The sequence below is a fragment of the Musca vetustissima genome, unplaced genomic scaffold, assembly GCF_032173495.1.
Source record: "Musca vetustissima isolate MV318-11 ecotype Yass unplaced genomic scaffold, APGP_CSIRO_Mvet_v1 utg876, whole genome shotgun sequence".
Taxonomy (NCBI): domain Eukaryota; kingdom Metazoa; phylum Arthropoda; class Insecta; order Diptera; family Muscidae; genus Musca; species Musca vetustissima.
In genome coordinates this window covers 1-53,587 of record NW_026876954.1, presented here as the reverse complement: position 1 = coordinate 53,587, position 53,587 = coordinate 1, and the positions used below count along the sequence as shown (strand labels likewise).

The 53,587-nt window shown below is 33.3% G+C and overlaps 3 protein-coding genes across 3 annotated transcripts; 2 read left to right on the top strand and 1 right to left on the bottom strand.

Moving 5' to 3' along the window:
* The first annotated feature begins 1,738 nt into the window (after positions 1-1,738).
* On the top strand, positions 1,739-2,378 carry LOC133321491 (uncharacterized). Its single transcript, XM_061530581.1, has 2 exons — positions 1,739-2,101; positions 2,163-2,378. The coding sequence occupies exons 1-2, from the start codon at positions 1,739-1,741 to the stop codon at positions 2,376-2,378; spliced, it is 579 nt and encodes a 192-aa protein (XP_061386565.1).
* Positions 2,379-13,287: 10,909 nt separating this feature from the next.
* LOC133321489 (uncharacterized) lies at positions 13,288-17,808 on the top strand. The gene is made up of 4 exons (XM_061530580.1): positions 13,288-13,428; positions 13,579-13,630; positions 17,352-17,497; positions 17,579-17,808. The coding sequence occupies exons 1-4, from the start codon at positions 13,288-13,290 to the stop codon at positions 17,804-17,806; spliced, it is 567 nt and encodes a 188-aa protein (XP_061386564.1). The 3' UTR covers positions 17,807-17,808.
* A 213-nt stretch (positions 17,809-18,021) lies between these two features.
* On the bottom strand, positions 18,022-28,922 carry LOC133321494 (uncharacterized). The gene is made up of 6 exons (XM_061530584.1): positions 28,638-28,922; positions 27,817-28,575; positions 27,431-27,560; positions 21,926-22,111; positions 21,722-21,860; positions 18,022-18,152 (listed from the first exon to the last, which is right to left on the bottom strand). Exons 1-6 carry the CDS (start codon positions 28,880-28,882, stop codon positions 18,022-18,024), a joined length of 1,590 nt encoding a protein of 529 aa, XP_061386568.1. The 5' UTR covers positions 28,883-28,922.
* Between the last annotated feature and the right edge of the window lie 24,665 nt (positions 28,923-53,587).

Below are 53,587 nucleotides of genomic sequence, written 5' to 3'. Positions count from 1 at the left end.
ACCTTTGGTGAATCAAACTGCAGCAGATATTGTCCCCCTTGAACTCCCTCTATTGTAGGATTATCGTAGCAGGTCTTCATTGACTTGTTGTTGGTTGTGTGTTCGCTTCGTATTAAATGATGGACATTTTTTGTTCCCGGTTTTGGCCTTTCCCAGTATCTGGAGGAGAGTTCTGGGGTTTGCTTGGAGGCATCCGTTTGTTGTACGTTTTGATTACTTAATACTGACATTAATTGTGGTTAAGAGCAAAACCCTCTTACGAAAAATAGATAAACATCTGCGTACATAATGTCATTGTTATAGCTTCCGCGAATAAATTAATTAGATGAAAAATAAATGAAAAATTATCTTTATTTTCTATGTACACAAAACAAGTATTCCGAATGAAAATTGAGTTGGCTTAGTCGGTATATGTATACCCTGAGGTTCTACATATGGTTATATGACTTTAAATGTTTTGAGAATATTTTTGTAGGGACTATTTAGCACTTGGTTATTTCAACATATTTTTGGCTGTTTTGAATTTTTTAAAGAATATTTTTTCAAAGCCTCTCATAGGCGTGGATTTTTTAAAGAATATTTTTTCGAAGCCTATCATAGGCGAGGATATTTAAAATAGTATTTTTTCGAAGTCTATCATAGGCAAGGATATTTTAAGGAGAAGATATTTGAAATCATATTTTTTTGAAGCCTATATAGGCGAGGATATTTAAAATAGCATTTTTTCGAAGCCAGTCATATGCAAGGATATTTTAAAGAGAGGATATTTGAAATCACATTTTTTCGAAGCCTATCAATGGCGTGGATTTTTAAAGAATATTTTTCCGAAGCCTATCATAGACGAGGATTTTTTAAATAATATTTTTTCGAAGCCCATCATAGGCGTGGATATTTTAAATCATATTTTTTCGAAACCTATCAAAGGCGAGGATATTTTATATCATATTTTTCGAAGCCTACCATATTTCAACATTTTTTTTTACTTTTTTAGCTTATTTTGGAGGGACTACAGCTCTGATAGGCGTGGATTTATTAAAAATAATTTTTTGGGGAACTATCGGAGGCGTGAATATTTTTGGCTTGGATTTTTAATACTTTTGAAGGGATTATGACAGCTATACACGTATATATTTATCAAAGGCACCTTTGGAGATATGTTAATAGATTTTGTTAAGAATATTTTTTGGGGCATTATCGCGGTGATAGACGTAGATTTCTTAAGAATATATTTGGCTATATGAATATAGCCATAAGCGTGGTTTTTTAAAGAATGCTTATGGCTATAAGAATATAGTCATAAGCGTGGATATATTAATGAACGCTTATGACTATAAGAATATAGTCATAAGCGTGGAATTTCTAAATAATATACTTTTTTAAAGAGCCAAGCGTGGGCTTTGGGGAGGATATTTTTCAAAGAGCCACAAGCGTGGATTTTTTAAGGAATATTTTTTCGAACAGCCATATGCGTGGATATTTTAAAGACACCTAGTGCTCCCCTCCCCTACTGCAATAGGCCGTTAATTCTTATTTAAATATTAGCAGACATTTTGTCTAATTAATTAACTATTTCAAATATTGAACGTCACTTAAACAATTGTTTTTTTTTCCAGATGCCCATTAAGTCATACAATTAATATTGAAAACTAATTGTCAATAAACAGTTTTCTATATAAGTCCGAATAACCAACGGATCAACAGGTATCTCAACAAACCTGCTGCTACCAGACTTGACGCAATGTTCAAGAATAGTTTTTTGAATTTGTTCATATTTGGCATATTAGCCATTGCTGTGGCCCAGGACGACTACAATTTGGCCAATACGATTTTAAGCTCGGTGGCATCGATTCAATACGATCCTGCGAAGAGTGCTCAATGTTTTTCGGTTTATTTGCCAAAGCTAAATGACATAACAAATGAATATGAATCGCAATATCAGACATGTTTAGAGAAAAGTATCAATTCAAAGGATGATGTAAGACAAGCAGTAGCTCATGCTGCAGATTCGCTCAATAATTCTGTTGATCAAATTTGCTCTGCTTTTGCTAATTGTGAATTTGGAGACGATCCTTCGGCCTATTTTGAATGTAGCAATGATGCGGTAAGTTGGGGTCACTCCACGTTTATTATAAATTAATTTTTTATATATTTTTTTAATTTAGGCTGGCAGAGCAACATCTCAGGCATATAGCATTCAAACTCTATCCCAAGATCGCGTTCAATATATCAAATTGAAATATGAGACAATACAGTACAATCAAAATGTTTGCGCAGCCAAGGCATCTGATGTATATGCCAAGGATACGGCCAGCGTACATGCCAAATTGCAGGATTGTTTGGCTGGTAAGGAAACTGAGGAATCAGCAACCGAGTACTAAAAAAATTAAAAAAAATAAGTAAATAAATAAATGTATAAATGAACATTAATAATGTATATCCTCGGCTATAAATCGCTGTGCTTTTTAAGTTCTAATCCGGATCGAGGATATATTAAAGGATTAGGCGTAGATTTATCATAGGCGTGGATTTTTAAAGAATATTTTTTTGATGACTATCATAGACGTGGATTTTTTAAAGAAAATTTTTTTTGAGGCCCTTATAAGGCGTGGATTTTTTAAAGAATATTTTTTGAGGCCTTTATAAGGCCTGGATTTTTTAAAGAATATTGTTTTGAGGCCTTTATAGGGCGTGGATTTTTTAAAGAATATTTTTTTGAGGCCTTTATAAGGCGTGGATTTGTTAAAGAATCTTTAATTTGAGGCCTTTATAAGGCGTGGATTTTTCAAAGAATATTTAATTTGAGGCCTTTAAAAGGGGTGGATTTTTAAAGAATATTTTTTGAGGCCTTTAAAAGGGGTGGATTTTTAAAGAATATTTTTTGAGGCCTTTAAAAGGGGTGGATTTTTAAAGAATATTTTTTGAGGCCTTTGTAAGGCGTGGATTTTTTTACGAATATTTTTTTGAGGCCTTTACAAGGCGTGGATTTTTTTACGAATATTTTTTTGAGGCCTTTATAAGGCGTGGATTTTTTGACGAATATTTTTTGAGGCCTTTATAAGGCGTGGATTTTTTGACGAATATTCGAGAATATTCGAGGCCTATCAGTTTCGTATCGCCTACCATCGTGTATTTTTTAACGTATATTTTTTCGAGGTCTATGGTAGGCGTGTATTTTTTAATGTATATTTTTTCGAGGCCTATCAGTATTCGATTTCGAAATAATTACCGCGATCGATTGATTTGTTAATCACTTTGATGTAATATGATATATTTTTTTGTATAGTGTTTGCATTTACATTCTGAATATATGTTATATGGTAAATAGTTATATAATATGTAAAAATAGGAATAGGAAATAGGAAAATACCAAGTTCAAGTTCGTATGTCATGAAATATTTCAAGGCAATTAAAATTACTCCTTGTCATCATCATCAGTTGTTGTTGTGGTTGCTTCTGTAGTTGGATATGTAGGATTTGTTGGTGGTCTTGTATTTGGTTTTGCAGTTGTCGTTGTAGGCGGTTGTGTGGGTGGACGAGGTTCAATTATACCATTCAAACAATCGGTTAATGTCTGTTGCACAATTAGCAACTCATTATTATGGTCCTCGTTGCATTTGGTTGTACAACCCTCTCGATCATATTTGACCATATCCCTACGCATGGTAATATATTGCATTTTATCTTTGCAAGTTGCTTGAATGTCACGAGATGTTTTCAGGGCATCAGAAGACTGAGGGGAATTATTAGGAAAATTTAATAAATATCTTATTATAATTATTAAGAGTAGCGGCGCAAACTTACCGCATTGTTGGAACACGCAAAGAAATTATATTTATCGCCACCTTCATTACAATTTCCATAGCCATTGTTAATTTGTTGTTGTTGCTTTAAAACAGCTTGTACGTCAGGTTCTACTTCTTGATCGATGGCTTCTTTAGCATTGGCCTCCTTATCAAGACACTCCCTGTAGTTCTTGCTATATGTCGTCTTGGCTTCCTTCCAATCCGCATCGTAATTATCGAAACATAATCCCATAGTGTCAGGACTAACTTTTGCATTGGAAATCATTCTGGCAAAATTTTCACGACGTACTTTGGGTATGAAATCATTTAAATCTTGCGACAATACAGAGGCAAACAATGCCACGCATATGAAGAATATTTTAAAGAATAATTTTGACAACATTTTGTATTGACTTGGTTTCTTTTCGTTTTGTTGTTGTTTTTGTTCTTTACACACAATTAGATTGTTTGATTTATTTGCGATCGCTTCAGGGCCTTTTATATGAAAATATTTCACTAAGATGGAATTTATCTTTTGTGTTTTTTATTTTGTTCGGCCATTCACTCTACTACACAGCTGTAAATTGATAATGACACAATTTTAATTAAGAAACATTACCAATTTTTGTTGATGAAACAAAAACTCTTTTTTTTAAGATTCTCATTTGTGTGTTCGAAGTGCATTGCCATTTTTTGCAATTTCCTAAGAATAGGAGTTCGTATCAAAATTGGCGATTTTATGCGGAATGATAATAAATGTCTACGTCGTTTTATATTATCACAGATATGACGATTGTGATTTTATATACTGTAGGATAATCGTTATTGCCAGCTGATACGTAACATTAAAACTTTTCGGGTCTTGTGAAAATAAACAATAATTGAATATTTCCGGAAAGACACTTCAAGCGACACATGGTATTTCACAAATCGATTTATACATGGGATACGGCAACCAAAAAAGTATGTAAGATTATCGAAAGGTGTGGGAGGGCGTGACGACATGCTCCTAAAAATTAAAAAAAAAATCCACGTAATATTTACTAATTTTTCGGAAGGTAGATCGGATTTTATCTATACTAATAAAAGAGTAAAGTGATTGATTGACTGACTGATTGACTTAACGATTCATCAACGCCCACACGAAACGGCTGAATCTAGAGTCTTCAAATTTGGGGTGAGAGTCACTCTTGATTCAAAAGTGTCAGATAAGGCTGGGTTTTTGGAAATTCATACAAGAATGGTACGAGTAGTACTAAAACCGGTAGAGCTAGAACTCTTAAATTTGAAATGAGGGTCATCGATGATATGTAGAATAGATATAGCAAAGGGTTTTTGCTATTTTTGGAAATTCGAACTATAAAATGTGTGTGCTTCTTTATTTTGGGTAAAAACTCTCCGTAACAAAAACTATATTGGTGTTTGATTTTCTTAATAAATAACAAGAAAACAGATAATGATACTTGTTCAAAAATTGTGTATACTTATTTGGGTGCTATATCAATTTATTACCCTCGAAATACTAAATTACGAACACTCAAACAGAAAATGTTGCTAGGGCTTAGGAAATGCCCAAAATTTGGAGGGACATTTGCTTTTAAAAATATTGGGGTATATTAGGAAGTTCTGCCGACAAGTCTCTCATGCCTCGAATGCCTAATTGGTTGTAAACAAGTAAAAACGTGTTATTTTGCTGTTGTTTGTTTGGTGCATTCAGTTGTGAGTTACAGGGTGTTAAAAATGGATGAAATGGAATGAAAATGGCGAAAATGCAAGCCAAGCGGCAAAAATTGTGAATGGTGCTTAGGGTTCGATACTGTAACAGCCAATTATATGCGATTTTGGTTTCGTAGATTCCGTTCAGGAATTTTTCATGTTAAAGATGCACCTCGCACAGGTAGGCCGGTCGGATCGGATCGAAGTTGACCGGCATGTTAGCAGTCGTAACATCGCCCAGGAGCTAAAATTCGACCATTTAAAATTGACCAGAAACAGCCAGAATTGGCCAACAGGAGAGGTGACGTGCACCAGGACAACGCTAGGACACATATCTACATTGACTTGCCAGAAACTTCGAGAGCTTGGTTGGGAAGTTTGAATGCATACGTCATAGAGTCCGGACTTTTCATCAAGAGATTATAATTTTTTTGCATTTTTCTTGCAAAATTTCTTTAATGATAAAAAATTGGTATCTCGGCATATTTGGGCCAAATCGGACATTCCGAAGCAGTTTAAATAAAGTTCTAAAGTTCATATAATAATAATGTTCAGTTCATATAAAAATAATGGATTTATTTTTCAAATGTGCCAAAATATTAACATGAAATGACGGCCAATTAAACAGACGAAACTGATTATGAAGAAGGTGAAAGTTATTAGTCCTTCTTTTCCACATGCGAACATGATTTCCGATCACTGGGACGTAAAAATCCAAAAAAAAAATTAACGGTATTCTAAAGAGAACATGTATGTCTCTGGTATGAAATGGGATTATTAACATCGCACACAAATTAACAAAATGAGAGACGTATGAAATTTAATTTTTGAAAAACTTCTTTTTTTGATCACAAACCGAAGATCTGGGCCGATTGCATGTATTCTAGTTCATACGTATAGAAAACTGGTTAAATTTGGAAAGGATGGTATTATTATTTTTTGAGTTATCATGCCCAGGACTTCGGAGTGTCCAAATATGCATCGTCTTGTTGTATGATTTGATGTAATTTTAAAGGTAATTTCATAATGCTCCTCTCATAGAAGTCCTGCTCTATATTTGCAGAAAACTCTATTAGTCGATTTTCACAATCCTCCCTAGATACCTAGATACTCCCTAGGTGGATGCATTTAAAACTTCCCAACCATGCTCCCGAAGTTTCTGGCGTGTCACTGTTGATATCTGTAGCCTAGCGTTGTCCTGGTGGAACACCACACTTCTCCCGTTGGCCAATTTTGGTCAATTGCAATCTTTAAACTGTTCAGTTGTTGAAAGTTGAGATCAGAATTTAGCGTTTGGCCATATGGAAGCAACTCTTAATAAATAATCCCCTTCCAGTCCCACCAAATGCATAACAGAATCTTCCTGGCCGTTAGTCCTGGTTTGCCACCGTTCGTTGACCACGATCGTTTTCGCACAGGGTTATCGTATGTGATGCATTTCTCATCTCCAGTCACTATTCGTTTAAGAAATGGGTCTATATCATTCCGGTTGGTCATGGCTTGGCAGATGGAAATTCGATCCATCCTATTTTTTTTTCTTGTTAATTGTTATGGTACCCAAACATCGAGCTTCTTTTTGAATCCAGCTTGGTGTAAATAGTTTAAAGCCGTTTTATGGTCGAATATTAGTTCCTGGGCGATGTTACGACTGCTAACATGCCGGTCGACTTCGATCATTTCTTCGATTTTATCGACTTTGGACAATGCATTTCTTGTTCCCCAATCTAATATGTTTTCATTTCTTTCTTCTGTACATCAGTAATGAAGAGTCGACTGTATAAGTACAGTGAACAAATTGAAACTGAACGCCTAAAAGTATGTGCAGATATTTGCATTGTTGATATACGTTGAACCTAACATCAAACGGTATTTTTATATTTGGTTCAAACATGGAAATACAATGCTCATTATGTCTTACATACATTTGCAGAACTAATGGCCTTGGCCGGATTTTCCATCCTACAAAATATAATATCAGAATTTTTGGTAATGGAAAATTTTCGGGGATCCTATAAAGTATGTACACATATTTGTGATCACAGGCTTGGATATTTATAAACAATATTTTGGAAAATAAGTATATTCTTGAAAAATTTTTGGAGACGTGAATTTTTCAAGTATATTTTGGAGAGGTGAATTTTTTAAGAATATTGTTGGAAGCGTGTTTTTAAAGAATAGGTTTAGAACAGTAAATTATTTAAGAACATTATTTTTGGAAGTGTGGATTGTGTAAGAAAAAAATAGAGGCGGGGAGAAGCGGATTTTTAAGAACTTTTTATAGAGGCGTGGATTTTTAAGAATAACACCAGAAAGGAAAGTAGTAAAGTAGGACGGGACCGACTATATGATACCCTTCACCACGTTGGGTATATCCAACGATTGAATCCTAACAGACGTCAAATTTTTAAAGGACCAGGGACAAAATTATGTAAATCAATTTAAATCTTAACCGATTTCAACTAAACTTGCCACACATTATGTTATAGTAACTTCAGTACGTAGTGCAAAATTTTGTGCCGATTGGACCCACATTGGTGAAGCATTTATATCCAACTTCTAGGTTATTCTTACACCAGTACGTTGTGCAAAATTTGTGTCAATTTTGTATAAAATCGGACGACACATTTTACATTAAATCGGACGAAAATACGCTATGCCAAATTTCATGAAAATCGATAGATATATAGGGACTTTGGTACACCATTTACATTAAATCAGACGAAAATATATATGGGAGGTATATCTAAATCTAAACCGATTTTCACGAAATTAACACACATATATATATATATATATATATATATGGGAGCTATATCTAAATCTGAAGCGATTTCCACAAAACATAGCACACATCATTCTAGGCTCAATTCAGTACGCTATGCCAAATTTCGTGCAAATCGAAAGATATTTAGGGACTTTGGAGACCCATTTACTTTAAATCGGACGAAAATACATATGGGAGCTATATCTAAATCTGGACCGATTTTCACGAAACTTAGCACACATAATTCTGGACCTAATTCAATACTCTATGCCTAATTTCGTGCAAATGGAATGATATATAGGGACTTTGGTGCACCATTTAAATCGGACAAAAATATATTCGAGCTATATCTAAATCTGAACCGATTTTTCTCAATTTCAATAGGGTTCGTCCTTGGGCCAAATAAGTGACTTGTGCCAAATTTCATCTAAATCGGATCATAAATGCGACCTGTACTTTGTTTACAATTTAACATCTACAGACGGACAGACGGACGGACATGCATAAATCGACTTAGAAAGTGATTCTATGCATATTCTCAAAAGGAACCATGTGTCTATCTTGTTTCTTTTTGCCTGTTACAAACATATGCACAAAGACATAATACCCTGTACCACAGTGTGGTGAAGGGTATAATGAGGCGGAGGAATGAATTTTTAAGAAGATAAAAAATGTAGCTGAGTCGATATAGACAGGTGTGTATAGGCAATTATCGGTTAATATTTAGGGGGTCAAAAAAATAAATTTTTGTTGTATGTTTTTCAGATCGCTTTAGAATTACGAAGTGAACATCATGAAATTTCCACGGGGAAGGAAAACTGGCCAAATACTGTTTAGATGATTATCGGTCAATTTTTAGCGCGCCAAATGGACCCGTTTGAAATGTGGCACATGTTCATTCAATGGCGTATATATTTATTCCGGAAATACATATATTGGAGAAGTTGAATATATATCCCAGAGCAGTGGTTGACCTTTAAATTTATATCAATAATATTGGATTATGTACTCAGCTAAAAATATTTAGTCTTGATGTGGCTGGAGATTCTGGGCTCTGAAATAAATGTGTGTTTTATCAAATGCCATCCAATAGAAAATTTCCCCACATGTACTGCAATGGATGAGAATGTAATTTAATATTTCACCAAATGCACATGTTTCTGTTTTTTGTATTTTCCTGTAGAACATGAACAGCACGGGAATATAACAAGAGCACAATACAGGCAGAAAAAAACAGAACAGAAGATCAACGCTTTGTCAAGGTCATTTGTCATTAACATGTGTCTGTATTGTGATCACCCTCAGTTTTTTGTTCTGTAATATGTATATCCCTTTATTAAGCTGAACGGATTGTACTGCTGCACAACACACTAGAGATAGATATCATCATGGTATGTGCTGAATGAATGAATGAGTGGAACTACATATTCGCGTATTACATTTCAATTGGCTCCCAAAAGTCTAGAGATCAGACAGTAACAGAAACAACAATAGCAAGAGATAGTATGGAACAGCATTTAACACACCAGTTGTGGCAGAATTAACAAAAAAAAAAACAAATTTAAATAAATCACATTAGATTATAACTTTTATAGTGATGGTGGATGGTTGTTGTTTATTCGTAGAGAACCGTAGAGAACAAAAGTGCAAGTCTCATTTTATATATAAACAATTGTTTCAACTTTACCTACGTTTTACATTTTTTACTCTCCTTAAAGGTTAATTGATAGGAAATAAGCCTTAAATTAGGAATACTATTTTAACGCTACACTTATGTTAGTCACTGTGTTATTATGAACTAAATGTGTAATAAATTTGAAATCCGGAAGGAGTTGTTGTTTCGAGTTGACAGGGCTCTTAACAATAGATAAAGAACTGCATAGTCATTACACAAAAATTTACATTAGGCAGTTTACAAACAATGCAAATACTTTTTAAAACTCTTATTGTAATAATGCGAATCGGGACTTATGAGTGCGAATCGGGATAACTATCATTTATCGTATAAAAAAAGTCGCAAAAAAGTCGGATTTTTTGCAAATTAAACTATAGGGATCTGAACTAGATTAAGGAATTCAAAATTATATATGACCATTTTTAACATAGCTGAAGCCGAGATTCATCCCTTTATTATTCGAGAATTATTAATGTGTATGAGAAAAAGTGAACAGTTTTGGGTTAATTAATCTGTCGTTGCAAAATTGTAATGGTATTGACCTCCAAAGTTTATTTGGGTGGATCCTGAATGTAAGCAAGTAAAACAGTGTCAGTCGCTGTTGCCGACATATATTAGGTTTATATGAACTGTAGAACTTTATTTAACATGCTTCGGAATGTCCGATTTGGGGCAAATATGCACCGTTTTATTGCCATTTTCATAATGTCTCTCTCATAGAAGTCCCGTTCTCTTTACTTTAGTAGTCGATATTCACAATCCATCCTAGATACAAATTTTTTATCATTAAAGAAATGTTGCAATGCAAAAAAATAGGATAATCGCTTGGTGCCAAGTCCGGACTGTAAGGCGGATGTATTAAAACTTCCCAACCAAGCTCCCGAAGATTCTGGCGAGTCAATTCTGGCCGTTTCTGGTCAATTGATATCTTCAAACGATCCAGTTGTTGACAGTAGAGATCAGAGTTTAGCGTTTAGACATATGGAATCAACTCATAATAAATAATCCCCTTCCAGTCCCACCAAATACATAGCAGAAACTTCCTGGCCTTTAGTCCTGGTTTGGCACCGTTTGAGGTGTTTCACAGCTCTTTGACCACGATCGTTTTCGCACAGGGTTATCGTATGTGATTCACTTTCGACGAGCAAATAATGGATTTCTTCTTCCCCAACCTAATATAAACCCTGACCTTATGGTTTGCGGAGAAATTCGGAGTTATACACAGATTTTATTATTCGTTTTATATAAGGTATATATGTTTAATTAAATATGTTTCGAATTTTATGTTGATAAAATATATAATATTAACCCTCTTTGTCCCACCATTGGACTTGATCTTGGATTGGTAAAGATCAAAAGTTGTGCAAAATTTAGTTCAAATCCGGCATTCCAATCGCCGGATATTGGATTTATTTATATTGAAAATTTTGACCATTTGTGGAAAGGTACCAGAAGGAGTGGACCATTGGGTCCCATCTTCAGAATTGGTCGAAAATTGGGAAAGATAATAGGTTGTGCCAAGTTTGGTTCAAATCGGACATTCCCCTTTGCCTGATATTGGATTTATAAATATTGAAATTTTTGACCATTTGTGGGGGATGTACCTATAGGAGTGGACCAATGAGTCCCATCTTCTAACTTGATCTAGGCTTGGTTTGAAAATTTCCATGAGATTCCACTTATGGTCAAGGACAACGCCTAACTTTTGGTGTTTTTTTTTGAGACGATCTATAGGCCACAATTGATGGTCCAACAGTTGTGTAGGATATTATATGGTCGGCCCGTCCGACTATACTGCTCCGCTTACTGTTTTTTTTTTTTATTTCGGATCGTCGATCCTGATAAAATGTATATATTCTTGATCGTAATAAAATTCTAAACTACATTTCCAACCGAAAAAAGTGGACCTATATTGATACTCTTTGCAAAATTCAATTCGTTTGAAAATCGGAGGCTATACCTAGACGTGGATAGATATTGATAAAGTTTGAAAGAAGATGTGTGACCCAATAATAATGCACAATTACAGACAATATTGTCGATATAGCCCATCTTCGAACTCAAATTCTATGTTGAATTTACAGCACCCAATATTAATTAATTTGGAAGATATATACATCGTCTTAGTAGTTTACCCTGATCAAGAATATATACATAATAGGGTCGGAAATTGTGAGGATTTACAAGCGGAATGACAAAATTAATATAACCCCATAATATTATTTTAGAGCGCTTGAATGCGGGCGATATGAAAAATATTTACTCTTTTGGAGACATTTCTGTTTGTTGGTATATTATCATTTGAAACCGCAAAATGTCGTAATCTGCCAAACCGTTTCTATTCTATTTCACATATTTACAGTAAAATTTTGTAATTTGATATGCCCTAATGTCCGATACACATTTTGATTTATGTACCAAATATACTGTAATTCATGTGTATGTTTTTTTTTACGAACTCAACACTTTACATATTGAAATTATGAAGCAGTGACAATAAGATTTTTTCTCATTGTTTTTGTAAATGTTGTTTTTTCTTTCTTTTACTAATCGTTTGTTTAAGAAGACGTTTTATAATTGCTTATTGTAATTTGTCATATTAAATATCATCATGATGATCATCAGGAACTATTTTAATTATCAGGAGGATAATAATGAATTAATCTATACGAGAGTGGTATGTCCAAGTTGGGATGTAAAGAATATTTGCTTTAAGAGAAAATACTAACTAAAAAATTAAAAAAAAACTAAATAAATATATAAAAAGACAACAAAACCTATTGCGAAAAATACTGGATAGGGAAACCGTTATGATTTGTAGTCTAAGATTTTTTCAATAATACATATAAATGTTAATGAATACACACATAAAATTCCATACATATCTAAATACATTTTCCTACATTTAAAAATCTTTAATATTCACCCAAATTTATTATACCTATCTCCATCTAAGTCATACAATCCGTTCATTAATATGTATCATTTGAGCTTGAATTTGTGTTTAGTATTCATTAAGATCTCATATCGTAAACATGTCGCTGCGCGATTCCATTCCTCTACACTGTGTGCATCTAAGTTTTGTGATTTTCAAAAATAAACAAAATAAACTTAGCAAATAATAATCAATTATAATAAATAGAATTATTTTTAATATATTAAAATTTGTGTGAAATTACAATTTGCAACAAACACGTGCAAAATTTTACAAACAAAATTAAAAAAAAAAAACAAAAACCAAAAGTTTGTTTTGAAAAAATCATATTTGGTTGACAAACAAAAAGACGCACACCTTTTGAAACAAGTTATCGCTTATCGTACAAGTTACCGCGCCTCGCCGGCTCAAAACTATGTGTTGGTCTATACGTGTCTATTGGACGGTTTTGCACAACTTACTTGCCCGGTTCTTTTCAAATCTTATCAACAAATGTTCGGCATGTGCTTCGCAACGTTTGTGTTGTTGCTGTTATTGTTGTCCCATTGATGACGACGACGATGATGATGGAGGAGGAGGTGGTGGTGGTGGTCGAGGCGATGGCAGTGGTAGCAAAAGTAGCTGTTGTTGTCTGAAACATCAATTGACCAATTTGTCGGATGATGGCGTATACTATCCCCCCGAGAATCATCTGGACTTAACGCAGCAACAACAACAGAAAATGGGGAGAACAATACATCATGATTATGTCATTGTGGGTAAGCAAGTCACCACTGACAGAAACAGTTGGATATGAACATTGAGAATATTGAGACCAGAGATAAATTTTATTATTTAATATTCGAATATGATGACAGTACGCAAAAATATGAAGATAATAAAATATGTTAATTATTTTGTTGATATATAGTTGAGAGGCCAGAAATCGACTTAGTTATAAATCCATATAGGTGCGTTGTTTTCGAAATTCAGTCTGTTGGAATTGTAAATAGCGGGGGAGAGTCTTCTATACAAATTTTGATTTCGTAAATTTGAATAGTAGTTTTGAATTACCTACCCAAAAACGCTTGAAATAATTTCAGTGCAGAAAGGTCAAAAGTGCAGATATCTGAAAAAGCTTATCTGCCTCAACGTGCACGTAAGTGAAATCACTGAATAAAACGAGGACAATGTTGCATTTTCTGGAATACACGATCAATCCAAGGTATCGAATAGTGAAAGGGCCATTGTTTTTAACGGATATATGTATTGCATTAAACAAACAAAAGTCCTTACGTGTGGTTTCCGACGATGTGTTACAAATAACGGATGTTTCTTAATTTGATATTCCCTGTGCAACTAAATGCAAAAAAATGTTTAGTGGTGAGAATATAAAAGTGCAAATGTTTTGATCTGTTATCTTAAATGTGCAGTTATGAATTGTGCCCCATAAAGCGAAGTATTTTAGAGGAAATGTGAGAAAAATACCAAAGAAGTGTATTTTGGGCAGCTATCTACAAGGCAGCTAAATCAAAACTACTGTATAAATTGATATTTAGACTAAATTCAAATTTGGATCGAAAAATTACTATTCAGAATTTTATTTTTTGGCTCAAATTACAATATTTGTCACATATTGAAAATAACGAAGTAGGTAAACATACTGAAAGTTGTGGGCATGACATGTCTCTTAAAACAAAAAGGTTTTAAAGTAATAGTGAAACTTCAACTTAAGTGGACAAGAATTTTTATGGAAGAAAGCTATGTATCCGCAGACAAGTGATTGACCTCGTGCATACTTTTGAGCCCACCCCTTCTGCAAGTTTAATACGTTTTGAATTTATTGAAATTAATCGGATAAAAAGTTGTATTTCTTTTATCATTTTGCCTTGTCCCTCTTGCCACATTTAAGATATAGTTTAAAATTGTTGAACACATTCGGGAAATTTTTGTTTTTAACTTATTTAGCAAGAACTTGGTTTAAATCAAATTTCATTGTGTGAAATTGGTTTTATAAAATTATCAGTGTGAACACTTTGTTGGGGAGCCCATATAACAAAACCTTGCAAATTTAGGTATTTAGTGCCGTTTACAAATGTTTTTGGTATAGGTTGCACAAAGTTTAGTTCAAATCAGACAGTCCATTGGCATGCTATTATAAAATAAATTTTTGCACAATTTTAAGGGGACCCCCCATTCTCGGGGTCAATTTTTTTTGATTTAATTCGAATGTACACTAATTCCAGTTCCATTTTTCAACTTGAAAATCTAGGCTTGGAAAGATATATCCGAGGTGTAGATAATAGGTTCGATTCAAATCGGATGTTCGCATGATATTATACAATTAATTGTTGTCCGAAATTTTTCAATGTCGAATGAATTCTGGCAAAAGAAGGTAATGATCGGTTAATACTTAGGGGATGAAATCGACCAAAAACTTTATTTTTGTCTGTTCGTACACCAGGAAGAAAATCTGGCCAAAGAATAAGCATGACTGTTTTGATGAAGATCGGTCAATATTTAGCGGGTTAAATGGATCCAGACTTTTGTGTAAAAAATTAAGAAATTTGTATTCTGGGACGTATATATTTACTCCTAAAGGACATAGATCCGACAAATTGATAGTATTTCCATGAGAAGTGATTGACCTTTCAATTGATTATATATATTGTTATTTGTACCGGATGTGGGTGTTATACGAAAATATTTAAAGGTGTCTATGTGTTCTGATATTGTTTAGTGTCGCGCGGATCTTTTTGAAATTGTACATGAAGTTCCGGTGATGGTCAAGGATGACGCCTATAATTTTCGGCGAAGTATAGATGATATTACGGGTGCAATGAACCGTAAACTTAATTTTGTTAGATGATGATGGACCTAAAGTGACCTGTGTTTTATTTTATGGTGTAAATATTCCCCATTTGGGAAAACAAGATTTGAAAATATGCCTGGGTTTGAAAGTGTGTTATGATATTGTTTAGTGTCGCGCGGATCGTTTTGAAAGTGTTTCTCTATTTCCCAGTTTGGTTTGTAGTCGAATATAGGTGATTTTCCATTAGGTAAATGTCCTATGTCTATCATTTAGTTAATTTTCGAGCGAAGTCAATAATCCTAGTTTATATCAATGCCAGAAAATGCGGCAAAAACTTCAATTCATAATAAGAAAGCTTCATCTTAAATATTGTGAGCATAATGATGGACATAGACATACCGACATTGCATTGGTTTGAGGATATATTTACTTCATGGGGTCTCCGACGAATATTTATATCCTTCACCACACTGTGGTACAGGGTATTATGTCTTTGTGCATATGTTTGTAACAGCAAAAAGCAATGAAGATATACACATGGTTCCTTTTGAGAATATGCATAGAATCACGTTTTGAGTCGATTTATGCATGTCCGTCCATGTATTTTTTGAGAGCCAAGTACAGGTCGCATTTTTGACCCGATTTGGATGAATTTTATCACAGGTCACTTATTTCGCCCAAGGACGAACTCTATTGAAATTGGAGAAAATCGGTTCAGATTTAGATAGCTCCCATATACGTCCGATTTTATGTAAATGGTGCACAAAACTCCCAACATTGGTCCGATTGAGACAAAGTTTGGCATAGAGTACTAAATTAGATCCACATTGCGAAGTTTCATTGAATTCGGTTCGGTTGACATATAGCTGCCATATATAGTTTCTATCGATTTTAGGTAAATAGAACACCAAACTCCCAATATTTGCCCGATTAAGTCCAAATTTTGCACAGTGTAATGAATTAGGTCCAGTTTGATGTAGGTCCCATCCATATTTTCGTCTAATTTCATGCAAATCTTTCCCGAGGAGCCCATTTTTGTTCGCTTTACATGAAATATTACAAGGAGTATTGGATTGAAATCGGTTCAGGTTTAAATATAGCTTCCGAATAACTTAAGATTTTTACGATGGTGTACAACGTACCAAATTGGAGTTTAAACAGCGCGTATTGGATTTGGTAAAATATATTCAGATGTAGATAAATTATGGTCAGCGCACTCTGCTTCAGAAAAACCAAATGGTGTATGCCACGCTTACTCAATTGGGACCAGATTTATATATAGCTTCCATACATAATTTTGCTCGATTTCATACAAATGATACGCCAAAAAATCCAAGTCTGCCATATTAACATGTAATTTTTTCATAGATATCAGAATGGTAGGTGTTTGATTTTGTTTTTGGTTTAAATACCTACGTAGATCACAAAATTGATTTCGCCCCATTTCAATGATCCTCCGAAAATGCTATATCTGTTCTATCTACAGGGTATAGTACATATGATCATCATATAATCGGCCCCGTCTGACTTTTCAACTTTTCTTACTGGTTTTATTGGTCTATGCGAAATAACGTATTTATGCAATATGTGGTAGAAACGTTTAATTTTAAAACCACGAAATGTATAACCCTGTATTTTTGATTTTATTATTATTTATTAATATTTTTATTTCTTTTTTGATATTTTAGATGACATTGATGCCAATTACTTACAAATTGAGAAACGTAAAATAGAAACTGAACCATTTTATCGGACCGTTGATCGGGCAACTGCTGAAGATATACTCACTGGAAGGGAGGATGGTACTTGTTTAGTTAGGCCTTACAAAGAAGAGGTAAATATTTATGGTACTTACACATAGTGCGAACTATATATTAATAATTATAATAAATCAAAATCTCTTCTTTCATTGCAGGACATTAGCATAAAATACATAGTCAGCATTTATGCCCAGCAACAATTTTTCCATTTATTTATAAGACAAATACCGGGTACGGAGTTATTTGCCATAGGACAAGAGAAACGTCAGGAGCGATTATATCAGAGCCCAAATGATATTATCGAATTTTACAAGCACAACACATTGCAATGTACAAATAAAGAGTGTAGTTTAAGTGTAGTTTTAAAACCAATTGTTGTATAAATTTTTTTAATTTTTTTGATGGTTTTGAAATTTATATGTTTTTATTTATTATGTAATATATATTTTTAATTTATTTATTATTGTAATTATACACAATTTTTATTATTTTTATAAAATTATAATATTACTACGAATATGTACAAAATCTAGAACTTATTTTAATAAAACTTATCTGTATGAATTTTTATTCTATAATGGAAAAAATGCATCGTTTACTAAGTCACCACAATCGCTTTGAACACACAGTGGTTGTTTTGCATTAGCGCTGGCCACAGGAAGGCTTTTATTAAGTCCGAACGTCGATCGGCTTGGGCATGGCGTTCATGTTTTTCGGGGCGTAGGAAACCTGTTATTTTTCGAAAGGGATAAATGACGTGAGAGAGATTTAAATTTGTTCTTAAAAAGTACTTAGATAACTATCTTATTATATAAGATGATAAAACTTATTAATTTTGTATAACCTCCACCAGAATGTCATTTGTAACCTTTCGAAGTAATAATTTTACATGGTAAAACGAAAAAATAAATTTTATTATTTTGCCTTCTCATTGAATATAAAATCTTCAAACGAAAAAGGTATAGGTCCACGCTTTGGTGTAGCCACTCATCAGATGGCATATAGTTCTTATTAAAAATTATCAATGTTGGTCAACGGTCAGGCCTAGTCCCCATATGTGAACATTTTCCTGTAAAATCTTAACCGATTTCAACAAATCGTAATACAAACGTCATTTTAGACTTAATTCGTTAGGCTATGCAAAAATTCGTCTCAATCGGACACAGGCTGGAAATTGGTGCAATTCAAATAAAATCGGGCAAAATTACATGGGAACTGTATCTAAATCTTAACCGATTCCAACACATTGTAACACACTTTATATTAGGTTTATTTTGGCACTTTGTATATGGGAGCTACATTTAAATCTGAATGGAGTTATACACAACTTAGTAACGCTATTCTAGATATAGTTCCCTATGCGGTGCAAAATTTCGTCTCAATCGAACAATCATATAGGGTGAATGGTAGTAAATTTCACTAAATATTCGGATTGCAACCTCTTACAAATTATAGAAGTGTGCTGACATTATTTCCGACCACTGGAACTTCCGAATCCAAAAATTCCAACGGCATTCGAATGAGTAGATGAATGGTTCTGGTGTGAACTATGGTTATTATTTATGAAATAAATTTTTTGGAAAATTTCCTATTATTGCCCACAAACCATGTTACAATATAAGGAATATCTTGATTGCTTACATTAATCCTAGTTTATACGATAGATATGTATATTCAGAATATAGAGTTTCAAAGAAAAACGCGTTTAAAGTTTGAGAACCACTTCTGTTGTTGGTTGATGTTTGACACAATAAATCGGCTATATATTAGGAGTTGTTGAGATTTCCAGTTGTAGTTTATCTTTAATCAGACTTTTCTATTTCGAATTATCCATATACGCCTGTCTGTATGAATCACTATAGAGGTCGATATATTTAATTGTTATTGGTTCTGACAATTGTAAATGGGATATATATGCCCACTATTGGGTGTAGGTCTACTTTTTGCTAATTTAGATATTATTATCATATTTTTTAATAAGGGTCCATGTTTTGACGTAGTTTCCTATAAAGTTCCCGCAGTATTTTTACCTATCCATTTGATGGGTTTTCATAACACTTCTTGGCAGAAAATGTTCAATATGTGTAATGTGTTGACAAGAACAGGCTTTTTATATTGGATCCATATTTAGGCATAGCCCTCAAAACGGGGCCATCCAATAGATGAAGTTTTTATATGCTCAGACTTAATTACCATTAACCCGAAAAACATTGTCTCATCGATGAATCGATATGTGATATTATGCCCCAAACATTCCAAAATTTTACACTTAGAAGGGGATAGGGCCAAAGAATATGCATGCCTGTTTCGATAAAGACCGGTCAATATGTAGCGGGTCAAATGGAACCAAATTTTGGGTGAAAAATTACAAAAGAGGTTTTCTGGGGCGTATATATTTATTCCTGAAGGAAATAGAAGTGGACAGTATATGCTAGAAGAGTTGTCGACCTTTAAAGTGATACCAATTATATTGTTATATTATACATAAATATTTAAAGGAGTCTATGTGTTATGATATTACCCCACTAGAGGGCGAAAATGTCGCACTTATCGCTTTGAAATTTGACATGAACTTCCGGTTATGGTCAAGGACGACGCCTATAATTTCCGGTTATGTTGAAATAATATTTAGATTTTTTATTGGGAAATATTCACCTATGGGAATTCATATTTGGAAAAAATGTCAGGGTTATAAAGTGGAATTGTTAACCAATAATCGGTCAAGAGAGTCGAATCAAATATCGCCAAATATTTCGCTGGCTCGGAATATAGAACCGCAAAAACTTAGACTTCAGTGGTAGTTGTGTAGGGTATCATATGGTCGGCCCCGTTCGAATATACTGCTCCGCTCACTGGTTTTATTATTTTATTGGGTATTTGTAGTTTTATATTAAAAATTGCTCAGCAAAATATTTTTCCTAAAGCTAAATGAAGTCTGAATATGTGATACATCGTACACCCCCACAAATTCTTAACATTTTGAAAATTGTTAAATTTTATATGAAGCGAATAAAGTTTGCGATTAGATCCATCGATAGCAGATCTATTATCTTGTCTCAAATTACTTCTTACATGACGTGAACATCATTTTCCTTACGTCCTCGTTTCTTCGGCAAACGAAAATTTATTGTAATTTATCTTTAATAGGCTGGATGGCTTCAAATTACAATCATAATAAATTTGATTGAATTACATGCCCTTAATATTAGTTTGGGGAAAAAGAAATCCATTAGGCCGGTCGTCGAAAATGTCGATAAAATCGGATAAATGATCGAAGTTTATCGGCATGTTAGCAGTCGTAACATCGCCGAGGAGCTATAAATCGACCATAAAACTATTTTAAACCATTTACACAAAGCTGGATTAAAAAAGTCGATGATTGGTTGCCCAACCAATTAACAAAAAAAATAGGATGGATCGAATTTCCATCTGCGATGTCTTGGCCAAACGCAATGAGATAGGCCCATTTCTTAAACGGATGGTGGCTGTAAATGAGAAATGGATCACATATATTACGATGTGGAGAGACTTTACAAAATCGGATACTCCATTGTAAGATATTTAAACATTTTCAACTTATGGACCCTTTGTGGAAGAGAAGGCAGAAGGAGTGGACCAATAATTCCCACCTTCGAATTTCCACCTTATAATACAAATATTAGGTAAACAAAGTTTTTATCAAAAAGGGACAATCCTTTCACAGGATATTAACATTTAATTTTTTAGCAAAATGTTGACCATTTGTAGGGAAGGTAACAGGACAGGAAGGTCTGACATTATCCATTTTTGAATAAGATTTAGCATTGGAGGAAATAATTCTATGTGCAACGTTTGGATTAAATCTTAAACTTCTTTCGAGAGTTATCGCTTGCATCAACCGGCTGGACAGACACTTCAGCCATAAGGCTGAGTGTATAAAAATTAAGTTTATATGTAAAAACGCTTTCTATGAGTTTTGGGATAATGAATATTTTGTTTAAATAGAATTGAAAACGTTTTCTTCACGAACAAACTAAAATTTTCTGGTATTAGTCAAATTGGTTCACTTCCGTGAATGTAGGTATATACTCAATATCTGTAAATCTAGTGTTAAAGTACAATGGTAGTGTTTTGGAGTATCACGGATTTATGTTATCATATTCTTTGGAAAGATTATGGTCATTGGAAGTATTTACAAATGTGTATGAATTTTGTACAAAAATATGAATGTGAGTTTAATATTAATTATAACCATACTTGTAATCTATTATTAAGTATAATAAAATTATTTTCTACATAATTTATTTCTTCATACTTACCCAAATTAAAATCATTATCCAAATAATAGGGCACCTTTTGATTAACCATTTTCCAGGCTAGACGAACACAAGCACTAACAAAGTGCATTAGTGGTGGACATGATTCCAAACATGAATATTCATGTAACGTTGATAACACCTATAATTGGAGAACAATTACATCAATAAATAAAAATCCAAATTATAGTTCACTTCACACCTTACCTGATTAAAAACAGATCTTTCGATTTCACCCAATGGAAACGTATCAATGGTATCATGTAAATGTTGGCGTATAGATCGATCCAGGGCCAAAGTTATTTCATTTGTACTATCCAGTGGGCAATTGAGGGTGCGTCGCACTTCCATAACTTTGCGTTCTCGCATGCCGTGGCACAAACGAAATGAAAGCTAAAAATGAAAACAACAACATTAAATAATTGCATTTAAAAGAAAAAATCATAACAACATTGTTATAACCATATCTTAAATACTTTTATAAATATAACTATTTAGATAGTGGATGAAAATAAATTGATGCTGTCTTTCAAATAACTACTCCATTTTGAAGTTTAATGACAAGTTTTGGTTTTTTATCTTTCTTTCAAATGATAACCAAGTTGATCGACTAACTTTAAATTATCAACTTGACGGTGCAATAACTTATTTTTTCTATAAAAACTGGTAATTTGACTTTCAATTAGCCATTGGCTTTTTGTGTGTAAATTTGCAAATGATGAAATACTTCGAATGTTGCATTGCAAGTGGGGATTTTGGTTTTGATGAAAAGTGCGATCCTGTCCATCAACAAGATTGAATAAGTTTCAAGTTAGAAAACGAAAGTTTTATTGAGAAAAGGCAAAAAAACTGTAACAGCATTTATCATTTTGAATGTGACTATTAATTATCAACTTTAATAGGAGGCTATTGAGAGGAATATACATTTAGTTATATATTATCACACTGTAATAGAGGCATATAAAATTTGCTACAAATGAAGGTGTGTCCGTGTAATTTTTAAAATTTTATTAATGAAATATCCTGTCTTGTAATTTGAAATAATAAAATTTAATAGTCTAGCTAACATAACATGTAGCCTTAATTATGAATATTGAACAGTTTTGAATTTTATTCGGTGCAAAAAACCCTCAAAAACGAAAGGTTTATGTTTAGAAATTCTCACATGGAAAAATCTTTAAACCCCAGTAAGCAAAGTAATATCGGAAAGAGCCTTCTACATACGAGTACAACATAATTGATATTAATTTCAAGATCATAAACACTACAACATCTCCGGACTATTCCTTTCCGCAGTAAACATATAACCCATAGTATGACGATTTTATAATATTTCACACTAAATGTACAGACCAATATTTGACCTGCTACATGTTAATGATCATCAAAAGGTTGATCTTGGATCATTATTTCGCAGCTCTTGAAACTCTTAATTTTCATATTTCTTATGAGGCAACATTATTTTCAAACATGCTTTGGAAAGACGTGTTTTGTTGGGTCATTCATGTGGATGTGATTGACTCCGTCCGCAATGACTTAAATAATCATGGCCAGTGACGAATTAAGGGTAAATTCCAGTGGAAGTCTTCAAAACCGATAGTTCATTTCATACCCAACATATCGAAGAATTCTGATAGAATCGTACCCCTATATTGGGCCTATACCACATAGTGGATGAAATCTGTACACATTGCGCGATGACTGCATAAAGCAAGTAATTCTTTAAATTCATCCGAAACGAAATTACCATAAGGTAGGCAATCAAAAAACATAAAATCGGTTGTGACCCACATATGGCATAAAGCATGGATCTACATTGTAAATTATCTGCCAGGGAGGTCTTTTTTCCACTAATAGAACGAATTACCAATTTAAGTGAGGGTTATATAGGTGAAAACAAAAAGTATTTAAACACCCAAAATGCCAATTAGTATCCAGTTTGGTTGGAAAATGTGCCTAGGGCTATGCAAAAATGCGCTGAGAGGCATATGACTTTAAAAATTATTAAAATGATGCGGTAACATTGTATTGAGGTAAGATCAAAATAAGGATCTACATTTTAAATTTAAAAATACGAAGTTAGGAAAATTATATCCTCGTTAGAAAAATTATCCTGAAAATACTTAAAATAGGGCAGAGCCTCTAAGACGAAACGCGAACATATAATAGGCATATTTTAAAATAAGTTCTTCATCTACCATTCATTTGGAATTGCGACTACGACCTCCAAAGTATCAAAATGAAACTACATCAATAAGTGGAGCAGTATATATGCAAAATTTCAAAGCTATTATACGATATTCATCGTGATTTCAAGATAAACAAGTAAAAAAGTGTCAGTCGGCGTTGCTACCCTCACCCTATGGTTTGCGGAGAAGGTCTTCGGAGTTACACACAGTTTTATTTTTCGATTCATATAAGGTATATGTTTTTATCAAAGAAGTTTCAGATTTAAATTGATCAATTCTGTTATTCAAATAAAATGTGCAAGTCGATATAATATTGATCCTTTTTTGGGTGGTACCAGAGAAGAGGACAGACGTGTCTCAACTTCGGACTTGCTCTAGGCTTCGTAAAGGTAATAGGTTGTGCAGAGTTTGGTTCAAATCGGACATTCAATTCACCTGATGTTGGGGGGGTGGGGGTTGTAGTACCAGAAAGAGTGGACCAATGGGTCTCATCTTCGAACTTGATCTAGGTTTGAAAGATAATATGTTGTGCAGAGGTTGGTTTAAATGGGACATTCCATTCGCCTGATAATAGTTTTATTAATTTTGAAAATGATGACCCTTTGTGGGGGAGGTGCCACAAGATACCGCCAAATTTTGTGAAACGGATTTGGTCAAAAAAAGTCTAAAACCAATATTTCTATGAGACACATTTTCACTGTATCATAGTGTATATATCATTAGACATAAGGCTTAGGGTATAAAAATAATATTTTTTTTTAAATTACCGCCTAAACAAGTAAAACCTTGGGCGGACTTCACATTTTATATTCTCCTCCATGCAACAATTAATACCATGGTATATACTTGTGGACAATATAGAAATATCTACGATACCTCTAGAACAAAACCTCAACGTTGTCAATATTTATAAATCCAATATAAGGCCAAAAGAATGTCCGATTTGATCTAAATTGTGCACATCGTAAAATTTCTTTTAGACTCACATTAAGTTAGATAATGGAGAAAATCGGTCCACTCCTTCTGGTATCCCTCTACAAAATTGTCAAAATTGAGCTAAAAATGTATTTTATGATATGATGCGAACAGAGCATCGGATCAAAATAGATTTTTAAACTATTGTTGGTAGATGGGACTTATCGGTCACCTCTTTCTGTTACCTACCCCCACAAATGGTTATAAATTTGAAAATGTGTAAATCTCATATATAGCGAACGGAATATTTAATTTCAACCAAACTTTGCACACCTTAATATGTTTCCTTGCCTAGATCGAATTCAAAGATGGGACACATCAATCCAGTCCTTCTGGTACTTTCCCCACAATGGGTCAAAATATCGAAATTTTGTTAATTTAATAACAATGGTATCGATTTGTCCGATTTGATGCCAAATATGCACATTGTAATATTTCTTTCAAACTTTATTAAAGTTAGTCCATCATCCCGTTTCACTCCTTCTAATACCTCCCATACATACAATTTTAAACTTTGCACAACCTAAAATGTAAGCATGCCTGTATATTGTTGGGATATGAGACTTATGGGTACACACTTCCTCTGCCAACATTTTCAAAACTTGCAAATCTCATATGGAGCGGAATATTCATAGATCATGATCAACATAATAGAATGTCTGTTTTGATCCAAACTTTACTAATCTAAATACAAAGATGGGGTCTATAGAGCAACCTCTTCTGGTATCTCCCCAAAGATGGTCAACTCTATGATAAAAACCTGTGTTTTATTATTCGCAGACCTCTGAAAACCATACACTAAGGGTATATAGCTGTCGGGAACATTAACTGAGGCTTTTTTACTTATTGGAGTACATTTTTAACATAAAATACATAACATCATACAAATACACAAAATTTGGCGGGCTCTATATATTGAGGCTATGCCAATCAAGAGGTCAAGAGGTTTTAACCCACCAATAAACCGGAATTCCAATTGATAGCCATTTCGATTGGAAAGTGCGATTAAAACCTTCAAAATTCCGAAAATGGATGATATCTTTATATGAGATCCCGTCCGGGTATACCCGGGATTTCCCAATTTTTTGACTTCGATATTCCCGGGGTTTCCCGATATTATTTCCCGGGAAAACGGAAAATTATATTTCTAAATATATATAAATACCGAATTAAAAATGTCAATGCTAAACGCATAAGCAGAATGGATCCATTGATCCATCCGTCGTATTATTTGTTATCGACAATACAACAACTACAAGAGAAGAAAAATTATTGAAGAAAAACTGCTGAAATTATTTTTTGAAATCCACATTGTAGCATCTGTTTCAGGTAGGGCGAACATCACGATAAAATTTATTCTTAATGTCCTATAGATTGGTTCCTTTGCTGGAATCATGCCAGATTTAAATTATTGTTCATGCTGTCTTGAAAACATTGTAAGATCACAGTAGTTTTTTTAAGAAACAAGCTTTATATAATGTGAGTAAAAGTCCATAAAACGTGCTTACAAAGGGTTAAGTGCAAATATTTAATTTTTGCCAAATAGTCAGGCTGAATCTCACTTTGATGTTTTTATAAAAAAAACAACTATTTATTATTCGGATCACGCCATCCTAATCAGTTCCCTTAGTTTCTGTTGGGATATTCTCCTCAGAAGCTATTTATTGCTTTCATACAAAAACCTTTCATACCCAAAAGTCATAGCTGACCAACGAAATAAACTGCATGAGAATTTCGCTGGAGCCTCACTTCGAGGTTAACAAGACATTTACAAATTCCCCACCAATAAATAGTTGTTTTTTATAAAAAACAACAAACTGGGATTAAGCCTGACTATTTTGAAAAAACAAAATACAAATGGTATCCCAAATAAACCGCCAACACTACAGAAAATATTTAATTACACAACTGAAAGAACTAGATAAATTTAAAAAAAAATCATAGCCGTACAGTACCTAACTAAGACAAACCATTTAAAAAAACCGTTGAAAACAGGTCAACAAATTTATAAATAAGAAAATATTAAAAAAAATAAGTTCTTAAAGCAGGAACTTATTATTAAAAAAATTAACGCAAAGTAATGATCTCCACAATACACAATCTATTTAATAATCCGCGTTGAAGGAAGTTTAAATGTATCTTTAAAAAAATCAAACTTGTGATCAAGCATTAATGATAGTACAAGAAAAATATTTTTATAATGGGACTTTGATAGCCCTCAAAAAAAAAAATCTGCGTTTTATGACTCTTATATGTTTAAAAAATGCAAACTCATGGCCCCCGCTTTATTGCACTGCTGGTCCATATACTTTTTCGTATACATATTTAAACTAATATTCATTTCAGTTTTCGATCCGATTCTATTGCTAATTTCGAAATATATTGTTGTACAAAATGGTATTTTAGCCTAGGTGTGTCAAATCAATCAAAATCGTTTCGCTTCAGGTGAAATCTAGTCAAATGATTTTACCACGCATTTCATCACGATTTTGAAAATAGAAACATTACTACAAACGAATAAATACAATTTCTGGATACGAGTACTTACCACTATTATTGAAAATAAGATTTTTGCTTTCAAATTGTGAACGTGTTTTAGCTGGGGTAAACTGTCCAATGCCTCCAACGTATCTGTCCTATTTTCTAGATACAACAAACGATACTGTGATACCATGCCGCTAAAAACAAAACCAAAAATAGAGAACCAAAGACAAAAAAATGAAAACATCAATTGAAATCAGTCATAGGTAAAACAAAACAATAACTTAGTTGAAGGTAATCTCAAACACCTTAGGCGATTGGCTTGTTTAGTTCAATTTGAGAAAGTGTTTTGTTGAAAAGAAACAAAAATTCCCAAACATAGCCACAACATGGAGGAGTTACCTAGAAGTGAGAGTGATTTCTGTACTTCAAATAGTTGTGTGGCGAACTCACCTAATTTCTTCATTAGCTGAATCATCAGAATGATAGCCATCACTGCAACTGCTGTTACTGCCACCAGCCGGTGAACCAATGCTTGGTGTGTTGTTGGGACTGCTTAAACTTTCTGGTCCCATCATCTGCAGAACAACTTCACAGCCACGGGCAAAATTCATAAGTAGCCCAGCAGCTGGTCGTTTTTCCAGATTCGCCTGCATATCCACTCTCTTCACTTGCCCGACTGCCTTAAGTACCTCCTTGTCGTTCTCAACACGTTGGGCAAGATTTTCAATAAGACTAGCTAATTGTTTGAGAGCAGGTTTATCGAGTAGGGTGAGAATGGTTTTATTATCAATCAAACGCTGCTGAATATCGCCATAGTTAATGGCCAAGAGACGTTGATGGGAGGAGTGAGCAGGATCTTGATTGATGGTGATAGCACTTAACTCCTCCAGTTTGTGTAGGGCAACTTTGTAGGTGTCGATGTGCCGTTGTAGTTCTGTTTTCAGTGCAATATGTAGGGATATCAATTGTCCTGACGAATCTGTGGTAAGTCCATGAATACCCAAACCTTGAACAGCATCGTTGAAGTTTTTGCGGGTCTCTCGTATGGTATGCCGTAAATTCGGTTCATATTGCACCAATGATTGTAGCAGAGTTACACAACGTTGTTTCAAACCCGGGTCATGGGGATTGGAGAAAAGTTTTACCAACTGCCAGAGGACGGCTTCAGTGGGTACATCAGGTTTTGGTGAGGGATTGACTGTGATTAGTCTGAAAATATACATAATTTCCTATTATTTGTAAGTACTTTAATAACGCATTATTTTACTCACCTCGAAAAGAATGACTCCAACAGATAGGCGCTATGCGGCAAATGTTCCAGCAACAAATCAATTGGCAGTTCGGCAATAACCGATCTCAACACCGATGGTCCTAAACGGCCAACAACGCCAGCAGCTTCACGATATTGACGTCCCTCGGATAATAACATTAAACGTCGCAGTACTTGACGTGGACTTGTCAAAAACTCCCGACCATCCCTGGAGGGTCCACGTATTCGTTCCCGACTATCGGCCATTGTCTGGGCTTCTTGATGATTTTTCAATAGAATTTGTCTCCTGTTTGTTTTTTATTTGGTGTAGGATGGATGTATGGAGGTTATGTCGTTTATCTTTAGATGTTTTTTGTTTTTTGTGGTTTTATTAGGAACAGAAAACGTGGAAATTGTTAATGGATAAAGTGCTACGTGAGAATCTATATACAAGTGATGGTTCTTAATGAATGCATTCTGAGAATGGTAACACAAATAAATATTTAAGGGGACTTACAGCATTTTTAAAGACTGGTACTTCCAATTGAGTTGTTATAATCGATGGTTCTTCAGGGAGTCACATCTAAAGAATGCCGGGATGGCTCCTTTTTCAATATTGCTTCTGAAATTGTAGAGAATTCAAATGAAATTAATTAGAGATAAGTTAATTGTTAGAGAAAAATATATGCGAGTAAATACATTGTTAATTTATACCCTTCGCCATCAGCTGGACATTAAAATCACAAAAAAACCACGAAACCCAGTTATCTAATCATAGACAGATATTGGTAAGAAAAATAATTGAAATCCAATAAGAATGCTAAAGTCTACCCTGAAACTTGAAACAATATTTGTAGTTTTTGCTAGGGAGAATTTCTAGTCAATCCTCTTAAATCCTATCCTAAATTTAAAATTATAGACAATTCGTTTTAAAAATGTGCAAATACCCCTAAAACCAGATAAGGGGGACCGTTGTCCAACGTTTAGATCAAGTAGGATACTCCGTTCACCGTACATTAAATTTAAAAAATGTCAGTCTATCCATTCTGGACTGATAAGCCTTATCTCTGGTCATGGTAAAAGTCGTTGGTTGTTGAAAGGATTCGCAGGATATTAAAGATAAAAATAGTCGGATGGAGTCGGACATATGATACTTACTTACTCCATAAGGGACCGTTCAAGTATTACGTAAGCACTTTTTTTTATCGCTTTTGCTTATTTTAGGTTAAGAGCTATGCTTAATTTTGATGACAAGGGGAGGGGGTATAATTAATTGCAATAAATCTAGTTATGTAATACTTGAACGGCCCCTAAGATTAATATTGGGTTAGTTAACACGAAAAGCTTAATTTCTCTTTTCCATAGAAAATTTCTGATGTTCGGTTGATTGGACGCCACAATTATCAACCGAACATTAGAAATTTTACATGGGGAAGGATATCTGATCAATAAATTCGAATCGAGCGACTCGAAAATTGGACAAAAATAAAGTTTTCGTTCGTCATCGAAATTATAGAAGCCGTCCTTGACCATAACCGTAACACTTCCGCCCTCGAGTGTGGTAATGGCAAAACTAATCAATAAAAGAATAGGTATATTTACGCATAACTCCCACATCCAACGACATATCCCAATTTAATTCCTTCTCTTGGATATACTACCAACTTCTCGGGCCTGTGTTATTCAGGAGTAAATATATATAATACATACTTTGCCATTTTTCACATAAAAGTCTGGCTCAATTTGACCCTCTAAATATTGATCGATCTTCATCAAAACAGTCATGCTTATTTCTATGGTCAGATCATTTTCTCTCTGTAAAATTTTTTGATGTTCGGGTCATAATTTTGCCTCTTGAGCGACTAGAAAATAAAGTTTTTGGTCCCTCTCATCCTCTATCATCTAGATTTCTCCTTTAACCAGAACCCAACATGCAAAATTTGATGGAGATTGTTCCATAACTGTGGCCTGTATGGTGTTTACAAATTATAATGGACAGACGGATCTAGATCGATCAAGGACCAATTTTTTGCGGCGTTACAAACTCTTGTGGACTCACAAACCTAGAATGTCCTGCATCCCTTAGGGAAATGCAGAAAAACTACTGTTGTTGACTGCTTGTCTGCCGATCTGCTGAAATCACGATAGATATTGCAATATTTATGCTAGACAGATTGATTTATTTATATAAAGTATGATACCTCCGCAAACCATAGGATGAGGGTATATATCTGTCGGCAACACCGACTTACACTTTTTTACTTGTTATTTATATAACTTGTAGAAAGTCCCAGGAAATCCAGGAACCCGGGAATGAAATTTTTTAATTTCCGGCAATGAAAAAAAGTCAGGAATTCGCAAACTCTACTTTTGTAGAACGTATGGACCAAAATAGAGATAATATTAATTTTGGAAGTAGCAACTGTAAATTTCGTATGGAATTATTCTCTTGAGTTGAGATTAGTAGATGGTTTTTTGGTATTCTTAATGTAATTTTACGATTACCCAAATACCCTGAATGGTACTAAAATTAGAGTCAGAATCCTGAAAATCGATATAGATATCCGGCGATAACCGAAATTGAACTAAAAGTACTCTAATTGGTACCAAATTTAGCACATTTTGAAATATTACATGACAGTTGTTCAGGTATGTAAGCTGTACTAACTTTGCTACAGTTGACATTTTAGCTAGAATTTTGAAATTAGTTTTGGACCTAGTATGCTAAAATTCGTATTTCATGATTTTCTCTAAATTTTTCTACGTCAATGAAAACGTCATATACACATAACGCTCTATTTTAGGTATTTTGATAGTGGTATTTGCATTTTCCAACTGATATTGATGTAATTTGACCTATTGAATTATTGGACGGTAAACCAGTTCTTTACAGAAAATTGACAACACAGGTTTTGACATATTCCCCATATGTGGTTAAATTAAAGAGGCCAAAATTCTCCTTGTCTGAAAAGGTTATATCTTATAAAACCAAAAAAAAAAAAAGAATGGTCCCCACGCGACTAAGATATAATTGCAGATAATGGAAAACTGCGTATTTTCGAAACATTATAAACTTTAAATACGTTTCACATAAATTAGTATTATCCAGCATTCCTATTTGACTTATAATTTTTCAATATTTGGCCTGTCCTGTAAATTCTTATGCATTTTGGTTTCTTATGAAAAAAGGAAAAAATGCACAATTGGTATTCTTACTAAAATGCTTAAGGACTCTTCAAATTTCGAAATATTATTTGTCCTTTGCTTCATAATTGGCGCACTTTCGGATATCACCGATCGGAATTAATTTATTGCTTGAAATTAATGTTTCTATTAAAAAATCAGTATTTCAACAGTCTGTTTTTTGTTGGAATTCTTTGTCACATCTTCCAGAAATTCCGATCCAAAAATTTTCTAAAACCAGTTCTGCGAAGTCCCAAAGATTAGTGGGGGAAAAAGTGTATAATTTCAGTGAATTAGAAAAACTGGTAACAAAAGAACACAAAAGTGACACCCATAGAGGACATCAAGCATATACATGGAACATGATTACCTAAACAATAATTACAGTGAACAACACCCTTCTTTTTCCGCCAGTCACACAATGGTAATGTTCAAATAATTAAGCAACCACAGCCACATGAAATGGACGACAGATACAAGCAGACGGAAATAGACCCTCAGCTGGCAAGAAGAACATGGAAAATGGTAATAAAAAATTGAAATATCACAAAGAGAGAATTCTATCTAGAACTATGCACACACATATGTCGGTATGTGTGTTTATTTGACGACGACCAGTAAAAAAGGTAACATCTAACAATGAAAATGATATTGCTGGAGGTTTTGTAATAAAATCATGTTCTATGTTAGACTTTCTTGTTTTTTTTTGTTATTGTTTTATTCTAGACAATTGTTTCATCTTCCGTTGCTTGTCAAAACTAATCTATTTATTTACCCTTCTTCTTCGTCGTCGTCTGTTTTTTCTTCAATTGGGAGAAAGAATAACTTCATCTTGAAACCAAACAAAGCCGACACGAGGTAAACATACAATAATAAAAGAAAACAGAACTATGAAAGGAAGGTTCATTAAACCTGCAACGGAGCATTTAATGCTGAGGGTCTGTCAATGTGTCTTTACCTTAGAATAATCTGAAAAATAACACCATCATCATAGTTTTCAGCTCAGATCAACATTGTCGCCGCTATCATTTTGTGTTTTATCATCATTACCACCGGCAAATTATGATTTAGATTGGTTGATATGACAAACAGGTGGAAGGGGGATAGCAACTAAATCCTAGTGCAACTTAGGGGAGGTATAGTGTAGAATTTTTACGAGACCACGTCAATAATGAGAGAAAAATATTAAAACAAAATGTTCTTAAAAAAACACAAAATCCACGCCTTTGATAGGCCTTGAAAAATATTCTTTAAAAAACAACAAAATCCACGCCTTTGATAGGCCTTGAAAAATATTCTTTAAAATATCCACGCCTTTGATAGGCCTTGAAAAATATTCTTTAAAATATCCACGCCTTTGATAGGCCTTGAAAAATATTTTTTAAAAAATCCACGCCTTTGATAGGCCTTGAAAAAATATTCTTTAAAAAACAACAAAATCCACGCCTTTGATAGGCCTTGAAAAAATATTCTTTAAAAAACAACAAAATCCACGCCTTTGATAGGCCTTGAAAAAATATTCTTTAAAAAACAACAAAATCCACGCCTTATATAGTCCTTGAAAAAATATTCTTTAAAAAACAACAAAATCCACGCCTTTTATAGTCCTTGAAAAAATATTCTTTAAAAAACAACAAAATCCACGCCTTATATAGTCCTTGAAAAAATATTCTTTAAAAAATCCACGCCTTTGATAGGCCTTGAAAAAATATTCTTTAAAAAACAACAAAATCCACGCCTTATATAGTCCTTGAAAAAATATTCTTTAATAAATCCACGCCTTATATAGTCCTTGAAAAAATATTCTTTAAAAAATCCACGCCTTTGATAGGCCTTGAAAAAATATTCTTTAAAAAACAACAAAATCCACGCCTTTGATAGGCCTTGAAAAAATATTCTTTAAAAAATCCACGCCTGTCAATAGGCATGGAAAAAATATTCTTTAAAAAATCCACGCCTTTCAATAGGCATGGAAAAAATATTCTTTAAAAAATCCACGCCTTTGATAGGCCTTAAAAAAATATTCTTTAAAAAATCCACGCCTTTGATAGGCTTTGAAAAAATATTCTTTAAAAAATCCACGCCTTTGATAGGCTTTGAAAAAATATTCTTTAAAAAATCCACGCCTATTGATAGTCATTTAAAATATATTTTTTATAAAAATTCAGACTAAAAATCTACATGGTTTGAAATTTTTATCTACCCTCGTCATTTCAGAACTACACCTAGAGAACGGAATAACCATCATAAATGGTTTCATGTTCGTTTCATTCTATTCTAAATGTAATTTGACTTTGATTGTTACAATTATTTTTTTCTGTTTGTCTTATCTCTCCAAATGTTAATTTTTTCCATTCTTCTAATCTGCCACCATGTTGTCGAACAAAAAGATAAACAAACCAGTGAACGGAGCAGTATAGTCGGACGGGGCCGACCATACGATACCCTACACAACTATTACGGAAATCTAACTTTCTTCGGATTTTTATTCCGAGTCTGGCAATATTTCGTATTAGTTGCATCCTCTTGCCCGATTAGAGGTCAACCGTACCACTTCCTTACACATATTCTCCGAATAGAACTAATATTCAGTACAGCCATTCTAATTGTCGAAATTCTCTTTGACCGTGGGTTGTGTTGTGATGTTCGGTTTATAATTGTGGCCTATAGGTGATCAAAAAAAATTGGTTTTCGATCCATTTCATTCCAAAATTATTACCTGATCATCACCGAAAAAAATAGTCGTTGTCCTTGGCCACTACTAGGAACCTCATGGAACATTTCAAAAAATCAGCCTATATATCCGCACTCCAGTGTGGTAATAGGTTTGAAAAAAAAATCTCAGTAAAAAAATTGAAATATTTTTTTTAGTGTAACTCCCACATATGAGTTTGATACGCCATATATTTGGTATCAATTTCAAGGTCAACCACTCCACTTGGATGTATATCAACTTCTCTGGTCTATGTCCTTATATAATATATACGTCATAGAAAAATTTTTGTAATTTTTCACACAAATATAGTCCTTGAAAAAATATTCCTGAAAAAGTTATCAAAACAGCCTTATATAGTCTTGAAAAAATATTCTTTAAAAATTCGCGATTATTAGTTCATAATTGATATTCGTTAAAAATCCACGCCTATAAATGGTGCTGGAAAAATATATATATATATAATATATTTCTTTAAAAATCCAAGACCTTTTTACCAAAAACAATAGGGTCATTTCAGAACTACACATGCAAAATTTCGAACGATTGATAACTGTCATAAATGGTTTCGTGTTTACAAAATATAATGGACAGATTCTAAATGTAATTTGACTTTGATTGTTGCAATTATTTTTTCAGTTTTTCTTATTTCTCCAAATGTTGATTTTTTCTTTCTTCTAATCTGCCACCATGTTGTCGAACAAATGACAAACAAAATAGTAAATGATCCTCACATTTACACACACCTAAACAAATTCACAGATGTTGCAGCTACAGGTGAATGTATGTAATTTGGTTGTAATCATAAATTGTAATTATCATACCTTTGTAATGAAAGAAAACAACAACAAAAACTGAATTTTCATTTTCCACGACACTTGAGTGCTCCCTCCCTTTGTTTGCTATGCTTCCGCATGACTTCAATGAGGGGAGAGAATTTCAACAATTGCATTTATATCAGTTTCAGTGTATTTAGGAGTAAATAATTTCCGTAAGTAATAAATTTCTTTTAAAATATTTATTTTTGTAATTTAAAATTTTATTGTCATAATAAACAATTTGTTAAATAGGCTTGGTATGATGTATTTTATTTTAAAACAATAAGATTTTTTGTGAACGAAGAAATACATATTTTCCCACCATTTTTTGCAAGTGTTTTGATTTGTTCAGCTGCACGTAGCTCACGTTAATGATACAAAGATTTACACACACCCACCTAAATATGTTGCATTCAAACGATTATGTTTGTAATAAATTCAAATATCGAAGTTATAAAATGCATATTAATATTAAGGTGGCCAGGCCAGTCGAAATAACTACATACACATATTTTCGAACCATTTTTTTAATTCTAAACGATTGGGTTATAATTGCGACGTTAAAGTGTCTGGAAAACAGAAATGATATAGTTTTGGTTAAAGTGTCTGGAAAACAGAAATGATATAGTTTTTGGTCAGTTTGATACTCTAGATATTAACCGATCAGTACAAGAAGCGAACATGATATGACGATCAGTATACTTAAAAGTGATCCAGGGACCAATATTTCGTTGATAATTACTATAAACTACAGAATCGAGAATCTGAAATTTTGAAATTATATATGGGAATTAGTGAATAGGTTTGAGGACTTTGCCTCTTGATTTTATATATCCGCAATTTAACTATATCAAAAGTTCTAAGTGGTACTAAAATTAGTATATTTATGAAAATAGCTTAAATCTTGAAAATGGGTATTGCAGTATGGGGTTTGAGGTGCTCGTTACGGATATTCGCACAAAAATTTGTGAATAGTACGAGACTTCGGTATGAGAAATCTCGAAATTTGGTATGAGAAATGCTGTATATGGTTGAGTCGTAGAAATATTTTCAACCTTGGTATAGGGATGGAAAATAGAATATAGCATAAAAAAATATGGAGGTGGTTTTGGAAATTCGATTGCTTAACCCTTTCAGACCCAGTTTTATCAATTGTGAGAGATGCTGTATATGGTCGAGTCGTAGAAATATTTTCAACCTTGGTATAGGGATGGAAATGAGAATATAGCATAAAAAATATGGAGGTGGTTTTGGAAATTCGATTGCTTAACCCTTTCAGACCCAGTTTAATCAATTGTGAGATCCGACATTTTTAAGTAGAACCATGTATATGGGTCTGTTAATTTTTTAAGCGCAAAGTCATCTTTAAATCGTATTTGCAAAAAAATATTCGTTAAAAAATCGACGGCATCTGAAAATAAACTTTTTTGGACCCTAAAAATATTCATTGAAAATCCGCATCTTAGCGTACTCTAAAACCTTTTTTAAACTTTAAGCCTTGAGGGTCCCACAAAACGTTATATTCAAACAAAATAAAAACGTCGTTAAGTTCTGACTAGCCGAACATTGTGTACCCTTCACAATAAGGTGAGCAATCAAAATAATCAATAGAATCTTTAATATGGGGCTATGTCATTTGATTTTTGCTGGCAAGAAAATTTAACAATCAATGTAAACTTAAACCAGTGAGCGGAGCAGTACAGTCGGACGGGGACGACCATATGGGTCTCATATAATATTATACACAATACCACTGATCGCTCAGTTTTTGCGAATCTATGTTCCAAACTTGGGTAATATTTCGCGATATTCGGACTCTCTTGACCGATTAGAAGTCAATAGCTCATCTTTGGACTCTCTTGACCGATTAGAAGTCAATAGCACATCTGATGTTAATTATGACGTCTAGAGGGAATAAAGAAAACCCAGCAAAGTTTAACTATAACTCTCGCATCCGGGTACGTACATCAATGCGAACCAATTTAAAGGTTAACCACTCCTCTTGGATATACTATCAACTACCTTGTATTTCAGGCTTACCTATATACGTCATAGTATGCAAATTTTGCAATTTTTACACAAAAAATTAAACCCGCTGAACCTTCACCAAAACAGACATGTTTTATTCCATGGTCTGACCCCTTTCAGTGTAAGCAGAACGTGCAAAATTTCGTGACGATTAACTGTGGCCTGTATCGTATTTACAAATAATAATGGACAGACGGACGGAGGGACACACATGTCTATATCGACTCAGCTAGTCGAGAACTAAAAGTTGGGTCTACCCAACCAATACTTCGCGGCGTTGCAAACACTTAGACCGCGAAAAGCTATAATAGATTTTTTCAATAAGGGACCTAAATACAAATTTAGTTAGAAAACGTGACAAAACATCCCAAACTATCTATCCAAAATACTTACATAAATAAAAGTGCCTAAATATGGGAGGTAACCTATAAAGTAGACCATTATTAAAAATTGTTCGTAGGAAGGTATGTCACCTCAAATTACAGGCACTTGGTTACCAAAATACCGATTATTGGGGGATACCTTTATAAAGGACCTATACAAAAATGTGGACTTATATATTTCATTTTTTAATACCAAAAATTCTAGGAGTATTATACATGAATGTGCGCAAAATTTTAAATATTGCGATCATGACTTCAGCAAATCGGCATCGAGAATTTTATTCTGATCAAGAATAAATATACTTTATCGTATATCGGGTGAATATTTCGTGGTGTTGCAAACGGAATGACAAATTTTATGTACCCTCCATCTTATGTCGGTTATAAAAATACACGAGTATTTTCCTTGAAAAAAAAAGAAATATTATTTAAAATCCAACGCATGTTTCCAAGCCTAATTGAAGTCAAAATTTGTTTCATAAACACTTTCATAAGCCCTTAAAAATATTCTTAAGGAACCACACTCTTTTAAAAACTGCAGCCCTGATGATCCCTAAGAACATGCCTTTGTAGACAATAATAAACGAAGATTCATGAATAAGTAAAACAAAAGACTTAAGAAACAAACTTTATAATTTATTTTCCACTTAGAAACTAAGCCGCTTACATTATAACATATTGTTCGTTACAATAATTTCCATGAAAATGTTGCACTTTAGACAAATACTAAAACAATTTTGTAGAACTTTGTCCACATGCTTTCTATATACATAATTGCATGTTTCCGTTTTGGTAACCTTAAAATGAAAATAAACAAAGCCAAAAACAATGCCGAATAACCCAAACAAAATAATTCTCACAATTAGTTGGGGGGTCTAGCCACTCGCTCGCATGCACCACACACACATTCAAATAATTTACTGTTCTGTAATTTTCGACAACCTGTTTACAAAGAAGAAAATAACTTCAAATGTCAATTTGAATAAAGCAAACCGTTAGAAAACCACTTAAAAATTCTCATAGTTCGAAAAAACAACAACAAACAAAATAACAATGGGATCCCTCAAGAATGTCGTTTAATGGGAAATTATGAAGCGATCAAATGTTTTGTCTTTAATTTTTTAATCTTTAAATTTCTATGGGTCAGGTAATAGTTTTAGGAACCTTATAGTTCAGCATGTGGTATTCTTTTTAGTTAACTTTCATTTTTTTTTGATTAACTTTCTCAACATGAAAATTTCTTTATGTAAAGACCAAAATTTAAAATCTTAAAGGGTATTAGAAGTTTATTTTGTTTTTAATAGCTACCGACACGTGGATATTGACCCAACATTGAGATATTTTTTGAGAGTTACTCTACAAATTAATAACAGTTATTTTCAAATTCAATTAAATATTTATTTTATTGTTTACAATATTTGAAGAACATACCAAAGTGCCTATTTCTTCTGAATAGTGAACTGCTGCGAAAGATGTGGCCATTATGTTATACATTTGAAACTATAAACTAATTTAAATATTTCTAATTAATTGTTATTGACTAAAAAGACAATGGTGATGATCTGTCATTTTATGTCATCAGCTAAGCCATTTAAATTGAAAATTTAAAACCTAAGGAAAAAACAAATGTTTGCAAAACGGTTCTTTTCTCAGACAATTTACATGTAAATAAGAGGTATCCATAAAATAATGTTACACAGAATCCCATAAGCAAATAAATTTTCACTCTAACTGTAAAATATGGTCAATGGTCAATAGGCAAATATGTTAGTGATGACATCAATAATGACAACTTTATCATTTGACAAACTTCTAACTAATTAGCATAGATGTTTTTGTTCCACTTCGAGAATGGAAATGAAATAGATAAACAAACATACTGAAATGGAACCTGAGTCATGAGAATGGTTACGAGGCAGCCTGCAGCATTAGTGGGACCACCAGACATTAAATAGTGGATTATAGATACGTTTGTGGACTACAAATACTAGAAAAGTGTGGACTTTTATATCATAGTGGATGATATTTTTGATCAGAATAAAATTCCATGTCGATAGAGCTCGGAATATTGAAAATAGAGCTGTTGCACATATATATTGCTACATTTTCTAGGATGTTTGGTGTCGAAAATGGGATATATCAGTCCATTTTTGAGGTTAGACCCGGTAAAAAGGTATCCCCCAATATTTCTATATTTGTAAGTACCAACGTATCCATGTAACTATAATTTATCATTGCGGGTTTTTGGAGGAAACATACATATATGGAAGCAACTAAAAAATGTCAGTTGCTTTTGCCGACAAATATATACTCTCAGTCTATGGTGTGTAGTGGTCAATGGAATAAATCACATAAGGTTCCAGTTAAGGTTGCCTTATACACCATAGAATTTAATGTATGTTTGGAACAATATTAACTTGATATTGAAAGATACCAGAAAGAGCGGACCAACGGGTCCTATATTCAAGCTTCATCTATGTAAGGTAAATATTTTACTATGTGAAAAGTTTGTATGAAATTGAATTATTTGGTGGAGGTACCAGAAGGAGTGAACCAATTTTCCCTATCTTCGAACTTAATTAAGGGTTTAAAAATATTGAAAATGTTTCTACTTCGTGGGGGAGGTACCAGAAGCAGTGGACATGGTCTAGACTTGGTAAAGATAATAGGTTTTGGAAAGTTGGCATGATTTTAAAAAATTAATTTTCAGCAAAATTTTGACCAGAAGGAGTGAACCGATATTCCCTATTTTCAAACATGAGATAAGTTTGAAAGTAATATTGCGATGTGGAAAGTATGGATGAAATCGGATATCCCCTAGAGAGTTATGTTGCGCACCAGTCGACTCGATCCTAATTGTGTGAAATGGATTTGTTCCAAAGAAACATCGGGTCTAAAACCAATATTCCGATGAAGTAAATTTTTGTCGTATCAAAGTATATATACCTCCAAATAGCGTTTGTTTGGAGGCTGAATATGCAAAATATTGGTCCACGTTTTTACAATGCTTCCATACAAATGTACTTCCGTATTTTTGGCAGTTAGAAGGTGTTAGCAGTTGTAGTGTGATGTTCCGGTAACATAAAGGATGAAAATCAATTTGTAAATGCGAAAAAGTTCCATGTTTCGGCATAGACTCCAGGTAAAGGTCCCGCCTATTGTCGATAGTTTGAAACATAAACATATTTTTTCCTATGAAGTGGCTGTAATTGGATATTCCGGGTTCTTGGAAAATGTTCTATATATAAGTACAATTTTGATATAGCCACCAAATAAATGTAGCCGTCTCAAAGCGGTTGTAATTCGGAATCCCATGTTTTCTTTGACTTACCCCCCACTAATAAATAGTTGTTTTTATAATAACCACAAACTGGAATTCAATCTGACTGTTTTGCAAAAACAAAATATCCCCCATATAATAAAGGATTCTACCCATTTTGGGTACTGTGATAACTTTAGTCTTGATGTGGATGGAATATGACATTCTGAATTCCTAGTGAATATAAAATTTCTTTCAAGAGTGCTTACAATACAAGTTCATATATTTACATGACTCCCACACAAAGCTTTTTTGAAGTACAACCACACCAATAAGCTTGGATTTGGAATATTGTTTGAAATACAAACTGTCCACAAGGCCTATGAGCGCGGATTTTTAAAATAATGTATTTGTAAAAGCCATAAGGCCAACACAATTGAATTTCTTTAAAGATATATGTTTTTAAGACCAGCGTAAAATAAAATTTTATTTAACTAATATTTTATATTCTTATTTCTGAAAAAAAATTAATGAATATTTTGATAATTTCATTCATAGTAAATTTTCTTCATATTTTACATGTTCCTCGCTTTATAATAAAAGTAAAAATTCTCATAATCATGAGAAAGTCACTATTTGTTTCATGATTATCAAAACTGTTGTTATATTTCGCTCTACATTACCACTATTTCCGCTCATTTTTTCCTCTTCCTCTATTTTGACATAAGCAAATGTATTCCTTCTTAGGTATCGTCCTTTGTCTCTCCCCTCACTTAGTGGTTGTTAGTTTTGCAACTGTTCTTTTGTCTACTGTTTCTCTTATTTGCAACTCCACTCACTCACTTATGGCTAGTATTGCATTCCAATTATTCTTTATCCCATACACTGTCAACGACCTCTGCATTGAAGTTATAAAATTCGCATATGTGTTTTCCAAATTATTTCGATATAAATGCCAAATACAATATAACAATAAGCGTTGACGTTGTATAGGATTAACGCAAAACAAGAACATGTATGTAAGAAAAATCGAGATAAGACAAAAATAATGATGAAAACATAATATCAATACGGCAAATGGTTTATTCCGCTTAACTCTGAAAAGAAATCTGTATTTAAAGTTTTATGAATAGTGTTCATAAAATTCCGAAATACGGACATTGGCAACATATTTTTGAAGGCCACCAGGTTAATAAAAATTCTTTTTTATAAAACATTTTTTAATGGTCACTAGGTCAATATCTTATTAAATGCCAACAAGGGAAATACCTGGTCAACAAGTCAACAAGGACAAAACGGAATTTAAAATACAACCAGGGCAATAAGTGTACACCAGGCTAATAAACGACCTTTTTTTTGGAGTTTTGGTCATTTGGGTTTATAAAGGATTAGTCTGAATTTTTAACAAAAATTTTAAGGACGGGAGACTATGGGGACTATGCCTAAACGTGGACCATCTTCGAACTTGACCTGCCTGCAGACAAAAGACTCTTTGCAAAATTTTGGCGATCTATCTCAATTGCTTCAGAAGAGCGTGATTACAACAGACGGACGGAAGGACAGACGGTCGGACATGGCTATATCGTCTTAGAATTTCACCTTATAAAGAATATAAGAATATATATAAAGGATTAAGTGCTTTGATAGGATATTTTAAGAATATATATTGAAGGACTACCTGGACAATATTAGTTAATTATTCAAGGTACTTATAAGCGTGGCTTATCACGCCGCAGAGAAGAATTATTACATATTTGCTGTCGGAATATCTTCTGTCTAATTATCTTTGGGGTTTTTTGTTCTAGTTCTGAATAGAAGTTAAATAAACAAAAAACCGTTCTATACTAAATAAACAAGTACAAGACAACAATAAACCTAAACCACTTACAAGAAGAAACAAACAAAAAAACGCCGATGAAAAATGATCATGTTAATTGCCTTGAAGCAATAATTCAACCCAATGCAAAAAACCCCACTCCCCTATCCGAATATAGACATCATTAGTCGATGGTCAGTGGCCAATGTCCATCGTCCATTGGTGAGATGCAAAACATTTTCTAGTTCAACAGACATCATATCAATGTCATATTTGTCGGGTGCATAGCGGCAGTCACAATCAACGCTTGACTTGGTTCGATTTTTTGTGAGCTTTTATTCCTCAAGTCTCAGTTACACAAAACTGTATTACCACAACTACGACAATAACAAGAAATAATGGTAATAGTAATAATTAACAAACAAATGACCAAAGTCAACAGAAAAATTCTGGAGCGATAATTATGACAACAAAAACAACAGCAGCAGCAATGAAATTAGCCCCAAATGGAGGAGATCACCGCGATGATGACGATGGTGATGATGTTCGTGACAGTGTTACTAGGGTGATGTGGTGATTGAGGTAGCCAAATGCCAGCCATTGGTGTACAGCTATGTGCCGTTTACTGATGAGGCCAATGGAAAGCCAGAAAAGGTACAATGTTTGGAATTTGTTGATGTTGTTTTGGTTTCATAAAAATTAGGGTCAGCAACATAGCGTGACCTTTAATTGCTATATATTTACTTTAATGGAAGTTAAAGATTTGCGCCATGTGCTCATTCGTGTAAAGCGAAATTATAAACAGAGTTAGTTTTGGGTTTTGGGGAAAATATTTGACTAATGAGTCAGCTAGTATCCATAATCAGGTCAGGTTCATTAATGCAGTTAGACTTGATGGGCCCAGAGGCAATTAGATATTTTTGAAAATATAATTCCATAACTACCTGAAAAATTTGAAGGAGTATTATGACAACCCGGCAAATAAACAGCGGGTTTTTAAAGAATATTTTTTAAGGGACCATGATGTGAATAGGCGTGGATTTTTTTTAAGAATATTTTTTGAAGGACCATGAGCTGGATAAGCGTGGACATTTTTAAAGATTATTTTTTGAAGGACCATGAGGTGAATAAGCGTGGACTTTTTTAAAGATTATTTTTTGAAGGACCATTAGGTGAATAAGCGTGGATTTTTTAAAGAATATTTTTTGAAGGACCATGAGGTGAATAAGAGTGGATTTTTTTAAGAATATTTTTTGAAGGTCCCTAAGGTCAATAAGCACGGATTTTTTAAAGATTATTTTTTGAAGGACCATGAGGTCAATAAGCCTGGATTTTTTTAAAGAATATTTTTGAAGGACTATGAGGTGATTAAGCGTGGAGTTGTTAAAGAATATTTTTTGAAGGACCAATAGGTGATTAAGCTTGGATTTGAATTTTTTTTAAAAAAATTTCGTGAGGCACTCTGAGGTGAATAAGCATGGATTTTTTTAAGAAATTTCTTGAAGCACTCTGAGCTGAATAAGCGTGAATTTTTTAAAGAATATTTTTAAATGACCCTGAGGTGACCCTGAGGTGAAGAAAAATTTTGAAGGACCCTGAGGTGAATAAGCGTGGATTTTTTAAAGAATATTTTTTGAAGGACTATGAGGTTAAAAAGGCGCGATTCTTTAAAGAATATTTTTAGAAGGACCATGAGGTAATTAAGCGTGGATTTTTTAAAGAATATTTTTAGAAGGACCAAGGTGTTTTGAACCCTTAATTATCAACCTATCAAAAATTTGGCAGGTTGATTTTTACGACGTTAAGAACGACTTCCTTAAGAACATTTTTTAAGGTCTATCGAAAAGCGAAGCGCGGTGTTTTTCAAAATATTGCATAGAAGATATCCGAATAAAAATGTTTACTATATTATGATGTTACTCATTGAATTCTTTGTCCAAAAATTGTTCTCCATCTAGAACACCAGGTCTTTTTCGTTTATTTTCTCTCATTATTCAGCAATTAGTAGTTCACAATGGGTAACACATTTGACCCTAATTTCATGATTCCCATTAAGATTGAAGCCCTGGCTCCCATGTTTAATCGATTTATGTTTATTCCCAACATTATTCAGTTGCTTCTTCCCATTATGCGCCACAAACCACTAACAGACAAGTTCTAGAAAATTGTTAAAGAATCTGACTTATGACAGTAGAACAAAACCAAAAATAAAAAATCACATTTATAATTCCGCTAATTTCTGATTTTTTTTTTTCTAATTCAAAGTCAACTTTAAGTTTATTTATGCTGAAGCTTATTAATGTTGGCAGATGGCAGCAGCACAGAGGCCAAATAAACAGTTCATTGGCTAAACAAACTGTTCGAAATAAAAACGGCAGCCGGTGCTGCTGCGAAGTAGGTCTTTGACACTTCTTCACCTAACAGTCAAATATGCTGACAAGCAAACTGGAATATATTTTCTACTTTTTTATTACAATTTTTTTTGTGTGATTTAATAACCTACAACATGAAACAAAAAATATTTTCGTGGAGACCAAATGAACAAAAAATTGTGTAAAGATAAGAAAATAATCTATCTGGAATATAGTAATTTTTGTTACATTCTCCCAAATGCATAATTTGTTAATTCTGATAAAAAATTATGTGAAGTTATTCCGACTGTATTAGTTTTAGAATGAAAGATAAGGAATAATCACACCACTTCAACCAAGGTATTTGCTTTACATGACTACACGGGATGTACTCCATAGTGACATGAATTATAACATGCGTCTATATTAGGAATTATCACGAAATGACAGGTGTTAGAATCTTGAGAGTTTACATGAATATAATGTTTGTTGTGTTGGTGTGTGATGATAAATCAGGATTTTGAAAATACGTTATAGTAGAGGTACATAAACATTCGAAAACGTCTTTAAGTTCGGACAGATATGGGGACTTGGTTACTACATTATGTGGTAGTAGGTTGTTCATGTTCAGAAGAAATAATGTTCTAAACTACAAACATTCAGATCTAAAGCTGGGGTAGGAACTTCAATATACCGAAAATAAAACAGGACATTTGTTTGGGGGCCATTTAAAACTTAACCTATATTAAAATATTTTTGGAAATTTATAGCCACATCGTTAAGAACCTCAATAATTCCGAAAATATTGCTTCATTGACGGATTGTCTAATTTTTTTTTCGCTACCCAATAACGCGAATTGCTAAATTACAGCAACCTCAGTGGAAATTTTGGATAAATAGCGGGACAACTATACCAACATAGGAACCAACAAATTGAAGTAAAATCTAAATTATTCCAAAAGTGGTTCGGGACCTTTAAGTGGGGGGTATATCAAAACATGAATCTATATTGTACATATCTCGCAAAAATGTATTTTACCCACCAATATCCCGGAATACCAACGTACAGCCACAACAATGTGAAAATGCGTCTAAAAACTTCCAAGATGTCTGAAACGGAATGTGAATAAATAAACTTTGGGTGTATAAAACCAGCAAAGAGTATATATAATCAATAGCCATAAGGATGAGTCTAAATTTCGTCATTTTCGGTTCAAAGCTCAATAGGAGGGTTCACTAGTGAACGTGAATATGAGATTATATTATCCCCTTCCAAGATATGTTTCAGATAAGTGAATATTGGCCGAATATGGAAGACTTCTGTTATAAATGGATAATACAAAATCTCCTCGTAGCTAGAGTTGAGCAATCTCGTTTCTGATCTTTGATCTTTTTCGGTACATTCCGCAGAAGGAACTTGGCCATTCATTTAGTTCCACAGTTCCATTTAGTTCAATAGTTCATTGGTCTTATTAAAACGCACATGCCTACTTTTCTTTGGCCAGATTCCCTTCCTGGTGTAAACCCCGGGTTATAATTATGGCCTCTAGAGCAGCCAGAAAATCAGACAAAAATAAAGTTGTTGGACCATTATACAATAAAAATTAACGGTTCATTACCAAAAATAATAGTGGTCTTCTTTGGTCCATAACAGTGGCCTTTATCGTTTTTACAAATTATAATGGGCAGGCAGTGTACTTAAAGATGGGTCTAGGGCCAATATTTTGCGGCATTACAAACTCCTTGGGCTGTAATACCCTGACAACATAGTTGTGTAGGGTATAAATACAACCCTTTAACAGCTCTAATATTAAAAAATCTACGCCTAAATATAGCCTTTCAAAATTAAATTTCAAAAAAATTCAAGCTTGACTGTAGCCTTTTAAAATAAAATTTTCAAAAATCCACACCTAAATGTAGTCTTTGAGAAATATGATTTTAAAAATTCACCTATGACAGTCCTCAAAAAAATTTAAAAATCCGCGCATATGGGGCCAACAAAATTTTTACAAAAAAATCATAGCCTTTATATAGTACTTGAAAAAAACAATTAAAAAAATTCAAGTCAAAAGATAGTCCCCATATAGCTGATACTTGAAAAATATTTTTAGAAAATCCATTCCTAAGTTTAGCCCTTTCAATATATAATTTAATTTTAAACCAGTGAGCGGAGCAGTATAGTCGGACGAAGCCGACCATATGATACTCTACACAACTACTACGGAACTCTAACTATCTGCGAATGTTTTTTCCGAGCCTGTGCAATATTTCGTGATATTTGCACCATCTTGCCCGATTAGAGGTCAACAGCACCTCTTCCTTACACAGACATTTTTCCGAATATGACCACTGACCCTTCTAATTACTTGTCTAGATTGTCTTCACGGTGGGTTGTGTTGTGATGTTCGGCTTTCAATTGTGTCCTATAGATCGACTCGAAAAAAGACAAGATATAAGTTTTCGGTCCACTTCATCCCAATATTATTATTTGATCATCACTGAAAATTATGGGCGTTGTCCTTGACCATACCTGGATCCTCATTGAAAATTTCACACATGTCTAGATCGACTCAGCTAGTCGAGATATGACGATCGGTATACTTAAAGGCGGGTCTAGGACCAATATTTCGCGGCGTTACAAACTTTTGGGGCTGACAACATAGTTGTGTATGGTATAAAAATCTACGCCTAAATGTAGCGCTTGATAATAACTAATAATTTTTGAAAATCTAATAAAAGATTTGAGATTTTAAATATTTGATATTACATATGGTAATGAATAACAACTTATTTAAAGTCCAATTATGACTATGCAAAATTATGAATTTAATTAAAAAAAAACATTTTTCAGATTCTTACTGACAAGTTCAAATTTTTCCCAAAGTGGAGACCAAAATTGGCATTTTTTTATTTTTTAATACCAATTTAATAGATTTTTATCAACTATTTCTAACAACTTAAATCTGAACAAAATAATATTTATATATTTTCCCCAATAGAAATGTTGTTAATTGCAAAACACTTACCTCTGGTGACAAAATATATGTAATCCGTATAAAATATCCACAAATAGTTTGAAGGCGGGCAATTTGAAATCCAATTTTGTATCCAGTGGTAATATGCAGTTTGTATTCAGTATTCACTTTTCGATTTTAATTCAATCCAATTACAAATGTATTTATTGATTGCTGTATTTTATATAAAAAACACATTCCTCTCACATTAAACACTTTCAATTATCGTTTTCAAAGCACTTCTTTTTAAAGTTATTCCACTGTAACTCTTCAATTTGATTTGTGTAGGATTCGGTGTAATACTTTTTTTGTTTATTTCGAATTTGAACAGTTTGCACTTTTTCTTGAATGCACTCAACTCGGCATTTGTTTGGTAATTTTCTTTGTAATCACGTTTTTGAAATTAACTGACTTTTTTGTTCACTTCTTATTTTCGGAGGTTTTTTTTTGAATTCTGTTAACCTTTATTTTGGAAGCACAACAAACTTGCAGTTTACAATGTTTTAACATAGAATCACCTCGTCATTGTAACCAAAAAATTCATTCAAGCCAAAAACACTTTTCGTTTGTTTTTTTGTTATAGAAACAACACTCGTACATGTGGCACAACATGCAACAATTACAAATGTCCGTTCATCCATCAAATTACAGAACGCAAAACCACCATTGCCATCAACCGCGAAGAGTAAACTTCCATTTTTGGGGGTAACGAAAACCCAAAACACCAAAAGAATTGTTGTTACAAATTTTCTACTCGAAAGTTGTAAAACACACACCGAAGAGAAGAATGCCCGTCGTTGTCTCGTTTCGAATGGGTACCGATGCGCAACCAACAACCGTCAATGATAAAAGTCCAACATAGACTGAATGTCATGATCATGCTGCAAGTGGAATATGGTTTGAGCTCTTCTCCCCAACCGGTGTTGTGTTGTGTTTGGTGCGATTGTAATTGTTTGAACAGTTAAAACAACACACACACACAGCCATACATACCACTGTAGATGGTCATAATATGTTGATGCTTTCTTCGTTGGTTGTGGCTTATAAGCGAATATTTATTTTGTTCGCTTATAAGACAAAGCATAAATGTTCAGACAGTGCGTTCGAAGAGACTGGAATATATTTTTAATTTTAAAGATTTTTTCAAGGCCTAGCAAAGGCGTGGATCTGTTAAAGAATATATTTGCAAGGCCTATCTAAGGCGTGGGTCTTTTAAAGAATATATTTTTAAGGCCTAACTAAGGCGTGGATCTTTTAAAGAATATATTTTCAAGGCCTATCTAAGGCGTGGATCTTTTAAAGAATATTTTTTCAAGGCCTAGCAAAGGCGTGGATCTTTTAAAAATATTTTTTCAAGGACTATGAATAGGCTTGGATTTTTTAAAGAATATTTTTTCAAGGCCTAGCAAAGGCGTGGATCTTTTAAAGAATATTTTTTCAAGGCCTAGCAAAGGCGTGGATCTTTTAAATAATATTTTTTCAAGGCCTAGCAAAGGCGTGAACCTTTTAAATAATAATTTTTCAAGGCCTAGCAAAGGCGTGAACCTTTTAAATAATATTTTTGCAAGGCCAAGCAAAGGCGTGAATCTTTTAAAGAATATTTTTCAAGGCCGATATAAGGCGTGGATTTTTTTAAGAATATTCTTTCAAGGCCTAGCAAAGGCGTGGATCTTTTAAAGAATATTTTTTCAAGGCCTAGCAAAGGCGTGGATCTTTTAAATAATATTTTTTCAAGGCCTAGCAAAGGCGTGAACCTTTTAAATAATAATTTTTCAAGGCCTAGCAAAGGCGTGAACCTTTTAAATAATATTTTTGCAAGGCCAAGCAAAGGCGTGAATCTTTTAAAGAATATTTTTCAAGGCCGATATAAGGCGTGGATTTTTTTAAGAATATTCTTTCAAGGCCTAGCAAAGGCGTGGATCTTTTAAAGAATATTTTTTCAAGGCCTAGCACAGGCGTGGATCTTTTAAATAATATTTTTTCAAGGCCTAGCAAAGGCGTGAACCTTTTAAATAATAATTTTTCAAGGTCTAGCAAAGGCGTGAACCTTTTAAATAATATTTTTGCAAGGCCAAGCAAAGGCGTGAATCTTTTAAAGAATATTTTTCAAGGCCAAGCAAAGGCGTGAATCTTTTAAAGAATATTTTTCAAGGCCGATATAAGGCGTGGATTTTTTTAAGAATATTCTTTCAAGGTCTAGCAAAGGCGTGGATCTTTTAAAGAATATTTTTTCAAGGCCTAGCAAAGGCGTGAATCTTTTAAAGAATATTTTTTCAAGGCCTAGCAAAGGCGTGGATCTTTTAACGAATATTTTTTTAAAGCCGATATAAGGCGTGGATTTTTTAAAGAATATTTTTTCAAGGCCTATCAAGAGGCGTGGATTTTTCAAAGAATATTTTTTCAAGGCCTATCAAGAGGCGTGGATTTTTTAAAGAATATTTTTTCAAGGCCTATAAAGGCATGGAATTTTTAAAGAATATTTTTTCAAGGCCTATCAAAGACTTTGGCTTTTTAAAGAATATTTTTTCAAGGCCTATTAAAAGCATGGAATTTTTAAAGAATATTTTTTCAAGGCCTATCAAAGGCGTGGATTTTTTAAAGAATATTTTTTCAAGGCCTATCAAGAGGCGTGGATTTTTTAAAGAATATTTTTTCAAGGCGTATTAAAGGCATGGAATTTTTAAAGAATATTTTTTCAAGGCCTATTAAAGGCATGGAATTTTTAAAGAATATTTTTTCAAGGCCTATCAAGATTTTTTAAAGAATATTTTTTCAAGGCCTATCAAGAGACGTGGATTTTTTAAAGAATATTTTTTCAAGGCCTATTAAAAGCATGGAATTTTTAAAGAATATTTTTTCAAGGCCTATCAAAGACTTTGGCTTTTTAAAGAATATTTTTTCAAGGCCTATTAAAGGCATGGAATTTTTAAAGAATATTTTTTCAAGGCCTATCAAAGGCGTGGATTTTTTAAAGAATATTTTTTCAAGGCCTATCAAGAGGCGTGGATTTTTTAAAGAATATTTTTTCAAGGCCTATTAAAGGCATGGAATTTTTAAAGAATATTTTTTCAAGGCCTATTAAAGGCATGAAATTATAAAAGAATATTTTTTCAAGGCCTATCAAGATTTTTTAAAGAATATTTTTTCAAGGCCTATCAAGAGGCGTGGATTTTTTAAAGAATATTTTTTCAAGGCCTATTAAAGGCATGGAATTTTTAAAGAATATTTTTTCAAGGCCTATCAAAGACTTTGGCTTTTTAAAGAATATTTTTTCAAGCCCTTTTAAAGGCATGGAATTTTTAAAGAATATTTTTTCAAGGCCTATCAAAGACTTTGGCTTTTTAAAGAATATTTTTTCAAGGCCTATTAAAGGCATGGAATTTTTAAAGAATATTTTTTCAAGGCCTATCAAAGGCGTGGATTTTTTAAAGAATATTTTTTCAAGGCCTATCAAGAGGCGTGGATTTTTTAAAGAATATTTTTTCAAGGCCTATAAAGGCATGGAATTTTTAAAGAATATTTTTTCAAGGCCTATCAAAGACTTTGGCTTTTTAAAGAATATTTTTTCAAGGCCTATTAAAGGCATGGAATTTTTAAAGAATATTTTTTCAAGGCCTATCAAAGGCGTGGATTTTTTAAAGAATATTTTTTCAAGGCCTATCAAGAGGCGTGGATTTTTTAAAGAATATTTTTTCAAGGCCTATTAAAGGCATGGAATTTTAAAAGAATATTTTTTCAAGGCCTATCAAGATTTTTTAAAGAATATTTTTTCAAGGCCTAGCAAAGGCGTGGATCTGTTAAAGAATATATTTGCAAGGCCTATCTAAGGAGTGGGTCTTTTAAAGAATATATTTTTAAGGCCTAACTAAGGCGTGGATCTTTTAAAGAATATATTTTCAAGGCCTATCTAAGGCGTGGATCTTTGAAAGAATATTTTTTCAAGGCCTAGCAAAGGCGTGGATCTTTTAAAAATATTTTTTCAAGGACTATGAATAGGCTTGGATTTTTTAAAGAATATTTTTTCAAGGCCTAGCAAAGGCGTGGATCTTTTAAAGAATATTTTTTCAAGGCCTAGCAAAGGCGTGGATCTTTTAAAAATATTTTTTCAATTACTATGAATAGGCTTGGATTTTTTAAAGAATATTTTTTCAAGGCCTAGCAAAGGCGTGGATCTTTTAAAGAATATTTTTTCAAGGCCTAGCAAAGGCGTGGATCTTTTAAATAATATTTTTTCAAGGCCTAACAAAGGCGTGAACCTTTTAAATAATAATTTTTCAAGGCATAGCAAAGGCGTGAACCTTTTAAATAATATTTTTGCAAGGCCTAGCAAAGGCGTGAATCTTTTAAAGAATATTTTTCAAGGCCGATATAAGTCGTGGATTTTTTAAAGAATATTCTTTCAAGGCCTAGCAAAGGCGTGGATCTTTTAAAGAATATTTTTTCAAGGCCTAGCAAAGGCGTGGATCTTTTAACGAATATTTTTTAAAGCCGATATAAGGCGTGGATTTTTTAAAGAATATTTTTTCAAGGCCTATCAAGAGGCGTGGATTTTTTTAAGAATATTTTTTCAAGGCCTATCAAGAGGCGTGGATTTTTTAAAGAATATTTTTTCAAGGCCTATCAAGAGGCGTGGATTTTTTAAAGAATATTTTTTCAAGGCCTATCAAGGGCGTGGAGTTTTTAAAGAATATTTTTTCAAGGCCTATCAAGGGCGTGAAGTTTTTAAAGAATATTTTTTTAAGGCCTATCAAGAGGCGTGGATTTTTTCAAGAATATTTTTTCAAGGCCTATCAAGAGGCGTGGATTTTTTCAAGAATATTTTTTCAAGGCCTATCAAGAGGCGTGGATTTTTTAAAGAATATTTTTTCAAGGCCTATCAAGAGGCGTGGGTTTTTTAAAGAATATTTTTTCAAGGCCTATCAAGAGGCGTGGATTTTTTAAAGAATATTTTTTCAAGGCCTATCAAGAGACGTGGATTTTTTAAAGTATATTTTTTCAAGGCCTATCAAGGGCGTGGATTTTTTAAAGAATATTTTTTGAAGGCCTATCAAGAGGCGTGGATTTTTTAAAGAATATTTTTTCAAGGCCTATCAAGAGGCGTGGATTTTTTAAAGAATATTTTTTCAAGGCCTATCAAGGGCGTGGATTTTTTAAAGAATATTTTTTCAAGGCCTATCAAGGGCGTGGATTTTTTAAAGAATATTTTTTCAAGGCCTATCCAGAGGCGTGGATTTTTTATAGAATATTTTTTCAAGGCCTATCAAGAGGCGTGGATTTTTTAAAGAATATTTTTTCAAGGCCTATCAAGAGGCGTGGATTTTTTAAAGAATATTTTTTCAAGGCCTATCAAGAGGCGTGGATTTTTTAAAGAATATTTTTTCAAGGCCTATCAAGGGCATGGATTTTT

Bases quoted from the DNA above. Each gene is read 5' to 3' on its own strand.
- LOC133321491 (XM_061530581.1), top strand. From the start codon at position 1,739: ATGTTCAAGAATAGTTTTTTGAATTTGTTCATATTTGGCATATTAGCC. The intron at 2,102-2,162 runs GTAAGTTGGGGT...TTTTTAATTTAG, and splicing joins TTGAATGTAGCAATGATGCG to GCTGGCAGAGCAACATCTCA.
- LOC133321494 (XM_061530584.1), bottom strand. From the start codon at position 28,882: ATGGCCGATAGTCGGGAACGAATACGTGGACCCTCCAGGGATGGTCGG. The intron at 22,112-27,430 runs GTAAGTACTCGT...TTTCATTTTTAG, and splicing joins TCTTATTTTCAATAATAGTG to CTTTCATTTCGTTTGTGCCA. The intron at 18,153-21,721 runs GTAAGTATGAAG...GAAAAATAACAG, and splicing joins GGATAATGATTTTAATTTGG to GTTTCCTACGCCCCGAAAAA.
- LOC133321489 (XM_061530580.1), top strand. From the start codon at position 13,288: ATGTGTTGGTCTATACGTGTCTATTGGACGGTTTTGCACAACTTACTT. The intron at 13,429-13,578 runs GACGATGATGAT...GACTTAACGCAG, and splicing joins GTTGTCCCATTGATGACGAC to CAACAACAACAGAAAATGGG. The intron at 17,498-17,578 runs GTAAATATTTAT...CTTTCATTGCAG, and splicing joins TTAGGCCTTACAAAGAAGAG to GACATTAGCATAAAATACAT.